The 69,578-nt window shown below is 42.2% G+C and overlaps 6 protein-coding genes across 8 annotated transcripts; 5 read left to right on the top strand and 1 right to left on the bottom strand.

The window, feature by feature from the left end:
* The first annotated feature begins 18,658 nt into the window (after nt 1-18,658).
* il17a/f2 (interleukin 17a/f2) lies at nt 18,659-21,268 on the top strand. The gene is made up of 3 exons (XM_063473904.1): nt 18,659-18,706; nt 20,772-20,926; nt 21,034-21,268. The coding sequence occupies exons 1-3, from the start codon at nt 18,671-18,673 to the stop codon at nt 21,266-21,268; spliced, it is 426 nt and encodes a 141-aa protein (XP_063329974.1). The 5' UTR covers nt 18,659-18,670.
* Nucleotides 21,269-23,020: 1,752 nt separating this feature from the next.
* LOC134632161 (membrane progestin receptor beta-like) lies at nt 23,021-33,650 on the top strand. 3 transcript variants are annotated; one of them, XM_063480824.1, is made up of 6 exons: nt 23,021-23,122; nt 27,570-27,919; nt 28,029-28,117; nt 28,251-28,407; nt 31,969-32,184; nt 32,344-33,650. In XM_063480824.1, the coding sequence occupies exons 2-6, from the start codon at nt 27,635-27,637 to the stop codon at nt 32,653-32,655; spliced, it is 1,059 nt and encodes a 352-aa protein (XP_063336894.1). In that variant the 5' UTR covers nt 23,021-23,122; nt 27,570-27,634; the 3' UTR covers nt 32,656-33,650. The 3 variants fall into 3 exon arrangements, with proteins under 3 accessions (XP_063336894.1, XP_063336879.1, XP_063336886.1); XM_063480809.1 differs by having other exon boundaries at nt 28,005-28,117; XM_063480816.1 differs by having other exon boundaries at nt 23,049-23,122; nt 27,618-27,919; nt 28,005-28,117.
* Nucleotides 33,651-34,105: 455 nt separating this feature from the next.
* On the top strand, nt 34,106-42,004 carry si:ch73-204p21.2 (uncharacterized). Its single transcript, XM_063480836.1, has 6 exons — nt 34,106-35,169; nt 37,355-37,478; nt 37,651-37,711; nt 39,183-39,243; nt 40,820-40,894; nt 41,000-42,004. The coding sequence occupies exons 2-6, from the start codon at nt 37,360-37,362 to the stop codon at nt 41,284-41,286; spliced, it is 603 nt and encodes a 200-aa protein (XP_063336906.1). The 5' UTR covers nt 34,106-35,169; nt 37,355-37,359; the 3' UTR covers nt 41,287-42,004.
* Nucleotides 42,005-51,558: 9,554 nt separating this feature from the next.
* On the top strand, nt 51,559-59,758 carry znf395a (zinc finger protein 395a). Its single transcript, XM_063480786.1, has 10 exons — nt 51,559-51,678; nt 54,065-54,225; nt 54,375-54,472; nt 54,564-54,673; nt 54,778-54,971; nt 55,075-55,175; nt 55,508-55,781; nt 55,862-55,951; nt 58,057-58,127; nt 58,388-59,758. The coding sequence occupies exons 2-10, from the start codon at nt 54,067-54,069 to the stop codon at nt 58,497-58,499; spliced, it is 1,209 nt and encodes a 402-aa protein (XP_063336856.1). The 5' UTR covers nt 51,559-51,678; nt 54,065-54,066; the 3' UTR covers nt 58,500-59,758.
* A 307-nt stretch (nt 59,759-60,065) lies between these two features.
* On the bottom strand, nt 60,066-62,490 carry gtf2a2 (general transcription factor IIA, 2). The gene is made up of 4 exons (XM_063480796.1): nt 62,310-62,490; nt 61,083-61,187; nt 60,837-60,994; nt 60,066-60,278 (listed from the first exon to the last, which is right to left on the bottom strand). Coding segments are annotated over exons 1-4 (336 nt in total). The 5' UTR covers nt 62,382-62,490; the 3' UTR covers nt 60,066-60,277.
* Nucleotides 62,491-63,746: 1,256 nt separating this feature from the next.
* On the top strand, nt 63,747-67,879 carry LOC134632147 (uncharacterized). The gene is made up of 7 exons (XM_063480773.1): nt 63,747-63,880; nt 65,640-65,758; nt 65,840-66,146; nt 66,213-66,304; nt 66,557-66,609; nt 66,994-67,208; nt 67,300-67,879. Exons 1-7 carry the CDS (start codon nt 63,820-63,822, stop codon nt 67,533-67,535), a joined length of 1,083 nt encoding a protein of 360 aa, XP_063336843.1. The 5' UTR covers nt 63,747-63,819; the 3' UTR covers nt 67,536-67,879.
* The last annotated feature ends 1,699 nt before the right edge of the window (nt 67,880-69,578 follow it).

The raw sequence follows: 69,578 nt of genomic DNA, 5'->3' as shown, positions 1-69,578 counted from the left end.
GACGGAGGCAGTGTCCAAATAATGTGGTACGGCTGGTCTGTGGGCTGCTCCTCCGTTTCCTGTTGTTGGTCCATCAGCCCGCTGCAGAGAAGAGCAAAATTATAACATATGAAGATTTGAAAGAAAATCAAGTTTTAAAAACAATAAAAGTGTGATTTGCAGCCACCGTCTGTGATTTTCATGCTGTTTTTTAATCCTTGATGTTTCTTCTTACTTCTCCCGTTCCTGGAAAACTCTGCTGTCGCTCCCTTTTCCGGCCCAGAACAGGCTGCTGGCTTTTTGGAGGAGTGCATGGTTGGTTCCATTTCTGTTGGAAAGCTAGCTAACGAGATAGCTAAAGCCAGGCTTTAAGTTCTGTGTACGCGAGAGACACTACGAGGTCTGAAAATACCTCCCAGTTTTGCTGCGATGACATTTACAAAGCTGAGCCTGTTTAATATTTGGATGAAAAAATAAACTTGTATGCAGATGATGCAGCACTTTTAAATGTTCCTGTGACCCATCGGTTACTTCCAATGACTACTTTGAGGAAAGAGAGGCCAGTTTATCTGCATTTATCCTCCAGTAGTTTACAACAGCTCATTGAGATTAAGAACAAGAAAAAGAATCAATTATCTGACGTCTCGATCACTGGTTTCGTTTTACTGCTGCCTTAGATCTTAGTTCAAGCATAAAACTGCATAGATTCTGTTTTTTGATATAAAATGATTGTGTCTTAAGTCTAGTCTTTTTTCAATCTGTACAGCTCTTGTGCCACATATTATAATAAATGACAATAGTAAAATGCAAGTTGTCTAAGGAGCTTGGAAAGAAAAGCTTTAAGTTGCAACTTAAAGCTTTTCTTTCCAAGCTCCTTAGACTACGATGACCTGGATGACTGAGAACCTTCACAGACATAAAATGCAAGTTATAACATTTTTAATAGACACAAAAAATTGTATGGCTGGTGTCACCTTTCCTTGAAAATAAGAGTTTCTAACGTTTTTACTGTTACATCACTCCCTTCCACTGAGCCTTTACAGGATGAAGTAACTTTGTTACTTTGTTTCTGGCCGTGGAGGCCAATAACGGTTGGCTGTCCTCTCCTTTAGCGCCACCCTCAGGTCAGACATTTTTATCTCACTAAAGACAATGCTACAGCTAAGGCATCCCCTTGTATCCATCACATTTGCAGGTGTCGCTGGTGAGGCTGCACAGGTTGCCTTCAAACTTGATCGACAGTTCCTGGGCTGTTTGAAAACTCCTGACAGCCTTGCCAGTAACCAGCAGTGGTTCAATACTTAGTGATTTATCAGATAAATCCTCGTTTTGTCGGGTTTCCTGTGTCAAACCAGGTCAAAGGAAATATGCTGACAGCTCTGATAGAAATTCTCTCAGCTCAAACCTCAGGGTAGACCACAGACGAAGCTACACCAAACAGCTCCGCTGTGATGTCACTGCAGGGGGTGGAGCCACGGCAGGAGCTTCTGTGAGAACCTAATATGGAAAAAGGAAACATACAATACTGAAACATGGGGGCTAACTGAACTATGAATGCATTCAAACCTGCAGCTCTTTCCATGCTAGACACAGATGAAATGCATTGTTCTGATTGGCTGATTACACACATGCAGCTGTTTCTGCTCATTGTTTCTTACTGGTGGATTTTCTTTATTTGACACTTTAAGAATATGTCACTGTTTTCATTAGACGGGGATCCATGAATATGTAAGATGTTCCCTCATTTTTTTCTCTCTGTAATGGAAAATCTCTCTTTTTTTACCTTTACAGAGAAAGTGAAACATTGAGTTAAAACTCCACCATACAACATTTTGACATCTCCTATGAATTAGTAGACATGTCTATCTAATAGTCTCTAATTTGTTCATGTAAATGGAGAGTCCTCGTCATATTTTTATATTTATTTCCCCATAAATCTACACAATCAGTTAAATACAATACAGAGAATTATAATCTAGAACCTGTTTAATTTTGTTAATGATTGAGAGGTTAACTGAAGTGATAACAGCTAGCTTTTGAACACTTGAGTTTGGACACAATTGATTTAATTGTCACGTATTAGTCCTAATAATTTAGACTCCTTTACTATTTTAGTTTGTTCATTTTCTACCTGTGTTTGTATCCCATCATTCACTTTATACTCACCAAATATCATTGTTTTTGTTTTACTGAGATTTAGTGATATTTTATTATTATCCATCCATTTTTAACTGTCTTAATTCATTATTAACATTATTAATATGTTCCTCATAATTATTCCCAGAAAAAAATATATTAGTACCATCAGCAAATAATATTAAATTTGATCATTTAGAAATCTAGAACATCTCATTAATATATATGTATATATATATATATATATATATATATATATATATATATATATATATATATATATATATATATATACATACATATATATATATATATATACATACATATATATATATATACTCCATCACTGAAAAAAGGAAATTGGGTGGTTGTTATATTTACAAACAAAAATTATTTTGTTTGCAAAAGAATTTCTTGTTTCTATGGTGAACGTAGTTAAATCAACTAAGGTCTGAAAGAAATTCAACAGCTTCATTTGTTCTTGTTGAGATGACATGAAACAATCCTGTCAGAGTGGTTAGTTGACTGGACTCACGAAATTCAAAAGATCACACAAGATTTCAAAGCACAGGAAAATCACCGAGTCAGAAGAAGCAGAAAAGCACACGCGCACCACGTGTATGCTGTTGCTATTTATTGAGGTTTAAGCTGTCAAGGACAAAAAGAATGTAAAGAAAATTCTGCATCAAGCCTTGAAATCATAGCTTTCTTACTTTTTGAGGTCTGTATCGACAGCTCGGTGGTGCACTGGTTAGCATTGTTGCCTCACAGCAAGAAGGTCCTTGGTTCATGTCCACAGGCTGGTCAGTTTGCAGTGGGTTCTCTCTGGTTTCCTCCCACAGTTTAAAGTGTTGCATTTATTAGGGCTAGGTTAACTGGTAATTATAAGTGAACACTATGTAATATGAAGACAACATGCAGTATTTAAGTGACCAAGTAGTACTGGGGTAAAAAGGTATTTAATCGATTTGGAGAAAATTACAATATTCAAAGAGCTCAGCTTACTTCATCTAAACATGTTTAATCACATTTTATCAACACAAAATGCACACGTTTATTGAATATGAATAAGTTGTGTTGATTTAACTCAGTTCTTTAAGTTGCTGCCAATGTGACTTAAACAACACTTTTTTCAGTATACCCAATTCTCCAAACTTCACAAACTGTTGTGTTCTTGATAAAGGTGTTTATTCACTTCCTTAAATGGACGACTGTAATTCATTATTATCAGGAAGTCCTAAAAAACCCCTGAAAAGCCTTCAGTTAATCCAAAATGCTGCAGCAAGAGTCCTGACAGGGACTAGAAAGAGAGAGCAGATTTCTCCTGTTTTGGCTTCCCTTCATTGGCTTCCTGTTAAATCCAGAATTCAAAATCCTGCTCCTCACATACAAGGTCTTAAATAATCAGGCCCCATCTTATCTTAATGACCTTGTAGTACCATATCACCCTATTAGAGCACTTCACTCTCACACTGCAGGCTTACTTGTTGTTCCTAGAGTATTTAAAAGTAGAATGGGAGGCAGAGCCTCTGTACTGTAAAACTGTCTGTTTTGATAAAGCTTTTTCGTAGAGCTGAACATCCATTAGTTATGTTGCAAAAGAGTGTTTCTTATCCAGTCTTGTGTTCCCACTTCCCACATTAGATTTGTGGAAGTGTGGATTTTGCACGCTACTTTAAAGCGGGAGAAAAGCATTTCAACAAAAGCTCCTGTTTGACATTCATGGGAAAATATTTGACTATTTTGCACAGGTGATTTCTCTCAAAGCACTCTCAAATGACTGTACAGTTGTGGCAGATGTTACTTGGTTGAAGTTGGTCGAATTGGCAGCCTAAATGGTAGCACTGAGGATGAAAATACCACAGCATGATAATGATGTCATGGGCGCAAACCTCCCTTGTTGCTTTGATGCTGGTTGTAGCCTAAAATGCGTTAGTGTCAGCAGGCGTCTGAGGTCAAAGTGGCACCATCACAAAGCTTCTTTTAACAATCACTCTCCCAAACCTCAAACCGAAAAAGATCACTGTGCCCTTCAGCCGAATTCTACTGACATACTTCTGTGCCACCAAGTAAAATGAAGTCATACAGTTTAACACCCACACTCGCAGTAAGGCAGTGCAACAACGGCCATGCTAACAATTCAGCTACTGTGCATCTGCAGGCATGAAGGTAACTGGGCAGCTGACAGCTACTGACATCCACCAAATGACTTTAGAGCAGGTGGACCTCCACAGGTCAGAATTTGAGAAGTAGTCTTCATGGCTCTAAAGAGGTTCTTCATCAGCATGGACAGCCATGAGTGCAAAGCATGGTCTGAGCTGAGAAAGCCGAGTTTTCATTTATGCTGAGATCTTAGACTCAAGTCAGTGACTCAGCTGTCTTAGTGTGTGATGAGTTTATTAATCCACTCGAGTAACTTTAGGTAATATCTCTCTAGCTTTGCATGCTGTGCTGTCTAAGACACTGTTGGCACGGTGCATTTCTCTCAGTGCACTGCTGGCTGTAATCATCAGTTACTGATATGGTTTTAAGGTGACTCCTTATATCGGGGTTTCTGCTACAGTGGCCCACCAGTTCTGTCCAAACATTTCTTCCTGTTAAAAGGTAGTTTTTCCTTCCCACTGTGGCCAAGTCACTTCTCATAGGAGGTCATCTGATAGACAGACATGTTTTTCTGGTAGGAAATATTACTATGTTTGTTTCCACATTATTACCTCTCAGCCATTTTCTACAGAAGGTCCATCCATCCATCCATTTTCTTCCGCTTATCCGGAGCCAGGTCGCGGGGGCAGCACCCCAAGCAAAGAAGCCCAGACCTCCCTCTCCCCAGCCACCTCCTTCAGCTTATTCGGGGGAACACCAAGGCTTTCCCAGGCCAGGTGAGAGATATAATCTCTCCAGCATGTCCTGGTCCTGCCCCAGGGCCTCCTCCCTGTGGGACATGCCTGGAAAACCTCACCCAGGAGGCGCCCAGGAGGCATCCTTGTCAGATGTCCGAACCACTTCAACTGACTCCGTTCAATGTGGAGGAGCAGCGGCTCTACTCTGAGCCCCTCGCGAATGGCCGAACTTCTCACCCTATCTCTAAGGGAGAGTCCAGCCACCCTTCGGAGGAAGCTCATTTCCGCTGCTTGTATTCGCAATCTTGCTCTTTCGGTCACTACCCACAGCTCGTGGCCATACAGAAGGTAGTCTACTAAATCACAAGGCTAGTGGTTTGATTCTTCAGGGCTCCAGTCTGCATGCCAAAGTGTCCTTGATCAAGATACTTAACCCCGGGGTGCTCCCGCTACGTTCATCAGTTTGAAATCCAATCAAAATGCAAGAGAAAGTGATGGATTTCCTTTGATTTATTTTGATTCAAGCAATAACACATAGTATTGGCTATAAATTACTAAAGCTACCCAGCCATACATAAAGAGTTCAGGCCAGTGTGTGACCACTGGAACACAATTCAATACAAGCACAGGAAATTTAGGTCTGAGTGAAGAGTAATATCACAAACTAACCACCTCCTATTACCAGTGTTAATACACTTTTATATACAGAATAATATAATATACAGAAGTTACAAGATGGACTTGATGTTTTATTCAGTGTGACCCTGAATGAGTCACTGAGGCCATGAAAGAGTTTGCAGAGGGTGGTTTTCCCATAGACTTCTATAGGACTATTCACAAGCACAGCTAATGACCCCTGGTGGTCATTAGAAGAAATGCAAGTTTATGGGACTTCCATATTGCCTTCATGTATCAGAGCCTGATGCAACATCCATCTTTAATACTGTGTTTAAATAATAGGGGGTGCTGTCTGTGCACAATTTACAGTTACAGTCAGAGTCTCCAGCAACAGCTGGATTTACAGCCACACTCCTGGCTAAAGAAACAGGCCAACCCGGCATCTCGGCCTCTGTAAGAAAACACTGTTACGACCCAGGGTTGCCTAATCCAGCCGTAAGCACGTTGGTAGGAAGGGTGTTGCCATCACACGAAGGCAGCATCAGACCAAACAGAGCTGCTGTCAGAAGAACGGCCCCTTTTTATTTTATCTTATTTTTATTATTGCAAACAAATTTCAGAAAAATACCATGAGTTTAAAAACATAATAGAGGCCCAAAGCATCACAGCTGCTGCAGACACAGTGCATATTACCTGCCAGGAGATTCCCCCCCTCTGATCTACGTGTTCCTCCCTCTGCTAGGTTACATTCACCCCCAGTAGGGATAAAAATGGACACCCCCATCCCCAAATTTTTATCTTTGAAACAGATCAAACTGTTTTCCATCTCTGAGCTTTTCTCTAATTGTTCTGTAATTTGCGTCCTCCTCTTGCCCTTTAACTAAGCAACTTAGGACTCAGCAGCTCACTCTGCACCTGGATATTGGACTTCCTGAGCGATAGACCCCAGAACATCCAATTCAATTCAATTTTATTTATATAGTCGCCTCAAGGCGCTTTATATTGTACAGTAGATTGTACAATAATACATACAGAGAAAAACCAACAATCATATGACCAGCGATGGGAATAACGGCGTTACAAGTAACGGCGTTACTAACGGCGTTACTTTTTTCAGTAACGAGTAATCTAACTAATTACTATTTCTATCATTACAACACCGTTACAGTTACTAACAAGGAAACGCGGTCCGTTACTATTTTTCAACAAACAGACGGTTGAAGCTGTGTTCAGCTTACCGCATCTTATATCAGCTGCAGGAAGTAGCTGTAAGTAATCTGGACGCTACAGCTTTAAGCAGCTGCGCGCTCCCGCGGACGTTAATCACGATCACTTTTTGCACAACACCTGGAGCTAAGGGGGCAAAACAGTCGCATGAGTGCTGCTGTTTGACTGAGGAAGAATAAAGTAGTCGTGGAAAGTCAATCACATGACCACTTAAAGACAAAGCAACAAGGTGATATATACCAGTTTATAAATTGTGTCGATAGGCCACGTAAAACCAGAGTCATGATAAACAAGATATACGCGGCGTTTTTTCCTCAATAGTTTCGTCACGTTTACTGTCTAAGGACAGCGCAGCAAGCACTCTCTGCTTATGAGCAAAAAACCAAAACAAAACGGGAAGTTTTAGGAGTGACGGCGAGAGAGAGAGAGAGAGCAGAAAAAGAGAGAGAGAGTTTTGAGATGTGAGAGATTTGTGACGTTTAGCGTGTTTGGAGTGTGTAGTTCATGTGTTGTCTTGTGTAGTTAGTGTGTAGTGTTGTGGATAGTTTTGTGTTGTGTGTCAGAACAATGAGGCGACTGCTGTCTCCAGGTAGAAACAGGAGTGACACACCTGCTGCTGTCAGACCTGACTATAACTTTTTATACTCAGATTTTATGTTTTTTGTCTGATTTTAGATCAATTGTGTTAATACAGTCAAAATGAAAACATGACTGTAAGTTCAGACACGTGAGGTTGTGCTGAAAAGGATGATACCAAACAAGACAAAGTAAATAGTTTTTAAAGGTGAAATGTGGAGGGAAAATCAAAAGTGGTTAAAAATGGGCAATTATACTCTGGACCCCAGAGGGTTAAACATTTTTTTTAAAGTAACGCAATAGTTACTTTTCAAGTAATTAATTACTTTTAGAATCTTGTAACTCAGTTACTAACTCAGTTACTTTTTTGAAAAAGTAACTAGTAACTATAATTGAATTACTTTTTCAAAGTAACTTGCCCAACACTGCATATGACCCCCTATGAGCAAGCACTTTGGCGACAGTGGGAAGGAAAAACTCCCTTTTAACAGGAAGAAACCTCCGGCAGAACCAGGCTCAGGGAGGGGCGGGGCCATCTGCTGTGACCAGTTGGGGTGAGAGAAGGAAGACAGGATAAAGACATGCTGTGGAAGAGAGACAGAGATTAGTAACAGATATGATTCAATGCAGAGAGGTCTATTAACACATAGTGAGTGAGAAAGGTGACTGGAAAGGAAAAACTCAATGCATCATGGGAATCCCCGGCAGCCTACGTCTATTGCAGCATAACTAAGGGAGGATTCAGGGTCACCTGGTCCAGCCCTAACTATATGCTTTAGCAAAAAGGAAAGTTTTAAGCCTAATCTTAAAAGTAGAGATAGTGTCTGTCTCCTATGGAGGACCACAAGAGCCACGCCCATCGAAATAAAGAATTCTGTGCTTAAATAATGAATTGTAGAATAAATTCAGCATTTGTAAATTCATTTTTGAATTCCAGTTTAATAAACTGCATTTCAAAAACCTTTTTTGAATTTAAATGGTTTAAAAAGGTCATTTGTAACCTTCACTAAAGCTGTTTCTGTGCTGTGATGAGCTCTGAAACCTGACTGAAACTCTTCAAATAAGCCATTCCTCTGCAGATGATCTGTTACATCAGGATGGGAGAGCACACCTGCTCCACCCTCATTCTGAATGTAGGCGTCCCACGGGGGTGTGTCCTCAGTCCCCTCTTATACTCACTTTTCACCCATGACTGTTCTCCACCACTCCACTGATTCAGCCTAAAGAGAGGAGGTTCAGCATCGGAAGTGATGGTGTGACAACAGATCGGGCACTAGGCACTTCGCTAACCCCCCTCAGAGACATTTATACTGGCAGACTTCATCAGAAAGCCAGCATCGTCATCAAAGACCCCTCACACTCAGGTCAAAGACAAACAGACTCAATAGAAGATTCTAACCACAGGCTGTCAAACAAGCCCCACCTCCACCCTGAAGGTTAATTGTGCTGTTAACATTCATGGACTCTGTATTGAACTGTATTTTTTTACAGGAGCAACCAGCATTCCTACCCCTTATTCAATGATCAATACCACGATCACATGCCACCTTACTGCACCTGCAGATATATTCATATATTTTGTTTCTGTATATAACTTGTGCATTTCCTTTTATTTAGATACTAATGTTATTGTGCATTACATACATTCCCTGTGTAGGTACCTCTTATACTTGTTTTTATCTTTATTTATCTTATTCTCTTATCCAAAGAATGTGAATGTAAAAACCTACAGCTGCCGATGTTTTGATTCAAGATGACGCCTGTCTGTGTGGCTCGCCATCAGCTGTTACCTGTTTTGATTCTACTAACCCTGCTTATATCTGTTTTTCTCAACAATGTCTCTACTCTTTTTGTATATGATTTCCAATCGTTATTAACCATCCGAGCCACTGTTGATGAGCAGTATCATATGGCGCCAGGAGGCGAGGATTACCAAGTCCCACCTGTGGTAGAAACCGTACCACTGTTTCTCCGACGTTATCCACCTAGCCTTCTCCTCAGGAAGAAATGCTACAGAAGGCGAGGGAAACGGGGTGGAATACTGGTAAAATTCGGAAACTGCGTCGCTACTTACACAACAGTATTCCCGTTGACTAATCCTCGTGCTCTTCTAAAGAAGTTTGCCTCGGACAGCAAGTTGTTCATCTCCTGGCGTTCCCTGGAATCGGCACCTCGTTGGAGCGAACCGGTGACTCCACTTCAAGATATCCAGCGTCCACGGTATCTTTCCCTACCTATGTCTTCGCAGGGGTGGAGTGGATTACCAGAATCTTCGCCCTCTACGTCGATCATCCGAGCCGGCAGTGAATACTACGTTAGCTAAACTGGCCCTGTTTAACGCCAGGTCATTGGCTAACAAAACCTTCATCCCGAATGACTTTTTCACCACTCGTAATTTGGACTTTCTCCTGGTGACTGAAACGTGGCTCAACTTGGGTGAGTTTAGCCCGTTTTCTGAACTTGTTCCCCTAGACTGCTACTAGGATTAGCTACGGAGGATTAGCCACTGTTTATAAAAACTGTTTCAACTGTCGTCAGTTAACAGCAGACGCCTACGGCAGCTTTGAACTGCAGTTATTTGAAATTCATTTGTCTACTCCGGTGCTATGTGCGCTAGTGTATCGACCTCCGAAATATAATAAGGACTTCATACAAGACTTTTCTGAATTCTTGACAAGAATTTTACCAAGTTATGACAGTGTTGTAATTGTGGGGGATCTTAACATTCACGTTTGCTGCCCAAACACTCTGCTGACTTTTTAAATCTGATAGATTTGAGACTCTCCAAGAATCCTTGTCAAATTACCAGAAAGTGGTTAAAGCAAGTATTTTTCTAAGATTCTGTCCAATAATCATCATAAACCTCGTATTTTATTTGGCATTATAAATTCAGTTCTTAACCCACCCACTATCGATCCACACACAGTAGCGACTATAACATGCGAAAAGCTTCTGAAATTCTTCATTAACAAAATTGTAGACATCAGATCCCACATCTATTCACTCTCTGACTTTTGCCGTTTTTGATCATTTGGAGCCAGTGTCCTTTTCATTACTTAATGAAAAGGACACTGGCTTGTTCCGTGATCATTTTGCTAGATCTTAGCGCAGCCTTCGATACCATCGACCACAAAATCCTACTCAACAGGCTCAAGGTTCTGGCTGGTATATCTGGCACCGCCTTAGACTGGTTTTCTTCCTACTTATCAGACAGGACCTTTTCTGTTAGGACTGATAGGTTCTCCTCTAACACTGCTGCCCTAACCTGCGGGGTTCCACAGAGTTCAGTTTTGGGTCCATTATTATTTTCTTTTTATATGCTTCCTTTAGCTGGCATTATTCAGTCTTTTAGTGACCTTTCTTATCATTTCTATGCCGATGACATTCAGCTGTATATGTCCTTTAAGCCTCATCAGCTGGATAGGCTGTCCACCCTAGTCCAGGCTTTAACTCAAATCTCTGATTGGCTTTCTAACAATTACCTTGTTTTAAACATGAACAAGACAGAGACCATGATCATAGCTCCTCCTGATCTATATTCTAAAATCAGTCAGGTTCTTGCCCCTTTCTGTTCTTCCGCTAAGCCAAATATTCGAAATCTTGGAGTAATATTTGACTCTTCTTTGGGCCTTGACTCACACGTAAAATCTCTGTCTCGTTCCTGTTTCTTTCATTTAAGGAATATTTCTAAACTGCGACATATGGTCTCCTTTGCTGAACTGGAAAAAATTGTCCATGCATTTGTGTCATCGCGTTTAGATTATTGTAATTCCCTGTTTACCAGCTTGGATAAATCATCTCTTTCTCGCCTCCAAGCTATACAAAACGCAGCAGCCAGACTACTAACTCGCTCTAGCAAGCGAGCTCACATCACTCCTATTTTATGTTCTTTACATTGGCTCCCAATAGATTTTAGAATTCGTTTTAAAATTATTGTTTTAACATACAGAGCACTAAATGGCCAAGCCCCAGATTATTTATCCAAGCTTCTCACAAAATACACTACTGCTCGCCGTCTCCGCTCACAGACTCAGAGTTTGTTGGTTGCTCCCAGAACACGTCTGAAGACGAAAGGGGGCGGAGCCTTTCAGTCTGTGGCACCAAGGCTGTGGAACAGTCTACCTCTACAACTACGTTTGGTTGACTCTGTGGAATCCTTTAAAAAACAGTTAAAAACTTTACTGTTTAAACAAGCTTTCTGTTGACCAATGCCTTTTATATTTTTATATTTTTTAATTTACATTTAAATTCTATATTGTGTATATTGTGCATTTTGCTATTTATTGTTCTGTTTATTTTAATCTCTGTGTGAAGCGCTTTGTGACTACATGTCTATGAAAAGCGCTTAATAAATAAACTTTACTTACTTACTTACTTACTTACTTACTAATGAAATAGCAAATAACTTGAAACCCTCAAAATGTTCCTTGGATATCATTCCACCTAGATTGCTGTAAGATGTGTTTGACACTGTGGGTATATGTTTGCTTTCCATTGTAAATAGCAGTCTTCAGTCTGGGTCTGTTCCTCCTGACTTTAAACATGCAGTGGTGGAACCTATCCTTAAAAAGCAGAACCTGGACCCAACAGTTTTATCAAATTATAGACCAATCTCCAAATTGCTTTTTCTGTCAAGAGCTCTGGAGAAAGTCGTCCTCCAGCTCCAGACCTTTTTAGATAATCACGGCATCGGTGAAGTATTCCAGTCTGGTTTAAAACACATCATAGCACTGAAACTGCTCTTTAAAAAGTTTTTAATGACCTTTTAACTTTTACAGACTAGGGAGATTCTGCCATTTTAATATTACTAGATCTCAGTGCTGCTTTTGATACGGTGGATCAGAGGATTCTTATCTCTCGGGTGGAACAATGTGCCGGTATTAAAGGGACTGCATTGAAATGGTTTCAATCTTACCTATCTAATCGATCATTCTCTGTTAGTTTCAGAGATACATTATCCCCAAGGACCTCGCTCTTTTGTGGGGTCCCTCAGGGATCTATTCTTGGCCCGGTTCTCTTTTCAATTTACATGCTTCCTATGGGCTCTATTTTTAAAAAAATATGGTTTCTCCTTTCACTGTTATGCAGATGATTCACCGATCTACCTCCCACTGAAACGCAAATCTGTGAACCCTCTGAAGACACTGCTCAATTGTCTGGAAGACGTTAAGGCATGGATAGCTTTAAATTTTCTCAATCTAAATGAACAGAAAAATGAGATCATTGTCTTCGGCCCTAGTGACTATCACGACCTTGGCCCCTTTAACATTCCATGAACAGATAAATAATGTGATCAAGACCAGCTTCTTTCACCTGCGCTTACTTGCAAAGGTGAAGCCATTTCTCTGCTTCAGAGACTCTGAGAAAGCCATCCATGCCTTTATTTCATCTCGCCTCGACTTCTGCAACAGCCTCTATTCTGGTGTTCCTCGTCATCTATTGGCCAACTACAGCTGGTTCAAATGCTGCGGCAAGGCTTCTGACTGGCAAGCGGAAGCGAGAGCACATATCTCCTATACTTGCCTCGCTACACTGGCTGCCATTAAGTTTTCAAATTGATTTTAAGATCTTGACACTTGTTTTTAAATCATTGCATGGACTATATATCTTTCTGATCTTTTAAATTGGTATACTCTGGCGAGATCTTTGAGGTCTGCGGACCAAATGCTTCTAGTTGTCCTTAGGTCTAGATTAAAACACAGAGAAGATCGGGCTTTTGCTGTGACTGCTCCGAAACTGTGGAATAAACTGCCTTCACATATTAGGACCTCTCCAACACTGGATACTTTTAAAACTCGTTTAAAGACCCATTTTTACTCTTTGGCTTTTGATTCTGTGTGAGTCTGTCATTATTTTATTCTTATTATTTTCTTATCCTTCATTTTACTTTCCTTTTAAATTTTATCTGATTATTTTATTGTACAGTACTTTGGTCAACATTTGTTGTTTTTAAAAGTGCTATATAAATAAAATTGACTGATTGATTGACTGGAGAGATACCAAACTGTGTTTCATTGTTCTGGCAACAGTGACAATAAATAGCTATCTTATCTTGTATTGTATATATTTCTCCTGTTTGTTCTTTATTCCTATTGTCTTACCATTATATATTTTATCCCTGCACAGTTGGTGTGAAGCACCCACAATTACGTTGCGCATGTACAATAACAATTAAGCGCTATTCTACTCTGTTCTACTCTTCCTCTATTAGCTCCAAACATCAGAGCAGGTTTATGCTTTCTGTAGATCCACAAAGACACAGTGAGGCTCTTTCTGACCTTCTCTATACTCCACCAAACATGCAGACATCAGTAATAATAATATTCATTCTCTAACAGTGGTGTATGGCACCACCCTGTTCAGGTGTAGAACAATAACACTGTTTTGAAAGTGCACAAGAAACGAGAAAAAAGCAGGAAGGATGCAGTTTTTTTAATATGATCTGTGTTTCCTGGTCGATCATTAGAGGAAGACGAGCACTTTGATCTGTCTTTACTAATCTGACCTCATGCTACTGACGCACTGAGGTCTCCACGACGTCTTCCGGGAATGGTGACAGTATTTTCAGTAGGCGGCAGTTTCATGTGCGTTGATCTCTATGGTTAGGTCAGCAGTGTTACTATGGAGATGAAACCACTTTCATAACAGAGAAACACGAAGTTAAACCTGAACTTTGCTCCAGAAGCTGCAAGTCCTCAGGAATGCGGTACCCTTGTGGTTAAACTGTGTTACTGCAGCGTCTGCGGTTTCTGTTGATTTCTTCAATCCTCTCTCGCTGTAGATTCACGTTGCTGTGTTTTCACCATAACAAATGCATTTGGTCACCAGAACAAGGAGAAGCATCACTGTTTGAGTCAATTTCAGACTAATGAATGATTCATTTAATTGTTGCGTGGGAGGTGCTACAGTCATTTAGTCAAAGATTAATGGTCATGTAGGTGTGATTGTGGACGTCATACTGGTGCTGGTTTGTTTTCTCTCTTCTGCAGAGCGTGCAGAGCATCTCAGTGTTTATTATCCTGTTTAAATATCAGGCGAACTGAAGTAGTAGCATGTCACTGAGAAACGCCACCCGGCAGCTTTTCACTCATCGCAAAGCGATTTTATGGAAAATCTAACAATTATGACTTTGCTGCAGTTTTTCAGAGGCTTGAATTTGATGAGCTGATTCTCTTTGGTGAAAACATGGTTCATGTGTTAAACATAAAACATCTGGCACAGCTGTGCCGGCCTGCACAGTCAATCATGATGAGAGTTCTTAAGAGGACCCAAATGCAGGACACCAGGACATGGAGTGTAATATATTATTGCTATTATGATTATGATTGTTATTATTATTGTTGTTGTTATTGTTATTAATAAAAAACATAAAACCGACAGATTTACAAAATAAGAAGAAAAAAAATGAAAACGACACAAAAAAAGTTCTACTCGTACTGATCAGCAAATTTTCAGCAGCTGAATTTTTTTCTGCAGTAATTTAATAATTCAGGTTACACCACAAACATGAGCCTTTAGCCCAGTTTCTCTAAGGAAGTCAGTCAGTGCATCGGCCCCCTCGCCAATAACATCAAATCAAAAGACTTTGGTATCATTTTTGATCAGCATCTGAAACTCGCGTCAAAGGTTACCCAGTCTTTTTTCCTTCATCCGAGAAATATTGAAAAAAATCAAACCTTTACTGTCAGTTAACCTCTTAAATTTTAGTCCAATCCTTGCATCCCGTCACTGACTTCCAGTGAGATTAGAAGATTAGATTAGAATTCTGTTCTTAACATGTGAGGCTCTGCATGGACAGGCCCTGCTCACACTGCAGAGCTTCTAACCTTCTCATAGCAGCCGGCTTCTCCGGTCGTCTAACCAGGTCCTTCAAACTGCTCTGATTTTAAAAGCAGAGGTGATTTTAAAATCACCTCTGCTTGTGTGAGTGTGTGTGTGTGTGTGTAATGAATTATGTGTGTTTTTATTTGAACTGCGAAGTGCTTTCCAACTCTGTGTTTTGAAAAGTGCCGTAAAAATAAGTTATTATTGGTTAATATTATTATTTTATCATTTTTGGTTTAGAGCTGTGGAAGGACGAAAGCTTCAAGCATTTAAAGAACATCTGTAAACATCAGTCCAGGTTAAATAATCATTGGGCCACTTTTAAATACCAAGCTTTCTAATTAAATTAAAAACATGAAGGTGTGTATTTTTTAGGAACATCAGGGTTTACAAAAGATATAAATTGTTTTTTTTTAAATCCTCCAATTTTAATTGGTAAGTTTTTCTCTTGATTTTTTACCAATGTCCAGAATTTTAATTAATTAATTATGAAGGACAAACGCACATTTCTCAAACTGAAAAATGAAGTCTGGACAAATTTTGTAGACTCTCAGCCTTCATATGAGCGTATCCACATTCAAATTGGATGAAGAGTTTAAGAGTTTCAGGTCGTTAACATGTGCCACACTCTTTCTATAGGGACCAAAAGTATTTGGATGATTAACTCAAAGGGTGTTTCATGGGCAACTCCTTTGTTATCTCATTATCAAAGGCCTGGAGTTGATTTGAGGTGTGGTTGCATCTGGAAGATTTTGTATGAACAGACAACATGCGGTCAGAGGAGCTCTCCGTGCAGGTGAAACAAGCTATCCTTAACCTGCAAAAACAGAAAAAAACATCTGAGAAATGGCCACAATATTAGGAGCATCAAAATCCACAGTTTGGTACATCCTGAGAAACAAAGAAAGCACTGGTGACTTCAGCAACACAAAAAGACCTGGATGCCCACAGAAGACAACAGTGGTGGAGGATCGCAGAATCATTTCCATGCTAAAGAAGGCAGCTCATGATCCAAAGCACATCATCTGTAAAACACAGCACAGGCAGTGTGATGGCTTGGGTGTGCAAAGCTGCCAGTGACACTGGGACACTAGTATTTATGATGATGTAATAATAATAATAATAATAATAATAATAATAATAATGTGTATGTGTTAGTCCCTGTAGGGAAATTACTCCTCTGCATTTAACCCATTCACCCAGTGAAGCAGTGGGCAGCCACCAATGCAGCGCCTGGGGAGCAGTGTGTAGGGACGGTACCTTGCTCAGGGGTACCTCGGGGTAGCCGTTCAGTGGAGTCGAACCCCCGAAGCAAAGAAGGGGAATATTCACAAATGGCCGAGTCAGTTACCTGATCTTAATCTGAACACGCATTTCACTAGTTGAAGACTGAACTTCAGACAGAAAGGTCCACAAACAAACGGTTGCAGTAAAGGCCTGCAGAGCATTAAAAAGGAGGAAACCAGCATGTGGTGATGTCCACGAGTTTAAGACTTCAGATTGTCATTACCAGCAAAGAGTTTTCAACCAAGTATTAGAAATGAACGTTTCATTTTCAGTTATTTAAGTTGTCCAATTGCTTTTGGGCCCTGAAATGAAGTGATTTACTTTAGCTCCCTCGCATTTTTATGCAATCTTTTATTTCAACCCAACGAATTAAAGGTAAAGTCTGCATTTCAGCTACATCTGAGTTGTTCCACTGTGGTAATGTACGGAAAAATAATTAGAAAAAAGTCTCTGTCCAAATACTTATGGATCTTACTGTATCTTATCTCATATTCTGAAATAATCAGAGCCTTTTTTCCCACCGCGATGATAAAAAACCCAACTTTAGCTTTACAGAATAAACAGCTTATCAAAGAGGAAACAGATATTTAGATCAGATGTTTTGCTGGTGCGCTGACAGTAAAAGATGCAGATAAAGACAAGATAAACTGGAATGATCCCACGCGGGGAGCTGAATTCTCACGGTAGATGATGGATCGAACAGATAAGAAACTACTAACGAAACAATATTGTAAAATTCAGGGCAGCGTGCACTTTGAAGACAAACTTTGTTTTGGGGGGATTTTATGCCTTTTATTTCAGAGGAAAGAGTCAGCAGGAGATAAAGAACAAAGGACACCACAGGACTGCAGACCTCGACACAAAGCCAACCAAGTCTTCTACGTATCTGTAAAGCAAACTTTCTTCCAAACTTTCTTTGTCGGCCAGCTTCTGGAAGCACGATGAGAAGCAGCGCTAATGTGGAAAAGCAGCTTCTGAACGACATTGCTTCTTATTTTTTATTACAAATCAGAAGTTCAGAAAGCACATCGCAGCCTCGCAGATGTTTTATGTCCACGGACACAACTTTTCCAGTTTTCTCACCTTCCTGAACACAATTTGCCATCTCTCCGTTCTCACATGTGATGATTTCATTATTTAACAAGGACCAGAAACACTTCTGGAAGCTGGAGGGACCTTATCAAATAGAATAAACTTGGTTAGATTTAGGTTAGATAAATGTTGCAGATATGAAACCTGCTTCCTGTTGAGATACATCAGTTGCAGAAAGCAGTGCATGAACACAATCAGATGAATTTTTTTGATCGATTTCGATCGATCAGGATAAAGATAAGTGTGCTGGAGCAGAGCAGCGTGTTGGTCAGGGTTGGAAGCTCTGAACCTTCTGCTTGCAGCTCTGCAGGTTTCCCCTCGCGCTCCAAAGACATGCTCACTAGTTTAACTAACGATCGTAAACTGGCTGTAGGTGCGTCTGTCTCCAGGTGTTTGAGATCTTTTGCCCTCTGTCAGCTGGGAGAACTTTCCCCGCCGCCATGATCGTAGGTGAGGAAAATGGATGGAGCTGTTGTCCAAACAAATTACTTCAGGACGTCTTTGATCGCGAATTCTTCTTAAAATTTTAAAATTAAACATCTGTAGTTTCTGCTCAGGTAGACGGGTATGGAGAACACCTACATTCTTAGCAGGAAGACCAGAGTTTGCTGTGCCTGAAGGAAATGAACAAATAAAGAAATCAGTGATGATCTCAGATCGAAGGCTTGAAATGAGTCCTCAGAGAGAAGCTGAGCGTACACTTACTAACACATTTAATGCAAACTGTGGACACTACAGAAAATTAAAAAAGTAGAATCTGCTGTCATTAAAACAAATTCTGTTCTTTAAATTAATGCGACCAAATCTGCCACACTGAAAATAAAATTCAGCTTCTGCTGTTTTACACTTTTTTCCTGTTTTTCTGTCACAGATGTTATCAGTGCAGCAAACGTGTTATTTTCATCTGACAGACCGCCTGTCAGGCTTTCATCGTGTGATTCAGATGGTCTGCAGAGATAACAGGAATTTCCCCTTTTGTTGCTTGAGCTGTTATCATCTCAGAGATCAGGCGTGATCACATCTGATCCGCATAAATTCTGCTGATCTGAGAGCAGTCGCACACAGACGCTGGACGGGACCAGAGCAACATCATGAAGCTGCTGAGGCACGGCATCTACACTCTGCTGGTGAGCGTCGGCTTTATTCACTCTGATCATCTGTTTACTGCAACTGAAAGATGAAAAGCCTGATTATATTAGTCTGCTGGAAATTACAAGCAATAAATTACTCACGGATGATAGTCACAAAGGTTAGATTGGGGATGACTGGTGAGACGTTCCAGCGCAAAGTAAATTTAGCAGTTTGACTGTGAAATTGATCAGACTGGAAGAACCAGCAGCGGCTGAGAGGTTTTACTGGGTTCATTTAATGGATGGACATGAAAAGTGTCGCAAACAGAAACTAGTTCCAAAACAGTCTTTTAGAGATGTCGTTAGCTGGCCTCTAGAAGAGTCAGGTGTGCAGCGCAGGTGTCAGGCTTTCCAGAACTGGACCCAGCGCGGGTCTTTAGGCAGGTGAGTGAATTTATACTGGTCAGAAAATGCTTTTAATAAAGTAATCAGTAATGTTTTACGTCACGTTTCCAGATAATCTCCTGTACGGCTCACCGGGTTTATAATAATTATAATGTGTGTGGCTAACATAATATTTAATCAACTATAACAGTTTTTGGTATTTTTACCTGATAATTACACAGTCATGACGCGTAACAGTGCATTCATCCTGTCCTAAAACTCTCCGTGAAATCGTCCTCCTGCAGACACTCTGTGTTCATTTATATTTAAAACTGATTTTGTGTCAGCTGCTGCTGTTTAATGGACTGTAATGTCTTCTTTTAGTGCTTATTTTGGTTCTTCTTCGACACTGTAGATTTGAAATTTAAACCCTGTTAAAACAGCGTTTAGAGTGATGAAGTTTGCCGTTGGTTAAATTGTCATCATCTCACTAAAAAGTATAATTAAATAACCTTTAAGGGATGAAGTCCGGGGTGTCTTTAGATATTTTTATAGACTCTCAGCAGCACGCTCAGGTTAACAGATGCTGATGGATGCTCGAAGCATGTCAGGTTTGGGATTTCCAGCTTCAGAAACAGATTTCCATCCAGCTTCAGGGTGACGCTCCTCTGGGCGACACCATGGATTAAATCCGGATAGACTTAATTAAAAAGAGCTTGTTTGTGTTGATATTACATCTATAATTTGTGATGTTGTTCTCACATTTTCACTCTGGATTTGGACTTCTCTCTGTGTGAGTCGATCGGTCTGTCTCATCACTGCGGAGCGGTTTTGGTCCACTCTCGGTAACAGCGTTGCTTCAGTTCCTTGAGGTTCGCACCATTCGTTCATGCACAGCTCTCTGGACTCTGGACCACTGCAGCAGCTTGATTCTTTTCTTTTTCAGCCTTTCTGGTGGAGATTTGTTGATGTGCTTGGGCTCATCAGTTTGTTCCAAGCTTTCTGTGGGACCGATGGCCTCACGTGTGACTCTAGAAAACTGTTTGGTTTGATGTACAAAGTGTACTTCTGTTCTTTGCTTTGTTCAGATGCAGCCTGACAAACCTAAGCTGTGCTGCAGTCTGCTTCAAGATAAGCCATGCTTGTTCAATCTGTTTCTAAATGTACTGAACTTTGACCTTTAACCTGCTGAATGAGGATTGTAGAGTCAGAGATGGAGCTCTTGGGTTTGAGCTCAGGGTGAATTTGCTGGTATGTCTGCTCCTGGGGAGACTGTGGCATTGAGTGTGTTAACATATACACCTGTATATAGAGATGGTCCCTAGGGTCATTAATCAATTAATGAAGGGCATTTGATTGGCTGATACTTACCGTCCGCTTCACATGGAAGCAGTGAGAGAGGACTGTCTTTTTCACACGAATGGACTTTGATGAATAAACGCTCTAACAGCCTTTAAAAGGCAGAGTTTAAATTCTTTTAAGTTTTAGTATTTTAAGCTTTTAGTACAGACTAAAAACTTACTGAGAAACTTGCACAAATGAGCCTCACTAAGAGTTTCTAAGAGTTTCGTACTCTTAGATTAAAAGTTGAAACCACTGAACGATGTTTCAAACAGGCTGAGGATGGTCAGAAAGCTCTGAAATACATATATGTATGCAGAAAAATGTAAAAATGGTTGAAATAGTTGCATTTAGTAAAACCCAAGATTGTAACTTGTTGGTAATCTTGTATATTCAGGTATGTTGCAGTGCATTGTGGGTCGCTCACTCCGAGGTTGAAACTGAATCTGCAGCTGAATGTGACACCACGCTGACGTTCTCCTCCGAGATCACGAGCTTGACTGAAGGAAACGGGGACATCCACAGCAGATCTCTGTCTCCGTGGAACTGGACGTGAGTAAACTCATGAATGAATTTGTGAATAGATGACTGAATGAGTAAAAACAGAAGCAGCTCTGATAAATGTCTAATTTCACTTGTTGCTGTGTTTGTTGACTCAGGCCAAACACGGAGAGAAACCGAATCCCCAGGACGCTCTGGGAGGCCGAGTGCAGTACCAGCCTTTGTTCCAGTCCCATCCCGGGACAGAAGGACCAACACAACCTGAACTCAGTCCCCGTCTACCAGGACATTCTGGTCCTGACCTTACACAATGGCCGGCGCTGCTACAAAGCATCGTTCCGCTCTGTGGCGGTCGGATGCACCTGTGTTAGAGCCGAGATCAGTCAGAAGTGAAGCCCAGGAAACAGAAATGTTTCAAAATAAAAGGAGCTAAAAAAAAAAAAGCTAATTGAAACCTGGTCATTTCGTTCTTGCTGTTTTTATTGTATTTATTTAAAAAAAAAAATGCACAGTGCGTGTTAATATCAGATGTGTCAGATTTGAATCAGCTCTTCATTTTATCTATAGTCTCTGTGCAGGTAACATAAAAAACACACAAACAAATAAAAACACACATGGAGTAAAAAATGATGACAGGTCTGGTTTGTTTGAGATCAGCTTTCATTGTATGTGCAGCGTCGATCTGATAAGTGCCAAATAGTTACTCCCCTTTACTGACCTCACATTTTACTTCACATTTGGTTCACCTATCAGGCCCCTCGCTGTCTACTCTAGCAGCAGCCCTAACACCAATGCCCCTAATAAATCAACTTAAAGTATTGGGGAAAGTCTATATAAAACTTTATACATAAAACTGCCATGTTTTTTAAATGATCAAAGCTTAAGAGATTGCCCTTTTTTTTTTCCAGAAATGGCCTGATGTGCTTAGAATTGTGTAAATTTAATTTTAAATTGCTGTTGAAATTTTCAGTCATACTGTTACACCTGTTAGTTGTTTCATAAACATCACACACACTGTTCAATAATTAGTCAAATTAATGACGTTGAAGTCACTCTTGAACCTGAGTCAGTGCCTCTGTAAGACACAACAATGTGTGATTGTGTCATTGTGTAAAGACTACTGCATCATCTGTGTAGACTGGAATATTAATATTTAGATACATGTTAATATGAAGCGCAAAGAAAAGTAGTCCAAGCATAGAGCCTTGTGGAATCCCTGCAGAGTGAATACATGCACATTGCTTTCTCTGTGATAGAGAAATCCACAGAACAGCTTCAGTTGAGATAAAAGAACTCGATGTTTGATTGTGTGAAATGCTGTTTTCAAATCTGGGTTTGGATGATTACTCGTGTGATACCATCACACGAGTTTTTGTTCAAGCACTAAATAACATTTTAATGTATTTTGTACAATGAAAGACATGACTTCACATGACAGTAACATTACAGGAACAGTCTTAATCTTTGAATGATGGCGTGTGAATATAACCAAACAAATCGAATACAAAACAAATTAAACATGTAGTTGTGGACTTGCAGTTCCCTCACCATCCACCAGTGGGCGTAGCAGAACTGATTTCTCCTCTTTTTAAAACAATTCTTCTACAAAGCTTGTTACCTTTTACAGTTTTGTTTTGACCAACATTCTTAAATATTTTATCATCTTACATCTTTATTATTTTAGAAGAGAATAAAATAGGATAGAATAGTTGACATTTAGGATATGGAAATATAACTAAAATAAAAAGAGAAAAGAAAAACTTGAAGTTTACAATTTTGCTTTGTTTTACCTCTTTATTTTTTTGTTGAATTAGTCTCCAAATTTACCATCATGTGCACTGGACGAATTAGAAAAGTTCCTAACCTTTCCTTTTATTAATCTGACGTGTTTAGAGAATAAAAAATGAGTGCAACGTTACTGCGTGGAGGATTTGGTGGTGTATTGGTATGCACGCTGCAGCGAAGTGTGCATTACTGCTGAGTCTCATGATGTCTGAAATCCTCTGCAGAGAAAAACTCGTTCAGACTCAAATCAGCTCTAATTAGCTGAAAACAAGAACACATTGTGGAGTGTGTGTGTGTGTGTGTGTGTGTGTGTGTGTGTGTGTGTGTGTGTGTGTGTGTGTGTGTGTGTGTGTTTTGAACACTGAGAGCAGGCCCAAAGACCCGAACAGAAAACAATAGAAGAGAGTAGAAAATGAGTTGTGCAGCGTAGCAGCAAGCAGCTCACATCCAGGAGACACTCAGGTAGGTTTGATTTCCTTCTTGTCCTTCAGATTCTGTGACCTCTGACCTTTGTACAGAGATGATTGAAGCTTAAGTGTTTCCAAAGAAAAAAGGCATTTGAAGCATCTTTAAGCCAAAGTTTGTTGAAGCTGAACAAGCTCCAATCAAAGCTGTTCGACTCCTTTTAACTCAATCTATTTGCCACCTATCTGTACATTAAATACATTTTTAAAGCTGCTATTGATGCGAACCAACCCAATGCAGTGCACAGATGCAAAAAATTCAAACCATAGATGTCCATAAATTGAGTTATAAAACATAGGGAAAAAGTATTGAACACATTTACTGAAATGTATTTAATACTTCGTGCAACAGCCTGTGTTAGTGATGACAGCTTCAAAGCAACTCCTGCACAGAGAAACTAGTCTCACGCATTGCTCAGGTGTGATTGTGGTCTATTGTTCCACACAAACAGTCTTCAAATCCTAAAGGTTCTGTCGACCCCGCTATGAACTTTAGATCTCTCCATAGGTTTTCATTTGGATTCAGGTCAGCTGATTGGCTGGTTCATTCTAGCAGCTTTATTTTCTTTCTCTGAAAGCAGCTGAGAGTACCCTTGGCTATGGGATCATCGTCCTGCTGAAACATCCACCCTCGTTTCATCTTCATCATCCTGGCAGATGGCAGCAGATTTTTATCCAGGATGTCTCTGTACATCTTTCCATTCATCCTTCCTTCATTTATATGAAGTACCGTATTTTCCGCACTATAAGGCGCACTTAAAATCCTTCAATTTTCTCAAAAATCAACAGTGCCCCTTATAATCTGGTGCACCTTATGTATGAATTCTGGTTGTGCTTATTGACCTCAAACCGATTTTATGTGCTACACGGCGCTCAAAAATGTCAAAAAATGTTTTAGTACGACTTTGGTAAGCTACGAAGCCGCACCACTTGATGGATTGTTGGAGCATTACGGCTACCGTAGTCAGGAGCCTAGCGGAGTGATCTGGGTCCAAAACTCCGGCTGTATCCCAATTCAGGGTCTGCAGCCTTAAAGTACGCAGCCTTAACGGTCCCCAAGGGCCGCGTACTCAAAGACCGCTAAGGCCGGAAGTGCGAGGCTTGTAGGCTTGTGAAATGGGACGGTCTAGCCTCCGTTGCGCTGCCCAGGTTGCCTAGCAACCATGATACTAACAGCTGGAAACGTTTCATACAGCATTATTTGACAGAAATGAAGGAGAAAATCTTTTGTTCATTTGTTTGTTTGTTTCTACATGAGCTTTGATCATTCTCTGTAAGATTAAGGTCAGCTATTGAACGGCATATATTTTAAAGTAAAGGCTTTAAAACCAAGTTAGTACAAACATCACTAATGTCACATAACTTTGCCGACATGTGGCCAACAGTAATGTTTTAATGTTCTTCGTTATTAAACATTTGCACATAAATAAGTGACATAATATTCAGTACTTACTTTAAAAAGTTTACTCTTCGGGCGCCCCTCATCCGCCGTTTTTCTTCGGCAAAATTATCCACACCCACCGCCGCGCTATGCATTCTGGGATATGTTGGGCCACGAAGTCTACACCGCCACGTCCTTAAAATTCAGGGAAATGAAGGACACATTTGAGGGCCGCATTTCGAGCAGCCTTCGAATTGGGACAGCCTTCGTCGCGTCGCTGTGACGTAATCGGCCTTAAAATGCGGCCTTTAAGGCTGCAGACCCTGAATTGGGATACAGCCTCCGTCTGCTTCAGGTCCCAAAGTCAAACGAACACTGCAGCATCACTGAAAGGTAAAACCTGTGTAATTTCTTTTGTCTTTAATAAAATGATCAGCGTTGCTGCTTTACCAGGTGTAACAATTAAGTTTAACATCCAAACATCCATGAAAACAGAATTTATTAAATTTAACAGAGTTAGAAGTTAGCAGGAAGTTAGCTCGCTAGTTTCCACCTAAACATGATATAGCATGTTCTGACTGAGAGATTTCTGAAAAATTCAAACGTACAGCTCTGCTATCACTTCCAACATAAATGAAGACAGAAAACTAAACAGCAGTGACGTTTGTAGGGTTACTGAAGTTGGGCTAGCTGGTATATAATGATGTGCTACGTGATCGCTAGCGACACAGCTATGTTAGCATAACATAAACACAAGCTGTGTCCCAAAACGTCGGCTGCATCCTTCGGAGGACCTGGCCTTCGCGGTCTACGTGGGCCGGGTCCTTCTAAGACCGAGAAGGCCGGAAGTGCGAGGTTGTGAAATGGGACGGTCTAGCCTTCAGATTTGCGTCACCGCTGTCTCGGTGGAGTTTAATAAACTCGGCCGTCTGCTCCTTGCTATCTAAAATATAACAGGACACTGGCGTAAATTCTCGTTTAATCAGTTTTCTGTTTGACGTTTATTCAGCTGTGTGAAAATCCCGGAGGAACCCACCCGATGGATTAATAACGTTTTATTTAATCTAATAATCTAATAACTTTGATCTCAGCCAAACAGATTTACTCCAGAACAAATAAAACACCGAAAAAAGCCACACAACAGTATTTTTAAGTTATCTGAGTGACTTATATATTATGTTTAACCTGAGTAGCGAAAGACAGCGGGGTCTGAAAACGATGAAGCCGGGAGTCCGCTGCTCTCGCCGGCTCGAGTGACCATTGAACCCCCCGTCTAGCTATCGAGCAGGTGGGTAACAGACGTCTCTGAAAACGTCGGCGCACTTTTGCAAATATGCGATGTCTTGATAAACCAAGCAGATATTTGAAGTTTACACAGCTACTTTCTCGCCTGAAAATATGTTAAAAGTTTATTTTATGACCCAGAAAGATTAATAAAAGTAATTTTAAAACTTAGTAGCGGCTGCCATTGTTGGAAACTGAAATTGACTAGGCCGCACTATGAATTCTGGGATATGGTGGGCCACGAAGGACACACCCGACCCATCCTTCAAATTCGGGGAAATGAAGGACACATTTGTCCACTGCATTTGAAGGAGTCGATGAATTGGGACAGCCTTCATCACCTGGCTGTGACGTAATCGGCCTTCAAATGCGGCCTCCGAAGGATGCAGCCGATGTTTTGGGACACAGCAACAGTGAAGCTGGAGGATGAACGCTAACTTTGTTCCACTCGATGAAAGTTAACATGAAGGTTCCTGATGGTTAGAGACAAATGCAATCGCATGGCAGGATGCTGTAAACGGACCAAACTTCAGTCAGGAGAACAACTGAGATAATCCATCCACAATAGGAGATTAGTCATTAATATACTGCAACAACATGGAAATAGAGCAGCTGCCAGAGGATTCAACATTAATGAATCAATGGTACGGAAGTGGAGGAAGCAAGAAGAATGAGTTGAGTAAAGTTTGACTTTAAATACATTATGCTGAAGAACAGCCCTGTGCCACAATGTTTCCACTTCCAGACTTGACTGTTGGTGTTTTTGGGGTGATATGCTGTGCTTATTGTTCTCCAAACATGGTGTTTTGATGTATTTTGGCATCCAAAGAGTTCCATTTTGGTCTCATCTAATCAGACTACATTCTCCCACTGTTTCACAGGCTTGTCTAAATGTTGTTCAGCAACCCTTAAACGCTCTTCAACACGCTTTTTCTTCAGCAATGGACTCTTGCATGGTGAACGTCCATACAGGCCATGGTAGTTAAGTGCATAACTTGTTTTCTTTGAAACAACTGAACTTGTTGATTCCAGGTCTTTCTGTAGCTCTCCACAAGTGCCAAGTATCCAATGCCATCAGTATGTTTTACAAAAATACGGTTGTGAAGGTGTTGAGAGAGCTCACTGGTTTTATCCATCATGAGATGTTTACTTGTGTGACACATTGGTGATGAGACACCATTTTTATAGCCCATCAGTTGGGACTGAACCAGCTGATATTAATTTGCAGTAATTACTGATTTTCTGGAGCTGATGCCATGACTTTCCATGCCTTTTTGAACCTCCCTTTCTTCATGTGTTCAATACTTTTTCCCTGTGCCATTTTGCATTATTACAGATAAATTAGTTTATGGACATCTGTGGTTTGATTTCTTTGTATGTGTGCATTGGATGGGCTGTTACCTACATCTGGTTAGAATTTCATGTTAATATCACCTTTAGAAATGTTTTTATTTAGAAAATGTGTGACGTGTTTAGTACTTATTTTACTCGCTGCATATAGAGTTTTAAAATAAATTACTTCAGAGCATTTTACTGGTATATTTATGGTAGAAATTTGTTTGATAAACTACAAATATTTGACATTTTAATAACAAATATCTCTGTTGAATTACAGTCATTTACCAGCATTAAACTTTTATTTTACATTTTATAATCTGGAATTCCCAACAGATAAAAGTATAACAAGGATATAAGCTGTACAGCTAATACTCTCAGCTTTTTGGCTTCCAAATAAATTTGTAATTTAATTTACTGAAGTGTGATTTTCATTTTCACTCAGGGGCAATCAAACAGAACAGAATCTTCTTATCATTTCTTCTTCATCCAGCTGGGTCATCTCCCATCATGCCTCAGGTGTCGTTTGCCCATCCCTCACTCTGTCTTAACTTCCTCCCTCTGCTGCACCGCCTCCTCCCATCCAACCCCCCCACCGTCCGAGACGTGGATGTTCCGCCTCTGTTTCGGGAGCGCTTCATCCTGACGGGGTACCGTCCCACGGGCATGTCGTGGCGGTGTTACGCCCTCAGCCTGTTCCAGATCCACAATGAGACGCTGAATGTGTGGAGCCACCTGCTGGCTGCCGCCTTTGTGGTGCTCAGGTTCATGGTGTTCGCCATCATGCGAGGAGGGGTAGGATATTTACAGACGCTCTGATCTTCTGCTGCATGATGACATTCTGTTTGACCTCCTGTTGTCTGACCTTTGACCTATTAAGGGAATCCTGGGTTTCCGACTGCAGGGTCCTGAAGGTGAAGGTTTTTCTGTGGACGCCTCCTCTCTACCTCTGGTCCTCTATGTTCTTTCTGCCGTCACATACCTCAGCTGCAGGTGAGTGATTCATTCTTTGGTCACCAACAATAAGAAAGTGTTCCTATATATTTGATTTGGGAATGATGTAGGAAGTTTAATGTAAACATTTTAAATATTGCAGCTTTAACTAACATCATGTTACCTCCTGCAGTGCTGCAGCTCACCTGCTGCAGTCCCACTCAGAGCAGGCGCATTACTCACTATTCTTCCTGGACTATGTGGGCGTGGCCGTCTATCAGTATGGCTGTGCTCTGGCTCTCTGCCTGTACAGCTCCAACACTGCCTGGAGACAAAGCATGCTGGGACAGGTTTGTTTACAGATGTTGAACTATGGTAATATTTGATGGCTGATTGTTGGACGTCTGCAATGTTGGTTGATTTTTTGGACGGTCTGGTGGTTTTCTGGTAAGGTAGTTTAAATTTAGTCTTGACTGACTGTCTGGATGGAGGCAGGAGGTTGGACAGTTGGATGTTACATGTTGGATAGTCTGACAGTGTTATGTTTGGGTATTTTCACTGAATGATAGATGGCTGGATATTGTAATGGCTGGCTGGTTGCATATTGTGTCACTATCATGATCCGAGTGAGTGTCTGCTGTTTTGATGTGTTTCTCCATGCTGGCTCTGGTTCTCCAGTATCTGCCCATGGGGGCAGAGGCTCATTTCCACATGCATCATCCAGCAGTGATCCATCAGTGGCAATCAGCAGGCTGGCATTTAAGACCAGCTCACCCTTCACCTCATTGCCAGCCAGTAACTTGGCTCTTCCATCTCTTGTTATTTGCCTCGTTGAATTCTAACTGCTGTTTCCTTGTGTGTCCAGTTTGTTTTTGCCGTTCCTGGAACTAAACTCCGCTGCAGCTTGCTTCACTTGTTATCTACCGCTAATCACCTGCTCGGGCTACACGCGATGCTCTCTCTCGTCAGTTCTCCACAAACACCAATCAGCCTGAACTAGAAAACCTCCTCCAAGCCACTTGCAAAGTGGGTTCCCTCACGTGGGACCTAGAATAAGACATTATCCTGGGGCCGTTCCCCCAATTCAGCGCAAAGCACAAGCATCTGTCAGTGGCCTTCAGGCTTTCTTCAACCATTAACAAGATAATTGGAAGACTTTCTGCACAATTTTCGAAGCCAATTGGAAATTGCCCTTTACTGTGTTACACCCACAACCCCGCTACCTGGTCCTTACAACTTTCATGGACTGAATATACTTAGAACTCACTTCTCTCTTCTGCTATAGGTCTCTTGCCTTTTGAAGCCTCTCCAGGGTACCAACACCCTCTTTTTCTAGAGATGGAGCCTGATCTTGCGGTGCCCTCAGTTTGCTCCAGTCCACTGTGCCCCTCTGCTAGTAACTGCTAGTCTGCTGTCCCTTGAGTCTGCTTTTATGTCCACTTCCACATAGTGCTGGGCGTTATGATGATATATATTGTGTGGACGATAGAAAAGTGTCTATCGTGCCATTTGTCTTCTATCGTTTATATCGTACTAACCCAAATTTTATAAATTATTACATAAAATATATCATTAACCCTTTACAACCGGTCGGAGCAGGCACACTCCGTTTTACCTAACTATTTTTAAATCCCTGTAGAACTGGAACCACGTAAGCTAGTACAATAATTTTTTTTTGCATGTGAAACCGGAGGAGTTGTACTTACATCTTATGCCATTAGCTTGTCCAAGGTCACGGTTTCCTTCCACATATAACTTTGCAAAAATTGCATAAGAAGCACTTGCAGCAACAAAAACATAATATTCCAAACTTGCAGCAGCAAAAACATAATATTCCAGAAACACGCTTTGCCGACGTTCATAAGACTTCCTACGTTGGCATATAAGTCAGCGCGAACTATCGCATGTCCGCCATTACCTGCCCGAAACCGGAAGTGACGTCATTTTCGCGAAAGGGCCTTATAAGCCTATGTTGGTGTTTTTAAAAGACATGTTTGACTTTATGCTTTTCTGTATCGTTTCTGGGATGCTTAGAACTCAAATTACACTGTTGGAAATAGTTTATTTTGATGCATTATAATATTTATTTTCATTTTTCCTGTAGTATATAAAAATTAGTGTATCTCAAAAATAAAACTATGAAGACACTCAAAATAAATTTCTCGTGGTTGGAAACTTTTGTATTTACAGTTTTGAGGGATACACCTCTTAAAATGTTTTTAACTAGAAATATATGTAAAAAAACAAAACAAAAACGATTTTCAATTTTTTTGTAGTTTATTGCACTACAAGTTTTTGCAATTTATGTAGTTACTATGGACTTAATGCATACATATTATTAAAATTTGGGCTATAATGGTTGTATTGATATATGGAAACTTGAAATACTCCCACAAGTGGCACTACAGCATGTAAAATGTAAACATAAGCTCTGGTGGACTTGGTTCTATGGTAGGTCTTAAAGGGTTAAATAGCCTGTGGCAAATATATTAGTGTTGTCTTCTCACTATACATGCTCTTAACTTTATGCAAGAAAAAATAAAGTATAAAAAAAATGATATTTTTTGCAAAGAAACTCCGTCTCGTGGTTTGCGAGCTGGTGCTGCTGTACGTGCACCCGGATTTGCGACATACTTTACGGTAACTCAAAACAAAGACTGCACCCTCGGCACTCGCTGTTTGCAGACTGCGTACTTTCTAGATGACCACAGGTCAGGTCGTATATCGTGATATATATCGTTATCGTGATATAAAATAATTCATATCGTGATAAATATTTTTTCCATATCGCCCAGCACTACTTCCACATATCAGCATTTCAGCCCCTGACAGTTAGATGACTGTATAGTATATGGATAGTTGGATGGTTTGATAGTATAACCATTGGATGTTTGGATATTGTGATGGTTGGACAGTTGGGTTGTTGCATTTTGGATAGATGGATTGTAGGACAGTGTAATGCCTTAATGGTCTGAAGGCTGGATGTTTGGATATTGATATGGTTGTATTTTTGGGGAGCAGGCTGACTGGCTAGTTGGATACATGGACTGCTAGATGGTGTGATGGTCAAACAGTTAGATGAGTTGATACTAGGTAGTTGGATGTTGAATACTGGTATGATTGTATGGTTGGAGAACTTGATGGTTGGATAGTTGGATAGTTAGAATTTTAATAGTGTGAAAGTTGCACAGTTCAGTGATTGGATGTTGGATGACTGGATGGTTGGATAGTTTAATAAATGGAGTCCTGGATGGTTTAATGGTTGGGAATTTGGTTCATTTGATTGTTGGATGTTGCATTATTGAATCACTGAATATTGTTATGGCTGTATATCCAGTGATGCAACTGGATATACCTCCCAACTGGAGCTAGGAGGTTGAATAGTTTGACTCATGGACTGTTAAATAGTGTGATGAGTGGACAGTTTAGTGACTGGGTGTTGGATGACTGGATGGTTTGTAAATGATATTGGTAAACAATTTGATAATTGGCTATTGGGAAATTGGATTGTTGGACGGGTACAGCTGTATGGTTGGAGATCTGGGTGGTTGGAAAGTTGGATGCATGGATTTTTGGGTAGTTGGACAATTTAATGATTGGATGTTGGATAGCTGAATACTGAGACTGTTGGATATTGGAAAGTGGGGTGATTAGATGACTGAATAGCGTGAATGTTGGACTGATGAACCCAGTGCAGACTGGACAGGTTTGTTCATGGATGGACAATTTGGATGTTTTGTAGTTGGCTTATTTAATGGTTTGATGATTACTTTGTGGACAGTTGGATGTCTTGTTGCAATGATGTCTGGATGTTCAGATGGAAGGGGAAAAACATGGTTAGAAAGGTTTGTGTTTGAGTCTTCTGTCCCATCGGTATGTTCAAATGTCCTGATCAGGTTTTTGGATTTCAGGTCTTCCTCCCAGCAGCTGCCCTCCTTGCGTGGCTCTCGTGCACCGCCTGCTGCTATGCAAAACTTCGTTTCCGCCGTCCATACCCCCTTCACAGGAAGCTGTGCCAGCTGATCCCAATGGGTGTGGCCTACCTACTGGACATCAGCCCTGTTGCCCATCGTCTTGCCACCCACAACTGGACAGGCAGCCCTGCACTACCATTACACTTCTTGCAGGTAGTTCCTTTTACTTATTTCTTTAGTCATGGATTTATTAGACCTAACAGTTATATTTATTACTGGTTAGTAATTTTGGGTAAAAAATATTGCACGAATTGTTCTTATTTGCATATTTTTGTGCTACTGTCACAAAGCTTTCTGTCATTTTTCCACCAGGTGGTGCTGTTTATGCTGTCCGCCTTCTTCTTCTCTTGCCCCGTTCCTGAGCGCTTCTCCCCCGGCCGCTTTGACATCGTCGGTCACGGCCACCAGCTCTTCCACATCTTGTTGTCACTCTGCACACTGGCCCAGCAGGAGGCGCTGTTCCACGACTTCCTATGGCGGCAGCCGGCGATGGTCAGAGAGTTTGGAGAGGAGCGTCTCCTGCTGGCTTGTGCCTCCTTTCCCTGCCTGACGTTGTGTTGCGCCTTGACAGCCCTCGCCATGAGGAGGCAGGCTCAGGCACAGCTGATGAAAGAGCAACGATAGAAGAGGAAAAAGAAGAAGAAGAGACTTCCTGTACACAAACTGAGGGACTGACTCTGCAGTGGAAGGATTTCTTTACTTTTGTTGGTTTGGTTTGTTTGTTAGCATCAGATCATAGTGATGCCGACCATCATATTCCTGCACCCAACTTGAGGATTTTCTGGTTTCTCTTTTTTACATTTTACTAAACAACGACTAAAATCAAGTGACCATTTAACATTAAAATGGGACCAGTTTTTAATTTCTGTTTGCATATTCAATAACACAATATCGTCTATAGTTTGTATGTTTATCTGTTAGCTGAACACTGTTGCCTCACTGAGCTCCAGGTTGGTGCTACCATAGATTTCTTAAAGTGACTGCATTGATTGAAAATGAATCTAAAACCTATACTTAATAAGATAAGATAACCTTTATTAGTCCCACACGTAGGAAGTTTGTTTTGTTACAGCAGAAAGTGGACAGTGCAAAGTTATATAGCAAAAATTAGAAAACGCTGGAATAGAATAAGAATAAGATACTATATACAATAGAATAAAATAATAAGATACTAAGATAACCGTTCACTGTTCTTCCTTTAACAACAGTCTGTAAGCATTTGGGAACCAAGGGTTTGCATTTCTGTAGTTTAGTTGTAGTTTTTGCCAAAGGATTCCCATTCTTGCTTGTTTTAGGACTTGAGCCACATGTTTTTAGTGGTTGATGGTCTGGAGTACTTTCAGTTTAGCAGGCAGATTTTTGTTTTCCTGCGGAGCCGTGCAGTTTGTGTCGGCGTACAGGACGGTTTCTGTAGTACCTCTAAAATTTACAGCCTGTCGATTTGTATGAACAATCATTGTCTGGAGTGTAATCAGATTCCTGCCCCCATACTGCTTCGGTCTGCATCTGGGTGTCCAGACATGTTCATCACGCTCAAATTTACGTTTTCTGATTAAGGGCAAGGAACAATGTTGATTTCTATTGCAATATATCTGTTATTAAAAACCAACTTACCAACACCCCATATTTTACTAAAGCTGATTCTCCCTTTGTCTATCAAAATGAAATTTTAGCTGACATTTTACAGTAACTACAGGGTTTCTATGGACTTTAACACCACAATGCACGTATGAAAACATCCAGACAGGAAGCTGAATGCAGACTACGATAGAGAAAAAATAATGTGAATTCACTTTATGTGTCCTTTAACAGCAAGGCTGCTGTTATCTGCCTCTCACAGTCCTCAAAGGGCCTCACTCTGCCAGTCAAGCAGAAAGTGTCAGTTGCACAGTTCGGGTGGAGCTGCTGTTGGTGCTCCAGTTTCAGTTTGATCTCGGCTTTATGGAGCTTATCAGTCGCAGCTGCCTGTGGTTAGAAAGACGCCATAAAATGTAAAACACACCCCCTGTTCAGCTATCAGGAGACAATATCATTTGAACACTAAAATTATGAAACAAAGTCCCTTCTGAAAGCATTTGTGGCTGTATTATTGGCAGCACAGAGTAAAAGTTTAACACAGTGATTATAACAGATGTGTGAGGAACCACATGGACAGGTGAGGAACATCCTGTTCACATAACCTTGTAGAGCAGGTCAAAGTTCATCAGCAAATCAGCAGTGAAACAGCAAATACACGGAGGGTGTTAAAAATAAAAAAGCAGAGATACGAATAAATTAAAGACTTTAGCAGAAAAAGAGGCAGCAAGTGAGCTGCTAGCCTGTAGCTCTGTAAAAATAGAGGTTTCAAACAGTTTGAGTTGCTTTACCTTCTAATCGAATCTGCTATGAACAGCAAATCTAAAGCTAAACCACCAGAGGCTGAACTGATAGCTATCAGGACCACAGAGGAAATGTGAGTTTGTATGTCTCTAAATATGCAGACTTTGAGCCTTGATAAAAATTTAACCAGGTGAGCAATAAACCTCCCAGAGAAACAAGAACTGAATTTAAACATGAATAAAAAGTAGAGAATCGATAACAGAGCCCTGTGGAACACCATCACCTTTAACAAGACAGTCTGTGATGCAACGTTCCAGTTTTAGTTACTCACAGTGATCTCTGATGGGTCTAAAATGTGTTAGAGCCTTATTATTAATGTGGACTAATGTTTTTGGCATAAATCCCCAGTATTGTCAGCACTCTGCCTAAAATTAATATACACACAGTAGGTTTAGTGCCCATTAAACTATGATAATGCTGGAGCCTCTGTTGGATATTAGAGGAACTGCAGTCTTTCTGCACATTTCTGAATAATTACCGATTTTTGTTAGCATTAATAATCACACATTTTTAGCTTTAAGCAAAGACTGCAACATTTTGAATATGTGCACTTGCAGTCTTTGTGCTTAGCTAAGCTAAGCAGGTCTCAGTTCCTGTGGGGGAATCTGGAGCCCTGTGCAGTGTTTGTGCAGTGTGTCTTTAAGCAGCTCTCACAGCAGAGGAGCTCAGTGTTTGTTCAGTCTGTCAATGAGTAAACGTGCAGCAGGAACAAACCCTCATAGCACCACTGAACCTGAACACACAGCTGTCTGTGCACAGGTACGTCCACACTGCTTCTTAAACTTTAGCGCTCATATATTAGGAAAGTAAACTGAACTGTTGGAACGCTCAGAGCTCCACTTGTACTCTGGAGCTGCCTGCAGTTATTTAACTGACATGAATGTAGATGAGAAAGTTGATGTGTTTTCATTCACAGACGTACAGTCATAATATCAGTTTTAAAGGAAATTAATGTGCAAACACTAATTATCCTAATATTAATGTGTCAAGAGATATCATGAAGTAACTATTTTACCAAGTTTCACATCTGAGGTTCTGTTATCTGTTCCTTTTCTGAGCTGTCTTATGTGATAGCAGCAGCGTCAGTGTGTTCTTGATTTTCACGTTTAACATGAAAAATATTCTCATAGTAGCACTTTTAAGACCAGGAAACAGGTTAAAAGACAGACTGGCATCGTTTGGTATTCACACCAGAAAACCAGAGACAGATGATGAGGCAGCGGGCCCCAGCTGCAGACCCCACCCTGTTCTATGAGGAACAGGCTGAAACAAAGGGCTGTAATTTGGGGTTTTGTGTCTCTTTAATGGTTTGTATCTGTGAAGAGGCCAACTGTTGTGGCTGCACTGTCTTTTATCAATACAATGTTGTTGTTTTGCACTTTGTCAGAACTATTTAGGGTCTCTTTATGGACTCTTAATGTCTCTTTTACTTGTTTTACGCCTCTTCATAGCTTTTTTTTTTTCTTTTTTGACTTGTTTGCCATTTTTCTGGGACCTCGCCGTGCTCGTGCATACAAAGATGGATTCAGGTGGAGCGACAGCACCACCTCCTCGTACAGAACAGAGGAGGCTTCGCTGGAAGGCAAAGGGGCTTGCAAATGTGCAGAAACTGTGGCCAGGCAGGATAAAGCAGCTTAAATTGCTCACCCATCAGGATGTGGACAAGGGTGTTGCCTGAGCCATCAGGTGATGTGGGCTGACCTTGAGATCAGGTGACCTGCTGGGACTGCGGCTCGCCTTTGTGGACGCTATAGGCTCGCTTTCTTTGCAAAAACAAAAAGAAAATTAACAGAAACGCAGTCGTCTTCTTCATACGTGGAACTCCGTCTCCAAACGACTGAGAAAAGAGAAGAAATCTTAAAAAGAGCAGCCCCGCCCAAACCTTTCACCACAGCTCTGATCATCATCGCACATGGTGATGATGTTTCCTGTTTTCATTCATTTATTCTAATCTCTTCATGGTTCGCCTGCTCTGTGGCCTTACTTCACTTTAAGTTCAGTCTCAAGTTTGATGGACTACGATGTGTCTGCGTATTTAAGTCACAGCTCTGTCCTCTGTGCAGGAATTTGTCTTCAGGGGTGAAAAGTGTGACTTATTATTAACAGGGTGGGTACAAAGTAGCTGTCAGGCATTGGAGACAACAGGAAGTTCCCCCTGCACAGAATAAAAAACAGCCCAACCCCCACCTGTTGAAACATTTAACTGATGTTTTGTCACTGCAACATTTAACTGAAGAGATGTGGCGTGATAATCAGTGAGGTGGATACGTGTTAGCTTGGCTGTTTGCGCCTCGTTTCCTTTATTACAGTGAAATAACTGCGCTAAATGCAGTTTTTTCTAATCTGAACATGGCGCTCTCACACTGCGACCCACCTCCCGGCATCTGCTTCACTGTTTGTGTAACAGGAGTCGGTCAGGATGATTCAACCGAGTCGCCGCTGGGCTGAAAGAACGAGTACACACCTGACGACGGACCGGCCTTAAAGCACACACAGCGTCACGTTTGATCCACGAGTGTGTTGCTTCGTGCTTTCATGACTCAGGGCTTTAGCACACATCAGCTTGCATTAATGATATCAGTAAATATGAGCTCATATTTGCTCAGTTATGTTTGAAGAGCGCATTTAAAGCATTCCTCTGATATGAAAACAGATCAGGTGGAGTTTCTGTGGAAGTCTGCGAGAAGGAAGAATAAAGTTTCTGACCTTTGACCTCTGCTGATTGTTAGACCTGTTAATGATCAGAGAAACTGAGGATAATTTACATCTGATGCTAATTAAAGTTCTTTACAAAACACTAAAATGCAAAGTGAGTTTCCTGGAGGTCATAAAGTCTCCGGGTCGTCCTCACGTTTGTTTTTCTGACGCGTCAGCGTCCTTCGTGGACTCTGAGGACCAGCTGATGTCTTTAACCCTCACTCATCTGCGTTTTCTCTCCTCTCAGGGATCATGGCAACCGGACCAGACGTCATCGAGCTGTGGCTCCTGTCATCAGGAGTGGTTAGCTTCTTCATCATCCTCCTCATCCTCTCCATCTTCCTCACGGGTCTCTGCAGCGACTGCGGCAGGTCAGCTGACTTTCTACATCACAGAATGATGAAATGAATGAAAATGAAAAGTTTAACTTTCCTGATTATCAGAGTCAATCTTAAATAATCCAGTAATATCTGAAATGATCAGTGAATCATTAAAACCTGATCTGAACTTGGATAAAAAACGCTGTTGTTTGTTATTTTTCAGACATTCATTTGAGCTTCAGGATCTGGAGGTGAACAGGACCCCGTCAACGCTCATCAGCGTGGTAAGAGACGAGTTTAACGACCTAAAACCTCTGATGGGACGGGGCGTGGCTTAACTTGTAGTCTGAGGAGCTTGAGAAAGAAAAGCGTCTGGACTTCTTTAAGTTGTTTGAAGACGTTTCACCTCTCATCCAAGAAGCTTCTTCAGTTCTAGGGCCACATGGTGGAGAGTCCCAGGCTACGTCCACACTAGCCCGGATAGATTTGAAAACAGCGTTTTCGTCTGAAAATGCTCTGCGTCCACACTAGCGTTTTCAGTCGTTTTCACAAGAGTTGTGCGTCCACATTGAAACGGCCGAAAACGCTTACGTTCCAGTCCTGCACATGCGTGAAACGCAAGAAGATTCGACCTGCCTCATTTCTGTCTGCCGTTTATTTACTTTCCGGCTCGTTGAAGCATCACGGCAAAATGTCGAGGAAAAGCACCGAGTTTTTTAAATGGACTAACAATGAGGTGGAGTTGTTGCTGCGAGTAACACAAAAGTACAAAGTGGCCAAAGCGAGTGAGAATTACAGAATTTGAAGAAAAGCTCTCTGGAGCACGTACAGACTGATATTAAGCTTTAATTTTTGTACAATTGCTGTATAATGCCCTCCGCTATCTTTGTTTAATTGGTCACATGACTGCATCATATGACTAACATGCGTCATCGTTTTAGAAAGTCTCTGTTTTCGCCATCCACACTGCGACGCCCAAGCTCCGTTTTGAAATGTGTGCGCTTTCGAGAGCGTTTTGAGAACGAAAACAGCGTCTTAGCGTGGACGGGAGGCCAAAACAGAGAGAAAACTATGCGTTTTCAAACGAAAATGCATTAGTGTGGACGTAGCCCCAGATTTAAGCCCTGTGGGAGTGGACCCCCTGATGATCCTCTACCTAATCACACGAGCCAAGGTGTGAAAACGGGTGTAGGTAACAATCAGCCAAGGCTTCACGTGAGCCCATTGTGAAACCTGGCCCCACCCTATCATGTGATTTCAGGATGTGAGTGGGCGTTAAGGCGTCTGGGAAGGATCCCAACACTGGATATAGATTGCAGATAGTTGGGGTCATAAGCCCCACCCTCTTTTCAAAGATGGCCGTTCACAGTGGACATAGATGCTTCTTTCACTCCTCTTTCAAACCATCTGTCCTCTCTGTCCAAAATGTGAACACTGGCATCCTCAAACGGTTGACCTTTGTCCTTGAGATACAGATGGACAGCCGAGTCTCGTCCCGTGGAGTTGGGTCTTCTAGGTAGAGGATCATTAGGGGGTCCTTTGTCCCTCTTGGGGGGGACACTCACACAGGGCTTAAATCTGGGACTCTCCACCATGTGACCCTAGAACTGAAGAAGCTTCTCGGATGAGAGGTGAAACGTCTTCAAGCAACTTAAAGAAGCCCAGACGCTTTTCTTTCTAAGCTCCTTAGACTACGATGACCTGGATGACTGAGAACCTGCACAGACATACTTAACCTGTCATGTTGATTGACAGGTGAAGCTGGAGGAAGTGAGAGAAAACCCAACGATCAGCGAGATCCAGAACGACGAGAAACGTGAGCAGACTTTTCAGCTATACTAAATGAAGTTTTAATGAAGTAGTTTCATCACATTTTCAGGTTCGTGCGGAGTTTACTTCAGTTTTATATAAGCAGCACCAAACTGCACGTGAAATGAAGTCAGGGTGGAGGAAGAGCTCACAACACCTCCAGAAAATAAAAGTCTTTGCAGAAAAATGTCTTTTACGCGTGAGTGCACCGAGGTAGACGAGTAACTGCTCTGAACCTGAAGATCGGAGGTGAAATGAATACCTCCTGTGCTGGAAACGACGACCACCACGGAAAATAAGTCAGAATTTACTGCACTAACAACAGCTACTCACCGTCAGCGAGAGCCGATTCAGCTCCACAAAGATATCACATCAGTCCTCCCTCAATCTCATCCTTATGAAGAAAACCCTGTTAGGGTCCTTCCCTGGAGGAGCCACGTGGGGGCGCCACAGACTGAGCAAGGTCCCATCAAACACCAGCCAGACAGCAGACTTTAACTAAAGACATTTAAATTATACGATTCATGAGGTCAAACGAATGATGAGGCTGGGAAGACTGTTTTAATAGTTTCTGAAAAAAATATGAATGATCTCCTGTGTGCATTCCCACCTTTAACATAACTTTATTCTTCCAAAGGAAAAATAAAGAATCACAAAAAAGAAGCTTTCGACCTCGAGCTGAAGGATCTTTTAAATTTATTCTGCATTTAAAGGAGAGGCACGTTTTATCTGTAGTCTCATTTCTCGTGCGCAGAAGCAGGAAGGACGAGATGCTCCGTGATTATCAGTGGAGCTGATTTAACATGAGGTCTGCAGAAATCATTTCATCAGTGTCCAAATTTAGGAGGAAACAGGAAGTATGACGTTGCACTGATCCCCTGGCAGCGTGGCAAATTTCAATGTGTCGCCATGAAGCACCAAGCTGCTGTAGATCAAATCATCCAATCAGGGTTGAGCAGCAGCCAGCTGCAGACCCTAATTCCCTAAATCCCTGACCCTAATTCGCTGGAGATTTCTTCCTGTTAAAAGGGAGTTTCTCCTTCCCACCGTCACCAAGTGCTTGCTTAAAGGGGCTCATCTGATAGCTGTAATATTGTTGGGTCTTTAGATTACAATATAAAACACTTTGAGGCGAGTGTTGTTGGGGCTAAATAAATAACAACGACTTGAATTTAATCAATGTGCTTTTTTTAAAAAAAAAAATGATGATGTTCTCACCTCTCGCTGTCTTCTCTCTCCGGCTTCCGATGTCACGACTCTAAAGTCACGACAGCTCCATCGTACGTGAAACTAAAGAATAAAACAGATGACATAAACACATGAGTAAATATAAGTAAATAAGAAATATTCCAGATGAACACAAATGAGGCTCATTAACAGGTTCAGTAAGAATATTTGATGGAGTTTTCATGTAGAACAAGATGCTTTTAGTTTGCTCTCATGCTCGATTTTCTGGCTTCAGGCTGAATCGCTTTCATGAACTCGTGATATTATTTTTTAACGAGAACACTTAAAAATTAAGAAACTCGGTGAAGAAACTCAGATTGCTGCATGTCCCATGATGCCTGTGTTTGTGTGTACAGAGTCACGTCCTGAAGAGGAAGTCTCAGTGCAGTTCACTCCCTGGAGGAGCCACCTGGGGGCGCCACAGAGCCAAGGTTTTATTCTCTGAAGGGAGAGAGCGAAGAAACCACAGAAACAGTACTTTTATTGATCATCATGATCTGATCATTAGTTCCTAACTGTCGTCTGTCTGTTCACAGATCAAAACGCTGACCACATCTACCACACCGTCGGAGGACACGGCACCAACCCGGACATATCATCACCACCAACGCCGGCCAATCACAAGCCAGCCAGAGCAGAAGATGCCGCTCTGGAGGATTTTAGCAACTACGACAGGAATTCAGTTTATGCTCAAGTCAGCAAGAAGCTGAGCTCCAGTGCTTCACCTCCACCTGTCCATACACCTGCGGAGATACCGGTACAGGAGGAGGAGGAGGAGCCTTCACCTCCACTGCCCGAGCGGACGGCAGAGATGGAGGGATGATGGATGCAGAACGAGAGACGGTGTGAAGAGACAGAGAACGAAGGACGCCAGGTCCTCCCGCACGCGTCATTAACACCAAAACCTGAAAACTACATCTGCCAATCAGAGTGCTGGAACCCTAACACTCATGACATCACAGCGTCAACATCTCAGCTTCAGTGTCTTGATGTGAGGTTGAATTTTTAATGCCAGTGAGGCTACAAATGAAAAAGAGACACGTGTCACACGTGGAGAGACATCAGCAACTCGCTGAATCTGAACACAAGTTCAGAGAAAAAAACATGGAGGACGATTCAGGAACAGCAAAGATGGAGGGAAGTTTCACTTCCAAAGGGGGGAAAATATTTTTCAGCTTTATTGTAGTTCAGCAGAGTTTTCAAGCATTTTTTAAAATCAGATTTGAGCCGATGCAGATTTTTCAGAATCAGAAATACTTTATTAATCCTGAAGGAAATGTCCTGATTTTTATGTCCCAATGGGCCTTAAAATTAAACACAATTTAGATAACTGGCCAAAAAAGTGCCAGAGGCTGTTTCAAAGTAGATGCTAAGTGGCGAGAGTTGTTTCTAGAAGGACCACTACAAATATATATTTATGTATTTATAATATACAAACAGTGTGACGGCCTGCAAGCAAACTGCAAAGAAAGCAAAAACACGTCTACATGAAAGGAAAGATGATGAAGGACGGAAACCTTAAATAAAGTTATAGAAAACTTTTTGAAACTTTGTGAAAGTCTTATGAAATAATTGTTGTTGAGTTTTTTTCAAAGTAGATTTCTACATAAGGTGAAAGTAGGGTAGCCCCATTACCATTTTGCCCTTTTTGAGACAGAATTGATCATTTCTATAAGAAATCGTGACATTATCAGCAAAATGCATCGACAGGCAGTGTGAGAGCATCGTCCGGACACAGATACCTGCTAATTAGTCCCAAAGAATTTCACCCAAACTGGAGCTCCGCCTTCTTGGACGGTCTGTTAGTACAGTGACCTCACAGTAGACATATTATTGGTCACATGATGTCATTACAAATGCCCCAAAAGGCTCCAACAGCACAAACGTGGTCCAGAGGTCCAGTTTAGGGTGAGGTGAAGCCTGGCTAGCAGCTACAGCCACCTGTGTCACCATCCACCTATCAGTCAAAGAGGCCACACCCCTAATAATGCAAACTTTAAGCATTAATAAACTTTTAACAGCTGTGATGAGGCAAACCTGTAATTTGTGGCTGTGTCCATCCAGGTCCACTGACAGGAAGTGTTCTCAGAGAGAGCCCGTCCTCCTCCAACCAGGCCAAACCTTCATGGGGTCTTCCTTTGCACCACCTCTCCCACTGAGCAGCGTTTGAGTAATCTTGCTGGAGTGTAACAGCTCTGAATTGTCTCAGTGAGGGAATAAACTACAGCATGGTGGTGGGTCACATGACATGCTGTTTAAGACACAGGAAAGGAACCAGAGTTGATCGGTTTACACGCTGTCACATTTTGCTGCTTCCGTTTATTAAATCTTCCCTCAAAGCCGACGTGTTTATGTCAGATTTCACTGCCTCGTGTCTAACATCGTGACATCGGTGTGAAACACTGACGCTGAGCTTCTCTCACCATGTGCTGTTTGTATATTCCTGTAATCAAACCGTGGCCCCATCCTCAGGGTGACAGGAGGTGATTTCTTCTTTCCGTGACCTTTATCATCTGACTGTAAGTGAAGTTACAGCATTTAGAAAGTCACGCTGAGTCACAGTGAAACCAGGAGAGGATGCAGTGATGTCCAAATGACAGCTGGGTCTTTGTTTGGACATGTCTTCGCTTCTGAGACCGCTTCTGCTCTGTGAGGACGATCTGTCCGGTCCTCGTAAAGACACATTCAGGTCTGAGACTTTTCAAAGGTCCGCACAAACACAGAGACGAAGCTTCTGTGGAAGAACAGGGAACTTTTTCAGGACGTTTTAAATGAACAAGGAAGTGAGGACAGTTTTGTAAGGAGGGAGGGAATTTCTGGAGCTTCGGGACATTTTTGTAAGGTGGAGATGCCCTGCAGAGCTTTTGTAGGACTTGTCTGACAGAGTTGCACAGATGTCCCACAATTATCACAGATGACACATCACCCTCAGCTTAAGCTGACGGCTCCATGGCAAAGCCTGTAGCTGTGTGATGTGAGACGGCTGCGCCTCAGTCAGGGACAAAAGTTTAAAGGTTTGAGGTCCAGATCCAGGTTCAGGGATCTATAAGAGTGCTGCATCAGTGACAGACAAACAGGGTAAACAAGTGTGTGTGTGTGTGTGTGTGTGTGTGTGTGTGTGTGTGTGTGTGTGTGTGTGTGTGTGTGTGTGTGTGTGTGTGTGTGTGTGTGTGTGTCAGATCCTGTCATCATGTGAGTCACAGTTAATCAGAAGAGTTCAGCTGATGACTAAAAACAGTGAAACTATCAGCAGGCACGTTTACCACGTCCATCAGCTGCCAGTGGACGTATCCGTGGAAACGAGGAGTCTTCTTCACACAGACGTTGGTATTGCAACCACAGAGGTGAAGAAAAGAAACGCACCTCCTGACTGACATCATGTTACGCACAGCAGTTATGAATGAGCTGATTTTGGGGTGGGGTTGGGCTATGACTATTTTCTGGAGAACAGAGTCCTCATGTTTTCTGTCTTCACTGAGTTTAAGGTGTCACAGCGGCTGACACTGTTTACGTCATACATGCTTCTCTTTGGTAAAACTATTAGGAAACACATTTTTTTTCATTGCTATGCAGATAATAACCTGTCATATTCGACTATTTTTATAGCACCAACTCACCTCGAGGCGCTTTATATAAGAAGGTAAAGTTAGTTAAATCACAAATACACGATACTGTGAAAAGTATTCACTCACCCATCCAAATCATTGAATTCGGGTGTTCCAGTCACTTCCGTGGCCACAGGTGTATAAAATCAAGCACCTCAGCATGCACACGGCTTCTACAAACCGTGACAGTTTGCCACCTGTGCAACAAGTCCAAATATTTCCTCACTACTAAACCTTTCACGTTCAGCTGTGAGTGGGATTATAACAAAGTGGAAGCGATTGGGAGTAACATTAACCCAGCCATGAAGTGCTAGGCCACGTAAAATCACGGTGTGGGGTCAGCGGTGGCTGAGGAGCATAGCGCAGACTCGCAGAGGTCGCAGACTTTCTGCATCAATCGCTTCAGACCTCCAAACTTCAGCCTTCAGATTAGCTCAAGAACAGTGCGTAGAGAACTTCATGGGATGGGTTTCCATGGCGACCAGCTACATCCAAGCCTTACATCACCAAGCACATTGTAAATGTGGGATGCAGTGGTGTAAACATGCCGCCACTGGACTCTAGCGCAGCGGAGATCTGTGACCAATCACACTTCTCCATCTGGTGGTGGACGTGTCTGAATCTGGCGGTTGCCAGGACAACGGTACTTGTCTATCCTCATTGTGCCGAGTGTTTTAGTGGAGTGGGGTTATGGGTTGTTTCTCGGGAGTTAGTTCCAGAGAAAGGAACTCCTAATTCGGAATTTATGGTCGAGCGGAGCGAGCGCCTTCGCTGTGGGCTCCACTCCTGCCCGTCTGCCTGCAGTGAGCTCTGCTGTCAGATGGAGGCGGTGTACGAAGTATGTGCTACAACCGGTCTGTGGGCCACTCTTGCTCATGTTGTTGTTGGTCCCTAAGCCAGCTGCCAAGGAGAGTGAAGTTCTAACACACCAAGAGCTGAAATGAAACCGAGCATTAAAAATAATGAAAAGTGTCACTGCAGCCACTCTCTTATTTTTTTATTTTGCAGTTTTTTCCCTCCCTGTTGAACTCTGCTATCGCTCCCTGCTCTATTCCTGCCCACCTATCAACCAGTCAACATTCAGCAGTCACATACGTGGACCGCACGACAGCAACCCCCCTCGGTCTGACCTAGAAAACATTTGTGGGATTAATACCCTGTTAATAATTCAGCATACCAAGACTGCCCAAGACATTTCGGACAGTTTCATGTTCCCAACTTTGTGAGAACAGTTTGAAGATGACCCCTTCCTCTTCCAACACAATTGCACACAAGGTAGTTTCAAAAAGACATGGATGAGGCAGTTTGGTGTAGAAGAACTTGACCGGCCTGTACAGAGTCTTGACCTCAACCCGACAGAACACCTTTTCATCCCACCTTGGGATTAATTGGAGATTGTGAGCCAGGCCTTCTCGTCCAACATCAGTGTGACCTCACAAATGTGCTCCTGTAAGAACGGTCAACAATTCCCATAAATGCTCCTAAACCCTTGGAAAGCCTTCCAGTTATAGGTGCAAAGGGTGGGCTGACATTAAATTATGGATATTAAACTATGGATTAAGAATGGGAGTTACAAGTTATTATACATCTGAATGCAGACGTCTGAATACTTATTGCAATACAGTGTATGTTTTAAAACATAAAGGCCGGATGAACCTAATATTCTTCCTCTAAGTTCAGACAAACTGACGTTATTATATTTGACCTATAAACCTTAGAAACAGGATTTCTAATCACACTGACTCTGGACAGCATTAAATAAACTCATTTTAAAATCTTTCTATTCACATACAAAGCCTTGAATAATTAGAACCATCGTATCATCGCAGCAGAGCACAATCTTTGCTCTCGCTCTCTCATAGTTTCAGTTTTCTTCTCCTCCCTCTTCACTTTCTCCAGCCTGTCACAGCAGATCGCTGCCCCTCCCTTCACCTAGTTCTGTTGGGGGTTTCTTCCTGTTAAAAGGGAGTTCTTCCTTTCCGTCCACACGTTTGGAGTCTGAATGTCTAAAACTGATGAGAGAATCAGACTGAGAGTTATTCACCGAGTCATCTGACTGCTTCGGGTCTATCACGCCAGAGTGATGTCATCATCAGCTGATTAAACAACCCTGCATCCTGGATGATGAATAGACCTTAAAAATAAGCTCTGCTATGCCCCAGGCAAACACAGAAATGTGGATCCTCAGGATAAAGAGGAGGCCGCGTGTGCTGATAATGATGATGATAACTATTGATTATAAATCTTTGAATATCGAGCCACGTTCAGGTTAACGCGTTTCAGATAAAAGAAAACAGGGGGAACAGGACTAACGCATGAACAGCTGAACTTTGTCAAATAAACAAACTGAGAGTCTCAGGATGGAAAAAGTCTTTACCAGAATCACTCAGACACTTCCTGTTTATTTAATGATGACGAGGGAAGTATTTCAGTATTTCTGTTGCCTTGGCTGAACTGCATCTTCAGATCGCTCCGCGGCTGGTTTCAGGTTAGGGCTGAATTTCTTCACCGATTTCCTTTCTGTCTTTTTTTCTTACTTGTTGAATCACCCAACTTCCCCAAAGCTCCAGGTCATGGACTGCTGCCCTCACATCCTGCTGTGAGATTACTTCACACAGTGCTGAATTCCTTCTTCCATTGCGAGAGTCTGAAATAGCAGAACAGACCCAAACCATGACGCTACCGCCGCCATGCTTCACAACTATCAAATCTGGCTCACGGCGTCTGATCTAAAACGCTACGATGGCGTCAGCCAAAATATCCTTTGACTCTGCACGGCGGCATCTGTACATCTTTGATATACAGTCTATGTGTCACTGAGGATGAACTGGTCCAGTGTGAGACAAAGAAGGATTATTTTCAACTGTGAATCAGGCAAAGCTGCTCTGATAAAATCACTAGGTTTACAGTATACAGCCAGGTCCTCTGCAGGGCTCCCCACACGTCCAGGCTTTAAACTACATGCCTCACTGGTGCATGTTTATGTGTGTTTGGTTATTTTAGATATTTTCTACTCTGTTGTCCTCGATGAAGCTTCGATTTGAAACGTATTGGTCACATAATGAAGTCTTTCATTACAAGCGTTGCTGTAGCTTTGGCCTCCTCAGGTTTTCTCCTCTTCTTCTACGAGCACTTTTGAAGGAGGTGAGGTTGAAAGCTCAGCTCTGTGCCTCGCAGCCACAGTGAGCTTTGATAGGCCGCAGCGACACCTCCTCCTGCCCTGTCCCCCCTGAAAGACGGCTCTTTGCAGCACGGGTGGATAAGCAGTGGAGAAAATGGATGCATGTTGCGCTCCTGGTGTTTTCTGTGCAGGACTGAAACTCGTAAGTAGATCTTAAACCGAGTGAAACTGAATTTCCTCCATTTGTAGGCATCTTATTTACTTGATCTGCTGAAGGTGAAGCACTTGCTTGTTTATTGGTTGGATGATAATGTCTCCTTATTACTGTCATGTAGTCATCTCACTGATGCTGAAGCAGCAGAAACAGATGTATGAATGTGATCCTTTTGAGGCCTTTATGGGTTGTTTTCAGTGTCTTAGTCCACTTATAGCTAAGTAATATATGTGTACTCACACGGGGAACATTGTGCTTACACAGCCCCAGAAACACGCCATAACTGGGCGTTGTAGAAACACACTCTCCTTTGCAGCACAGCTCCATGCAGCACTGACACACTGCCACAGATTCCTGCACACATGTAAATCACAGTGATCAGATGATTCCCAGAGAAGCCATCTCAGGACACGTGTGACAGAAAGCTTTGAAACATGCCCGATCTTAAAAAGCAGGTGACACAGGTACGTTCATCAGATCACCTCCCCGCAGAAAGCCTAAAACTGCCTCAGAGTCTGAAAGTAGACAAACACAGAGGAGTGAATCACGTGTGTGTGTGTGCTGACTCAGCAGGAGTAATATTACAGAGAATGGTGTTTAAAAGCACCACAGAGAGCCTTTTGGCTTTACTATTCTTTATATTCTACAATTTGCTGAATCTGATTTCTGTTTTCCTAAAAAACAATCAAATAAAAATAAAAAAGCATCTTAAAATGATTTTAAAAAAGAGCAAAAATTTCAGAAATTCAGGGAATTATCAGTTTGATGCTGAAAATATCCTGATGTGGGCACCAGGACTCTGTCCTTATATGTAAAGTTTCATGTTTGGCCACCTCGCCTTCACTTCTCCTGCAAATCTGTCCATAAATTCCTGAGCAGCTGCTGAAAACTATCTGAAACAGTCACACGACGCCCTTCATAGAGCTGATAATAAATATCAGGAGGCCTTTAAACAGTTTTGAGTCAGACTGAGAAAATAATTCATTCCTGATTAAAATCTCTCCGTATCTTGTGTCCTGCTGATGTTTTTCTGGCTGTTATTTTTGTTGTGAACTGTCACACAGTGGGAGCTGCGAGAGAAAGTGGGTCAAACTGTCGGCGTGACTCATTAACACGGAGCACAAAAAGAGGCGGAATGTTCCTTTAACGGCGGCTCTGCGGGGCCTGCACGTAGCTCACGCAAGCAGCGCAGCGTGTGTGCGCGTGTGTGCGCGTGTGTGTGTACGTGCAGCTCTGTACCCCTGCACACACGCTCCGCCCACAGCCGTCTCTTTGTTATCTCTGCAGGAACACACCGCTGAAACTCCGCAGATGTTCCTGCGCAGTTCTCGAGCCTTAGCGCGAAGTGCGCAGGCGCAGCAGATGCGTACGCGGTGCTGGTGTGTATGTCCTGCAGCATTACCACAGACGGTCGGTCCGCTCCTGCTCACAATAAACAACAGTCCTCTGTGGGGTGTGTGCCTGCGCTCCAGACCTCCGCCAATCAGAGCTCAGCTCCTCCCCCACGTGGTGAGCTTGTTTACTACGGGGCTCGAGCGACACCGCGGGTGCTGATGGGAAAGCCCGGCGCGGATCAGGGAGCACCAGAGTTCAGAGTTCATGTTTGTGAGTCATCGATCCGCCGGACTGTGTCACATGACCTTCTATGACGTCATAAACTCAAGGTTTTTTGGAGGCTCGTGCTTCTCTGGTGTACGTGACTCTCACTGGGGATTGTTATCCTTCAGCATGAACATATGTAGCTGTGATTTCTTTCATCTCATCGATATCTCGAAAATTAGAATCCACCAGTCTCAGAGTGAAACACTCGTTCATGCATTTATTACTTCCAGGCTGGACGACTGTAATTCTTTATTATCAGGATGTCCTAAAAACTCCCTGAAAAGCCTTCAGTTAATCCAAAATGCTGCAGCAAGAGTCCTGACAGGGACTAGAAAGAGAGAGCAGATTTCTCCTGTATTGGCTTCCCTTCATTGGCTTCCTGTTAAATCCAGAACTGAATTCAAAATCCTGCTCCTCACATACAAGGTCTTAAATAATCAGGCCCCATCTTATCTTAATGACCTTGTAGTAAAATATCACCCTATTAGAGCACTTCGCTCTCACACTGCAGGCTTACTTGTTGTTCCTAGAGTATTTAAAAGTAGAATGGGAGGCAGAGCCTTCAGTTTTCAGGCCCCTCTTCTGTGGAACCAGCTTCCAGTTTGGATTCAGGAGACAGACACTATCTCTACTTTTAAGATTGAAACTTTCCTTTTTGCTAAAGCATATAGTTAGGGCTGGACCAGGTGACCCTGAATCCTCCCTTAGTTATGCTGCAACAGGTGTAGACTGAGACCTCCTGTCTCCTCCCCTCCTTGATTCTGGCTCTGTTGGAGGTCTCTTCCTGTGAAAAGCGGGTTCTTCCTTCTCACTGTCACCGTGTGCTGCCCACAGGGGATTGTATGATTTGGGGGTTTTCTCTAAAGCACCTTGTTGTTTCCTGACACAGTGAGAGCATAAAAAGTACAGGAAGCTTCTAGAAAAATGTTCAGAAAGACCAAACAGTATCTGAACCTCTGTGTCTGTGATAATAACAGTGTGAGTGTATTAACTGTAAGAAATGTCAAACTGAAGATCAAATTTCAACTTTGAAGCCAAAGTTTGTCACCCAGCAGGACTCAGAGTACGTCTGTCTCAGAGCCTCATCAACACTGAGCTTATTATTCCCTATATTTAAAATCATCTTTATTTAGAGGAATGTCTGGTCTCACGTCTGTTTCTTCTCCACACTCGGAGAGTTTTCCCTTCATGCTTGTGCTTTCACTCTGGTATGTGTTTTGTCCTGAGGGGCCACTCTATTCCAAACTGGTGATTCACAGTTTAGTGGCACAAAGAAAGAAAAAGAAATCCTCCGACATCTGCGAGTCACGACGGTAAAAAAAACACAAATAACATAAAGGTGGAAGCAGCAGGTATTCTTCTCACCTCAAATTTAGGACGACGGATTCTTTATCCAAAAAACTCAGAAAATTCCCGTTGCAGCAGCAAACACAAACATGCAGCAGCTTCATGAATGATATGAGTAAAAAGCTCAGTCTGCGTTTCAGGTTCGAAGTTTGGCTCCACTTCTGAAAACATTTTCTTGACAAATCTGAACTTTTTAAATAACCCTGTAAGCAAACTGAAGCGATCACATGACTGCGCTGACAATAGAAAACTGCGTTTCAATAACAGCAATGTCTGAGTTTATGTATTTCACTTTTATTTAACCAGGAGGAAAAAATGCTCTAGAGAGCAAAAACCTCTATTCCAGTCGCATCATCACAGCTGTGATCAGCACACATTTATCAGCTGCTTTGTCCTGACTAAATGCTGGCAGGTCGCGTTTGAAGGCCAAGAGAAACCATGAAGAGGTCTGCCTTTGGATTCATCCAGCATGAGCTCCAGCAACAGACAGACCGAAGGAGAGAACTTCCTCCACCTTTTTACAGGATGTAGGTCAGTCAGTGAGAACAGAGCGAGAAAGGTCAAAGGTCGAGCCTGTGGAAGGACAGACAAGCCAAGATAATCTGAATCAGTAAGTTCGCCACATAACATGACACAAAATAGCTCCATAAAAGTTACAAAATCAGAGTAGGATAGAATAAAATCCAGAAAATAACCCAGTAGAAGAGCTCTGCTCAGTAGAAACCACATAAAATAGAATAAAAAGACTTCATGACCTCAAAGGTGAGAGTTTCTTTCCAGCTTCACAGAGAAACCGAACCTGAACCAAGTCCTGTCCACGGCCTCTCTAATTAAACTCACTGTGGAGGTGGTGGGTGGGGGCTCTGCGCTGACCCCTGTGTGACCCGCTGAGCTGCCCCTCTGTTATTTTAAGCCTTCACTTGTGGCCTTTACAGAAAGCAGGCTGCGGGGTCAGGGTCCCGGGACCTGCAGGGAGAAATGTGCCGGTTTGAATATCAGCCCTGCCTCCACCCTGCCTACACCACCTCCCTCTCAGCTGAAAGACGCTGAGTGATGCCCTCCTCCCCCCATCCACCCCTCCTTTGGTTTGGGTGGAAAGTTCCCACAGCAGCTGCTTTGCCTGCGTGCAGCTCTGAGGGTTTCAGGGAGCTCCCGTCCAGCCGGATCCAGTCCGGGTCTTGCAGGTCTCTTGTCCCGCACTGAAGGTGTTGAACTGCAGCCACACACACTCTCCCTCACACACACTCTGAGCTCTCATTGAACGGCAGCAGACACACACTCAGGAATCCTCCGAGTCTTGTTTTTGGTGCTTTTCTCAGTCTGCAGGTAGGTGACAGCTGCTCGCTTTAAAGCACTTTTACTGCTCTCAGAGTTTTACTGCTGAAGCATGCGCAGTGCGCGTGTGTTTTTATTTATTTATTTGTTTGTTTGTTGTGTAGACTGTGTGTAATGCTGTGAGGACGGGGCTGCTGGGAGTTACAGCGTCGGGCTGACTGCTTCTCTTTTTCTCACTTCTTCTGTTTGATAATCAGTTTTTTAATGAAGGATTTTTTAGTTTTTTGTAAAAAGGTTCATATTTTTGTGTCCTCCTCCTCTGCGTCGTCCTTCCGATCAAACACAGCGTGAGGAGCTGGAGGAGCCTCACTTTGTCTTTTCAGGAGTTAACGATCAGCTGCAGAGTTGCTATTTTCCTGTTCATGCAGGGCTCTTATTGTGGAGGGACGAAGGAATCCGATTGGTTGTGTGTGCGTGGGTGTGTCGGTGTGTGCGCACTAACAGTCTGAAGTGCTTTATGTTGAAAGGCATGGATCCTACAGGAGTGATTCCCAAAGTGGGCTCCACAGGCTGATTTTAGGAGTTGTTTGCACTTCCTGTTAATTCCATTTTACAGAAACTGGCTGCAGTTCAGCCAGAGGAGAAACAGAGGGCGTTCTCACGGTAAAACTCGGTGAATATAGGCAGACAACTTCTAATATGATCAGTAACTCTCACACTGTGGACTTCTTGTCCCATGGGAGCCCTCCTGAGCCAGTCCAGAATGAATGACTGGGGCTCTATGGAGATGCAGGACAGAAATCGAAATACCACATTCATGAGTGTCGTGTTTCTGAGACAGATAAAAATTTACTGATTTAAACTAGAATAAAATAGAATAGCCCTTTATTGTGATTGTACATGTAGATAACCTCCAGCTGGGTGTTAATGACGCTCCTGACCTCTGCTGGAGACATTGTTTGGAAACAGCTGACGTCCTGTCCCAAGTCATTAAAGGTACTTCATGTGAAACAGCCGTGCACCCAAAACCACTTTCAAACCTTCTAAAGTCAGTGAAACGTGTGTTTGTGCTGCAGAGAGGTCGCCTGAAGCTAAAACACGGGCGGACTGCGCTCTCGTGTAATACCACTGTGAGCCACAAGGTGCGCAAGACAAGAACGCGCCAACAATATTTAACGCGTGTTAGCTCAATATGTGTGCGTGATTCGTATTTCCACCACGCTTGATCTCTGTGTTTGACCGCTGCACTGAAACATTGTTGCAAAGAGCTGCCGCGTTCTGGGGAAAGTTTTCATTGGAGAGTTTTTACAAAAAGCGCCTTTAATACTATAATACTGTGTAGAAGAGTGTGTGTGTGTGTGGGTGTGTGTGTTTGAACTTTAAGGGACACTCTGGTGCTTTGGCCACTGACATCACCAAATAGGACACCATTTAAAGAAGTCAGCATCAGAAAAGTGTGCAGGGAAGAGTTCAGGATTGCCTTAAACTCCAGCATCTGAAAGCCTGAAGTGAAGCTAAAGTATGTGGACGCCACCCCTGACAGTGCTTCCCTGACTGCTCGCTCTGAATGACGGGAAATGGAGAAATTTTTTATGCTGCAGCTTGTAATGATCATCAGCCATGGCCTTCCAGCTTTCTACCAGCTGTTTTTCTCTGCTCATTCAAGATGACAATCAGCCCCCCACCTCCACCCCACCCCACCCGAGGAAAGAAATACACAGAGGAACATGTCCACATACTTTTGGTCACACATGTTAACAGATGTAAACTGATAAAAAGAGGCTGATGGACAGTTACACCCATTTGCTCTGTTCATGTTAATCCTCTACCCTGTTAGTGACAGTGGTAATGAGCTGGTAATGACACACACACACACACACACACACACACACACACACACACACACATACACACAGCCTGACTGTAAATGACTCTGCAGCCTGTGACTCACTCAGATTTTAATCCACAGCCAACGTTTTCCCAGCAGAACGATTCAGATCCTCCAGTAAACTAAAAAAAACCTATAAAAATACACAACTTGTTTGTGTACTCAGAGTGGATATCTGTAGGCGGAGCTTCTGTTGTCGACTGACAGTTAGATAGGTCGTCCACTGGTGCCCAACCTGTGGGATGGGCCCCTCAGAGGGTCAGCAGATAAATCTTAGCCGTGAGTTTGTGCACAGATGCAGTGTTTACACAAAGGCGGAGGTGTGCCGTTTATAAATTTCTCCTCTGCTAATATCTGTGACCGAAACAGACAGTGATGTCCTGCTGACGAGCTGCTGGTGGAGGTCCTGGTTCTGCAGCGGTTCCTCTCCAGGACAGAACCAGTACCTCCAGCCGCAGTCCTGCAGGTGTTTCGCTTCCAGCCACATGGTGGTTTCCTTCACCTGCAGGTTCCCGGCTGTGCTTACAGAGACTCCTTTGTTTCTTGCAGACATGATACCAAAGGCTCGTCTGGGGAAGCGTTCTCCTCTTGGGGCACTTGTGACCTCTACCTGTCCGGGGATCAACCTGGAGACTGGTGAGACTGTGGTGACGATGGCGAGAGCGGGACAGCAAGCGACAAGCAGAGCAGACGGCCATCTTGGATTAAAGGTGAGTGCTGGTCCTGGATGTTGAGCTGAGCAATAATGTCGGGAAAACGCAGCGTCTGTCCAAATTAAGAGTATTTCTGTTCGGGGAGGTTTGTGTTGACTGGCAGCTTTCTGAGCCAATCACAGTGAGCCGTGTCTGTCTGCTCTCAGGTGTATTTCCAGTGTGGAGGAGCAGGTGAATCTTCAGTCGACAGCTCGCCTTCATTCTGCAGCAGATCCGTGTCCTCCAGCATCGATGTCCCAAAAAGGTCGGACGCGTCCCGCCTCTGGTGTTTATTTATCGTTTACTCTGTGTTTACCTGTAAACGTGTTTAAACGCCGCTTCCTGTCGTCCCGCAGTCAGAGGAGTCCTCATGAGGTGGACATGAACGAGCTGATGGCAGCGATGGTTCTCAGCAGTTTGTCCTGCAGCCCACTGCTGCACAGCCCCGCCCAGCCTGACCTCACAGGTACACAACATCAAACAAACAAACAAGCAACACATTTTTCCTCCACGAAGCGAGGCTCGAGGTGTTTCTCCCTCTGATGGTTTTTGTTGTTTTTGCTGTTTCAGCAACTTCGATGGAATGTGGCGGCGGCGAGCTCTCTGACAGCGGCTACTGGAGCGTCGGCCACGCTCACCGAAGCCCGGCTCCTTCCCCGCCAATCAAAGAGTCCGACGCCAGCCCGGCCACGCCTCCTGATGAGGGTGTTGACATGGAGCTGGACCAGGTGCTGTTTGATGAGCCAGCACCACGGAAACGCAGGGTAAGTGGCGGTTTACAGCAGTCACGGAAAAACGATTTATTGATTGTCGAAGTGTCGAAGACCACGAAAGCTGCCGGTGGTGATGATGCGTTTCCTCCTGCAGAACTCGGTGAAGGTGGCGTACAGGTGTCTGTGGCCGAGCTGCGGTAAAGTGCTGACGTCTGTGGTGGGAATTAAACGCCATATCAGGACGACACACCTGTGGTAAGCCTCACCTGACGGCGGCTCCACTCTCTGTCGTTGCTCAGCCTCAGGACGAGCTAAATATGGAAGCTCGTTACTGCCAGAAACATTTGAAAACTTCAGATTTATATCTTTACATTTTTATATCAAGTCTGACCGCAGCTGCAATGTGTTCATATTTACATTTATTTTTTAAATCCTGAAATTTCAGCATTTTAATGAAATTTCTGACATTAATGGGCTTCCATATATTTTTAAAAATGTATTTATATAAAATTGTTCTTCAGAAAGTTTTTCTGACAGTAAGGCAGGAATTTGTTTAATAAGAACCTTTGACCTCTGACCTCTTACAGCCGTGGTGGTGAACATGAGCGCTGTTCCCGCAGTGAGGAGGATTTTTACTACACTGAGATCAACCAATGGGAGCATCCGCAGCAACGGTCTCCTCCCCATTTTGGACACAGCGGCTCCTCCCCCGCCTCACCGGCTTCCTCCCCGTCCTCGCCTTCCAGCCCGCCACCACCTTCTCCACCGTCTCCCTCCTCTCCCTCCTGTGCCGCCCTGAGTTGCTCCGCCCCCTCGTCTTCTGGCAGCTTCTGGCAGGTCCAATCAGAGCACTCCTACCAGGTGTGTTGATGTTTTTTCGGCTGTAGAATATTAATGATTACTTTTATTGTTATAGCTAACTCGTATTTTTTTGTTTTTAGGCTCCTCCTCCGAGTCAACACGTGGTGTCAGCGGCAGCAGCCACACCATCCTGCCGTTGGACAGCCCCGCCCACCACCTGCCACAAACAGGTAAATCTTCAGAGCAACTAAGATCTGTATTTATAGGAACCTGAGAGAACTCGTTATTAACGGGTCGCTCCCGCACATCTGTTATCTCCATGTTTGATTTGATTTGGTTTTCACGTTTTTACGCCATCACGGGTACATTTATCTGGGCTCATGATGCCACGAGGAGCACGCTAGCTTGCGATCGGGGATCTGAACCTTTGTTATCTGTGAAAACATAAACACAGAAGTATCTAAATAGTCTCTGCTGCGGGCTCAGCACGCCCACAGAGGATAAACAGCGGAGCTCAGCAGGCGTGGGTGCTGCCCGTCTGCAGGCTCAGCTGATATCGCCCCCAACACGACGCGGATACCTGGATGTAAAGTCAGAGCGGTTGTTGATTAGCTGAGTTAATTATAGAAGAACTTTGGCTGTTTTTAATCACACGGCTCTGCAGTAGGTGTCTGTAAAGTGTCGCTGTAGTTGAAGCAGGATGCAGCTGCTGCTGGGGGAGGTGTGAGCTTAAAGGTCGAAAAACAAAAAACTGTTTGATCAGAAAGTTTCCCCAAAATTCAGACTTCAGTTTTTTAATAATCAGGTTTTATTGTGAAGGTGTGCTGAACTCACACTTTGTGTCCTCGAAGCTACCGAGGTGCAGCGTGGACGGTTAGACACTACAGCTGCGTCGAATGGGCTAAAAAAACAGTATCCGGTTACCATGACGTCGGCATTCTCTGGCACCAGATGTATCCTTCAGTGAGACCCACAGTGTAATTGGTTGGGTCCACGATGAGACCAGCTCACCTGTCCCCCCCCCCCCTCTCTTTGTAGCGGAAATTCAGAAAAGCGATTGTGAAGCAAACTTCATCCGAAGTCTGTTTCATTCCTTTAATCCGACAGAATGAGTCAAATCCGAGTCCCTACTGGGACTCATTATTACTGCACCACAGAAGTTGTTGCTTCCCTGCTGGAGCGTTCGTAGGTATTTCAGGATCCATCAGAGAAAAAAGCTTCGATTAAAGCAGGAAAAGTTTGCTGCTGCTAGCATGGCGGCACCCGGACACCGAACGTCTCTCAGTCTGAGGTGGAAACGACATAAAAACTAAAAGCGTCCCGCAGCAGGGTGTCAGAGGTGTAAGGTGTAATTTTGGCTCACTTGTGCTTTGGGCACAAAAACTCGGCGTGACAGAGCTCTGATGAAGCTGCTGTCCTCGGTCGGGTCTTTACGGCGGAAAGTCCATGATTAACCCAAAGTTATCCTTAAAGAAGAGTGAAGGTTGTGTCCTAACAGAGTGTGTGTGTGTGTGTGTGTGTGTGTGTGTGTGTGTGTGTGTGTGTGTGTGTGTGTGTATGCACAGTGAGGCTCTGTCTTCATTAAAAACAGACTTTTCTGTCCCCGCTCTGCAGAGGAAGCAGCACGGAGGACTTTCCCTGAGAATTTTAGGTTCTATCCAAGTTTTTAAAGCTAATTACGGTGCATCCCCCCACAGCCGGCTCTCTGCCCTCACTTCTCTAATTCGGTTGTGTTTTCTCGGTGAGTGTGCACAGCAGCCGATTGTTTGCTTCCTGCCACTGCAGCCTGTTCAAACTGGTTTCATTCTGGAGAAAGGAGGGTGCGTACTCCTCCCTCATGGTTTCATTCAGGCAGGAAAATCCCCTCACATCGTTTGTGGTTAATTTTCCATGAGCTGTGCGCTGCAGAGCAGCGCTGCCACCTGCAGGCTGGCAGAAGACACTGCTCAGCGGTGACGGCCGTAAACAGCTGCACGACTGCACGACTGAAAACAGGCAGCTGGGCCTGAAAATAAAAACAAAACACCTCCTGACGACGAGTCAGACACACGATAACATGAACGTGTGGAGGCGTCTTGTCTTTTTCATCCTTCTGTGGCGATTTTATCTCATGTCTTCGATTCTTTGTCTCTGCTTTGGTCATTTTATGTTTGTTTTTTGAATTATCGTGCTTCTCTTTGACTTTCCAACGTGGAATATGAACACTTTAATCGAGGCTCCGTCCCCGAGAACGGGTCACGGCACCCTGCTTCACTTTTTTTGTTCATGCTTCAGAAAGCAACAGAGAAACAATGAAAAGCTCCAATCTGACCTCCTCTTTCTATCTCTTCTTCAGGGTCTGTCGTTCCGGGTGCGTTCGGTCAGCGTGGGAGAGCAGTGGCTGCAGCATCAGAGCGCCCCCTCCAGGTCAGTGCTTCTCTTTTGTTAAACAAAGACTGTATATATGAGATGGCTGTAGTCTACGAGCTCCTCCCGTTCAGCTGATCGCTGAGCTCAGTGAACACGTCCCTGATAACGAACCCACGGGAGGAAAACTCGATGACACAGTGGCGTCTGATTGGCCAGCTGCTGTCTTATGTTGGCTCGAGCTTACAGCTTCCTTTCATGTGCGTGAAGCTTTAATCTTGAAATCATTCGTTGACCCTTTTGTCTCCATGTTTTTTCAGGAGGATTCGCGGAGAGGCCAAAAAGTGTCGTAAGGTTTACGGCATCGAGCACAGAGACCAGTGGTGCACAGCCTGCCGCTGGAAGAAAGCCTGCCAGCGCTTCCTCGACTGAAGCGATGGGAAGAGGCGGGAAGAACGGAGGCTGGACTTTACTGGTGGATGTTTTTTTTTAATGTTTTTACATCTGGAAACAGAAACGGTCCCGAACCTGTGCGATGAACATTTGGCAGCTCTGAAGCAGCTTTACACGTCCGCATCACTTCCAGCTGAGCGCTCTGCCACTAAAGGAGCATTTCACGGTTTCTTCCGCTCACAGCAGCTGCTCTTATCTCTCTGTAAACAAAACACTTTGACTCTATTGATCTGAAGTAACTACACTCGGAGGTCAGTTTATTAGGAACACAGCAGCAAATCTGCCATCATGGAGGTTTCAACATGTCGGAGCTGCTTCACACGTGTCCTGCTCAGCGATGTCTACAAAATAACAGAAACGAACGCCTGAAGTTAAGCAAAAGTTGAAGGTTAAGTTTTTAATGAGTCAGATTTACAGACTGTCCAAGTCTGGTTTGGTGCTAAAAATCCAAATTTAAAAGAAAAGCAGCACATGTGAGATCCTGGAAGTCAGATTTTAGTTTGAAATCTCAAGTTCAGCGTCTCGCTGTGAGAGAATGAAGAGAATATTTACAGGCAGTTTCTACTGTTTTTTCTTTTTTAACAAAAATTTAAGCAAAAAATTCAGTGCTGCTTCCATTTTTTAAACTTGCTGCTCCTAATAAACTGGTGACAGTATGTAACATTTGCGTGCATATATACAAATAGAAATATAATGAAAGAGTTCCTCTTGGAGCTAACACCGGGCACCTATTTTTTTGTTTCTTTTTGATATGTTGTATAAAGAGCAGAACTGACCGTCAGCAGCTTCTGATCGCTGAGAGACGTCGGCGAGTTTCTAAGAGGCTGAAAACACTTAAAACGAGACTTTTCTCGAGCAGGTTCTGCTGAAACACGGCCGCTAACGTCCCGTTTCTCAACATCTCGTCTGGATTAAGTCTTTTTTTTGTAATGTTTGGAAGCTGAAGCCATTTCCGTCTCTGTGCAGTATTGATCCGTTTACACAGTTATAATATCTATATTTTATATCTGCTCTTTTCTGAGATGTACATACAGATGATGTATTATGGGTCCAAATATCTGACGTCAATAATCAGTCTCACTGCAGCGATTACGAGACAAAGATGTGTTGATATTCTGCTTGTTTATGAAGCAAACCAGGAAGCTGAGGAGCGAAATCGTGTCGTTTTTACCGTGATTTCTTTTCTACATGACGTCAGTCCTGATGTTGTATTAAATAAAGCAGAAAAACTCTGGAAACGTCTTCGGTCCTTTTATAATCTGAAGAAATCGCTGTTTAAGACTGATTTAATTTTGTGTTTCTCACAATCTTATTTTCACAGATCCGAAGCTTTTCATGAATCTCAGTTTTTGTCTCTTGGTTTAAGGTTTTTAATTTTTGCAAATCTGAAATTTCTTCTTGTAAATTTGAGCTTTTTCTCACAAATTTGAGGGGGGATTTGTTTTTCTTTTGAATTTAAAGCTCAGAATATCAACCCCCACCCCACCTCTTTTTTTAAACCTTTGTCCGTCATGATACCTGATGGAACAGAAGAGCTTGAATGCTCAGAGGTTGTTTGTGTTTTAAATAAAGTTTTTATTCATGACTCAGCTCAGTAATCACAACAAACTGAACAAAAACTTCGGTAAACAATAAAAAACAAAGCAAACTGCCGCACACACCCACACAGGTGATCGCTGTAATAAATTATATGTACAGTCCAGGTCCATCTGGGACTTTGTCCCACACAGGAACTCCCAGAGAGCCGGCCGCCCAAATCTAAAGAGAAGAAAAGACGACATTAACGACGAATAACACCGGCACAGAAGAAGAAAATGTGAGAATCTGCTGGAGCAACTTTATGTTGACTGCATCTTTATGCTGTGGTATCAGCATCTGCTTTCACAAATCAGATCTTAAAGCCTTTTTTACTTATTAAACAGCATATTTATCTGTGGATTTTATTGTGAAAGGTCAAGGTAGGAAGTAGCTGTACTTCTGCACGTGTGTAAATGAAGAGACAGCGAAGTGTTTTCTAACGTTAAAACACGCACGCTGAGATAAAGGATTATTCTGAACAATCATGCAAAGCTCCTCTCAGAGTCCAAGCATTAAAAAAAGAAGTAAAGCTGAAGCACAGAAACACAGCAAAACGTCTGCCACAGAGAACGAGGAGCTCGTCCCTGCGTCGTGTCGGCAGAAAAAAATGTTTTAATGAACAAAAACGATTTTGGTACAATTGATTTTTATCATTGCTGTTTTTAAGAGCTGCACTCAAATAAGGTAAACAAGGAGGACCGATTCTGATGGGCATGCGCACGTGTGTGTTGTACTTGCCATTTATCAGTTTTGTTGTGGGTCGACTCGCTCTTTCCATCACAGGCGACAATCTTGACCTTGTCGACCTTCACGAGCTCGGTGACCTCTCTGAACTCAACGTCGTTCAAAACAAACGTCCACACGTTGTCGCAGAACCTGTACGTGTTCAGAGATCCCTGAGAGGTGGAGACAGAGACAGAGGCGGGGTTGGATGATTTTTTTTTTTTTAGGAGGCGGGGCTTGAGAAAATACAGATGGACTCACCCTGAAATTGACCCTGTTGCGGACTCGGTTGGCGAGCGCTGTGTTGATGGCTTTATCGAACTGGAGGAGGACCTGAAGAGCGAGCTGAGGAGTTATCTGCTGAGTCTGAACACACACACACACACACACACACACACACACACACACACACACATTTATTAGTTTAAATTTAAGATTTTTAAATAATAAACAGCTCAAAGAAATGATGGGAACACACGATCATTGTAGTAAAACACAAAGTCAGGTGAACACTGGAAGAAGAAACCACTGAATCTATTTCACCTGCACAGGTGCAAATGAAATGAGATGAACTCGAGGGCAACAACAAGACAGCGCTCACAAACAGGAATGTTGTAGCAGCTGATGGCACACAACCAGAGAATTACTTTTGTTTGTGTAGTTACTCTCCTAACTTTACACCCAGTTCCTAAAATTATAGCCCAGCAGACCGGTGGGTGTGCTGCCACCATCTGGTAGAACTCGGTACAACAGTGAAGTGCAGCCAGGGCCCATTCAAACTTGTGTTGGTATCTTTGCCAACACGAATTGTTTTTGAACTAAAGTCTTAACGCTTTGTTAGTTCTGAAAGGTTTAAGACTTTTTTTGAAACAAGACTTTACAGAAAAATCAGAAGCACAATTTACATTTTAAACACCTTTTTTTCTGAAGTGAGTTAAACAGATGTGCTGTACTCAGGTCATCTGCCACTTTGTACTAAAGTGGTTTGGTCTTTTCGCACAGAGGACTTTCCCCTGCCTCTGGAGGGAGCAGTGATTGGTCTACGTGTAGTTAAAGAGTCAGAGACGTTTCCTGATATTTCTCACCACCTGACGAACAAACTAACATTCTGCTGGAACTCTGACCCGATACTCTCCCACACTTGAGAGGGTGAGTGTCAGAGCATGATGTGAGGTTCAGACGTGAAAAAGAAGCGTCAACTCGTTTAATTACAAGACTTTCTCACCCTTGAACCAGGTAAACAGAACCTTCATCACTGTTACAGAACAGTAACTTGTCCGTCTGTGAACTTTGACCTCCTCGCTTTTATTCATCCCCCTCAGCTAACACCTGCAAAATTGTAACCCCTCTCTGGTAAAAACTTGTTTTCTGGAGTCTAAAACATGGTACAGCTAGCAGGCTACTGTTAGCTCATCCAGCTAACAGGCTAGCGGGGAGCTGAATGCCACCAACTGGCAGCACTGGCTCCGTGTCCGCGGGCAGAGTTACCTGTATAAGCTCGTCCAGACTCTCCTGCAGGCTGTTTCCCAGCGTCGTGTTCCTGTACAGCTGATACGCCATTATGGAAACTCCGAAAGAGCGAGAACCAGCAGCGAACTATCCTCCAAACACACGACGAGCAAACGGAGCTAACTGCTTCCCTCCACAACAACAGCCTGAACGACCACAAGCTAACAGGCTAACAACAAACTTCCGCTAAGATTTTTCGAAATAATTGTCATTCTGACTACGTAAAATAATTTATGCTTTTAAAATATCGAGTTGTTAGTCTTTGACATTTTAATTTAATATTTTAAATGAATTTTATTAATTTAGTTCAAAAAGGTATTTTGAATATGTCAACAAATTTCCCTTCCTTTATACTTTTATTAGTTTATGATCAATAAAATATTTCCTTTGTTTTTGTTAAAAGTTGTTATGTATATATAATTTAAGTAATTTTTTTATTATTTGTTTAAATATTTATTAAACATTTTCATCTATTTTTAATATTTTAAGAGATTGTGTTACTTTATTCACCTTTAAAAAAATAATTTCATGTTCTTATGTTACAGTATTTTCAGGACTTTTGACGAGTGGATGTGATGATGTTTTGTTTTTGTTTTTCAATACTCATGTTTGCTCAGAAAGGACTTTTTATTTTGGAGTTTTATTTTGGAGGTGGCCTCTTCCTAGTGTGTATTGCTTACTTGATGCAGCAAAAGTCTGTCTTTTTCCTTCGAGTTTTCTTCTTTTTAAAAAAAAATATTTCATCCACATTCGATTTCTACTTTGTGTGTACCAGTTTTATGGGGTTTTCTAGTTATTTTTCAGTTTTTTTCTTGCTTATTTGCTCGTCTTGTGTTTAAAGTGAAGCTGATTTGATATCACAGCTGTGATTGTAATAGGAAGCACTAGATGGCAGCAAAGCTTCAAACTGTAGAAACACCAACCTTCCCCTGCAGCTCCTTCGTTTATGAGTTTCTCTGTTATGTTGAGAGTGTATGCCCTGAGACACTGACCCCATCCATCAATGCCGGTGGAGGTGCTGGAGCCTATTCCAGCTGCCACAGGGTGAGAGGCTGTGTATCCTGGACAGGTCACAGGTCTGCAGCCTCTTGGTGTCAAATTGCAACCAAAGTAAAAAAAACTTTGTGAAAAGTGTGGAAAAGGCAGTGTCACTTACCCCATCACTGCCCCTCCTGCCTCTGAGAGAGGAGGCACACAGCACTGCTGCAGTGCATCATGGGGCCAACACCAAAGAGTGTGTGATCTGGAGACAGCACATCAAACTGTTCTGAAATAATTTCTCACAGATGCCTCAGCGGTGTCGAATTATGACCTTTATTCACCTTTGTGCCTCTCCAGCAACTCCAGAGGCGTCTCATATCTCCTTTAGCTCGCTCTTCATGTGGTCCAATCACGGCTGAGGACACCAGTGTGAGCGACGCCCACATTTAACCTGCAGGTGGAGGCCATCGTCAGCCTCAGCTGCTGTCACAGAGGAGGTTATGATGGGATGTCATCACTGAACAGATCTGTTTGGCCAGCCGCTCCAGTGACCTCTGACCTTGCTGCAGGTAAATGATAAAAAATGGCGTGTTAATCTGGAGCCGTCTGTCGCTGCTCCAGATGATAACACATCAGGTTTCGTGTACCACTCACTGAGCATGCTCAGTGACTCCCACCCAGAATAGCTGAGTAGGCTGGTCTCAGAGAAGGTAACGACCAAGATAAACAAGTTAGAGTGAGTCTGAACCAGCGGAGGACGTACCTGATGATGTCAGCACAGGTGAGAGCTGCAAACAGCCACTGATGTCCGAGTCTGAGCCGTCCTTTACCTCGCACTTCAAACAAATATGTAGAACTGATTTTTGTCATCCGATTAATTAAATCATTAAAATGAGAAACATCTCAGTGATGCTGAACAACTACGTCATGCATTATTACTTCTGGACCACAGTATTACATCATCAGCCCGTTCACTCTCTCTCTCTATATATACATACATATTTAATAATGATTATGTCTGTGTGTGTTTATTTTGTGATGTTTATATTTTCCTTTAGTTTTTATTTTAATACTTTTATGGTTTATTTTTCAGTATTTTGACAAATTTTATTTGAATCGCAGGTTTGAATTTTTTTAGTATAATTTAGGTAGTATTTTAGGAACCTCTTAATATCATTTTGCATATTTTTGGTCTTATTGTAATTTTGCATTTTATTTATTTTTATTTATTTATTTATTTTGCATACTCCTCCCATACTGGCTTCTCTTCACTGGCTTCCTGTTAAATCCACAATTAAAGTTCAAAATCTTTCTCCTCACATACAAAGTCCTGAATGATCAGCCTCCACGTTCTCCTAAAACACCTGAACTGAAGGCAGCAGGACTCCTTCCTGGTTCCTGAAGATGTTCCACCTCTCACTCAGGTGTTCAGTTTTAAAAAGACTCAGGCATTTTCTCTTAAACCTGGGACTGAGTGGTGAAGGTGAAACATCTTCACGAACCAAAATCTACGGTGGCTGGGAAATGCAAATCGCAACAAATTAAAAAAACCCACAACAAATTACCAAAACCCACAACAAATTAAAAAAACCCACAACAAATTAAAAAACCCCACAACAAATTAAGAAAACCCACAACAAATTAAAAAAACCCACAACAAATTACCAAAACCCACAACAAATTAAGAAAACCCACAACAAATTAAGAAAACCCACAACAAATTAAGAAAACCCACAACAAATTACAAAAACCCACAACAAATTAAGAAAACCCACAACAAATTACAAAAACCCACAACAAATTAAAAAAAACCTTGACGGAAAGGGATTGTCTGAAATACCGGAAGTGACACAACGATTAGGCTTACTCCATATTTGTAGCTCAGAAAAGTGATTCAGGATGTAAACAAACGTCGAGAAACTCACTCCTCACAGCGCTTCCTTATTACCCTGACGGTGCTCGCTGCACTACATAGAGAACCGGAAAATGTTTTGCCCGTTTTGTGGCGTTAGCTTCAGCCTCTTCACCCCTTTTTGTGCTTCCTGTGGACGGTCTCTGGAGCTTTTGCGGGACACAGACCAGGATGAAGGGTCAGACTCCCCAGGGACATCAAAAGACACAGAAAATTCTGAACAAAGTAATTTTGATATATTACTCACTTTTTGTTCTCTTCAGACCGTCTATGCTATTTCAGTTAAATAACATGTTTATTTACCATTTTGGCTCCGGTTTCTTTTTATGTTTGCTTATACTGTATTCTCGTCTACGTTTAGCAATGGAGAGTGCTTATAACCCCTTTTTGATGTTAAACGTTTTTCATTCAACCAGAACAAACATGTCCGTCATACAAGCAGTTCATGGAGTACAAAAAATCTAAATCCAAAGAGCGTCAGGCCTTCAGCTGTGGAGCAAAATTAAAACTCAAGCAACAGAGTAAACCTGTCAAGGTAAGCCATCACAGGCAAATTTATAAACGAGGATTTGATAATTATTCTTAAAGTGATCTTGCTTTTATTATTTGTTTCTAGATCAATATAGGAATAATGGTGTCACAACAAACGGACTTAAAACCGGTAAGAGGGAAAACACTGCCCTTATCTATTAGCCCCGAAATTACAGCCCCTGACCTCCTGAAGCAGGCTGTAGAAAAAATGAGAGCATTCAACAAGGACTTGGTGGAGGGACCATATGTCCTTTTGTATCCCGACTGCACAGAGGTGATAAATGTGCCTGGGTCAGAAAGGCCATTCCGATTGGCAGACTACAAAGAGGAAATAGGAAAGAACTACAACAGGATTTCTCTTTTCATTTGCCCAGAGAGCCACTTCAAACAAGGTTTGTTAATTTTATATTTTGATGTGTTTACATATACAACAACTAATAATGTGTTTATTTTCTCAGCTCTGATTGCAGAGGATGGTACCTCAGACTCAGACCCTGAGATTGTGATTACATCAAGAAGCACAGCTGAGTTCAACCAGGCAGACACATTGGTGTGTACTTTTTTTCCCCCTCCACCATGCCAGAGGCCTGTGAGTGGCCCTGGCAGAGGTGCATGTCCTCTGAGTGCTCTATTTTTTTTCTCTATAATGATCATAATTCTGTAACATCCATGGGTGGATTATTTTCATTGTGTGATTGTATGTTCTTTAAAAAAATAAATATTTTTTTAAAGTATTGATGAACTATCTAAATGCGATACGAAGTTGGTGAAAGCTTTGAAAAGTGCATATTTTTCATCTTAGGTTTTCAAACCACAAGACCAGAGTACCCCTAATGGTAAACATGCAGAGAAGGAGTAAGTTATTTCAGAGCTTGTTCTGCTATATATTAGAGTTGGGCAATACAATATTTTCTCATGTCACAATATTTCTTTGTTTTATTTCAGGGAATATTGATATACATCACGATATAAACAGCTAGATTTGTACATATTAAATGTGCCGTTGCTCATAAGTAAGATGCGAAATCCTCACAAGCTTGTTTTGATTTAAACATTTATTTCCTGTCATAAGTTCAGACAGACAGATGTATTAACATATTACATCCGTTTCAGATAACTAAAAAAGGGTACATGTTAAAAACTAGATAAAAAGTCAGGGATAAAGAGTTCAAAATTTGTCCATAGTTTGTGCATGTATTATGAACTGGTAAATGACACAAAGTTCTCCTCATTCTTTAGATTTAAAGAGGGTCTTTCAGCACTTAATTTCCTGAGTGCACTCCAGCAACACCCTACTTTGCTTTCCCCGGTCCTGTGTCACATGGAAAAGAAACTCACAGCTCTTGAACTTGAGAGACTTTTCAAACCTGACTTCAGCCCATCTGGAAGTAACAGGAGACGTCTGGAAAGTCAAACTGTGGGCTACTGGTCAGACTATCTGCTTGACTGTGAAGGTTTATACCAGTATTTCTTTTAGTACTCATTACAAGACAATGTGTTGAATTCACATATACATATATAATTTTTTTAATTTATTTTTTGCAGAATCACAAACTGCTGTGTCGGTGGGCGATGTTCTGATGTTTGCAACTGGGCTAACATCACTGCCACCTTCTGGATTAGATCCACTACCAAGCCTACAGTTCCTGGATGACTCTTTATTCCCGATGGCAAAAACATGCTTAAACTTATTGAAACTACCAATGATAACCTCATATTCCGTGTTTAAATCCAACATGGATTTTGGAATTCAAAACTCTCCAGGATTTGGATGTTTCTAGGATGTCTGGCCTTGTAGTTCAAACCTGCTGTTGATTTGTTTCTCAAGTTTTTAAGTCAAGATTTTTTTTAAAGATGTTATGAATAGGAGAAGGTGGGACATGCTGGTGGTACAGCACAAATCCATTATAGTTTACCAGGTTTATTGTAGTTTTATTAGATAACCCAGTCACTTACAGCTGCTTCTTCTTGGCATTACATTGTAAATTCTGTAGGTTTTTTGCTACGGGACTTATCCAGAAATCAGTTATGTATTTGAGCATGTTTTTTATTCTAAAATGTAGGTACATATGTTCAAAGGAGATTTAAAATCCAATGGCTTGACTTGATTTGTTCAAAGGTTTGACAGTGCTACTAAAAGTAAAGGCATTTAAAAGTGTACTGTGTTCTACTCTTAAAAGTTGTAATAAACACACAATACAATGCAAGATTTGATTTTGATTTGATTTATTATTTATCTAAATGTTCAGGACTGTATCTCAACTTCCACCAGCTAAACAAAGGACCACAATTAGCAAGACATTGCAGTAAGAATGTGCTTTTACAAACACAAACTTAAACTTTTGGCATCTTCAGCCAACTCACGTAGCCTAGTCCAAAAATACAGCATATGCTATAGGTTTTGGTAAAAACAACAAAAAGCCAGTTTTTCTAATAACTTCATGTAAAGTTCAGTGGCAGACTCCCAGCAGCCTGGCTTTTGAAAATGATTTTGCTCCATTACAAAATTCAGATACTCCTGTATGTTTGAGTCCCCACATACAACTACTGACAGCCTAGACTCAGGAAAAGCGTCCAGTTCAGCTTGTTGAATCAGGAATCCACAGTCCCTGGAGCCGTATCTGTGGTCAATGGAAGACAATTGCATTATTGTAAGTTTACACATAAAGTAATTATTTGATCATTATTATCCATTACCTGTGGGGTAGGTAGTACAGTTCATTTGGCACACCTCCTGGACATGAAGCTGTTCTTGAGGGACGAATCCGATGAGTGTTCCACAGCTTCACACATTCATCAAGATCCTTCTGAACAATGTCAGTGAAGCAAAATCTCAAAAGGCACTGATGCTCGTGACTTCCGTTGAAGTGTCCAGCATCTCGAAGATCCGCAAACAGCTCCAACCAAAACTGAGCCCTACCGAAATTGTTAAAAAAAATGTTTAGAAATAGTTTAGTTTGTTTACATGGCATCGTTTCACAACATGTCATCGCCTGGCACTTTACAGTTCATTTTAACTGAATCATATAGACTCCAGTCAGTTTAAATGTTTTCTATCGAAAGGGATTGCATACAGGCAAAAATCTAAAACATTTGAGTAATGTGCAAAAGTTCATTTATTTTAGTAATTCAAATTAAATGTGAAATTAGTGATATTGACCTCCCAGCCCATTGTTCCCTCAGTGGGCTGGTTTCAGTCATTATGCAAATGTACTGTTTATAAGATTTGGGGAAACCTGCAGTCAGCTGAGACTGAAGAAGTCACTTAGATGAGTGACGAAACGTTTCTCCCACAAAACGCTACGTCCAGATGAACAGAATCAACTTTTGGAGATTGACTCATTACTTACAAAGTGAGGTATTTCAAGTATTCGTTATAATGTTAATGATTAAGACGTAGAACTTATGAAAAACCCAAATTCAAAGTCTCTAACAATTGGTATGTTCTATTTGTTTGGGTCCTTTTTGCATAAATTACTGTCTCCATGCAGCGTGGCATGGATGCTATCAGTCTGTGGATCTGTTGAGGTGTTATGGAAGACCAGGATGCTTCAGTAGCAGCCTTGAGGTCTTAGCCACTACACTATGTGACACCCCTTTCGTCCACACTTACATTAGACAAAACTTTCTATTAATGTGCTTTGATAGTCTCTGGGAACATCCAACTTCTTTTGAGGTGTTCTTTATGGAGGGTGTCAATTGTGTTTTTTTTCCCCACAGCTGTCAGGACAGCAATCATGTCCACCCTGTGAGTCCTTCTGAATTAGAAAGACCATTTAGAGGCTCAGGAACCCTTTGCAGATGATTTGAATTAATTAGCTCAT

The sequence above is a fragment of the Pelmatolapia mariae genome, linkage group LG1 (assembly GCF_036321145.2).
Source record: "Pelmatolapia mariae isolate MD_Pm_ZW linkage group LG1, Pm_UMD_F_2, whole genome shotgun sequence".
NCBI classification, from domain to species: domain Eukaryota; kingdom Metazoa; phylum Chordata; class Actinopteri; order Cichliformes; family Cichlidae; genus Pelmatolapia; species Pelmatolapia mariae.
The sequence above is the reverse complement of the archived record's forward strand: the minus strand, read 5'-3'. Positions and strand labels throughout refer to the sequence as shown.

Excerpts from the sequence above, each read along its gene's own strand:
- LOC134632147 (XM_063480773.1), top strand. The coding sequence starts at position 63,820 with ATGTCATCACTGAACAGATCTGTTTGGCCAGCCGCTCCAGTGACCTCT. Across the intron at positions 63,881-65,639 it reads GACCTCTGACCTTGCTGCAG|AACAAACATGTCCGTCATAC; the intron begins GTAAATGATAAA and ends TCATTCAACCAG. Across the intron at positions 66,305-66,556 it reads TCAACCAGGCAGACACATTG|GTTTTCAAACCACAAGACCA; the intron begins GTGTGTACTTTT and ends TTTTCATCTTAG.
- znf395a (XM_063480786.1), top strand. The coding sequence starts at position 54,067 with ATGATACCAAAGGCTCGTCTGGGGAAGCGTTCTCCTCTTGGGGCACTT. Across the intron at positions 54,972-55,074 it reads CAGCACCACGGAAACGCAGG|AACTCGGTGAAGGTGGCGTA; the intron begins GTAAGTGGCGGT and ends TTCCTCCTGCAG. Across the intron at positions 55,176-55,507 it reads ATCAGGACGACACACCTGTG|CCGTGGTGGTGAACATGAGC; the intron begins GTAAGCCTCACC and ends GACCTCTTACAG.
- LOC134632161 (XM_063480809.1), top strand. The coding sequence starts at position 27,635 with ATGCCTCAGGTGTCGTTTGCCCATCCCTCACTCTGTCTTAACTTCCTC. Across the intron at positions 27,920-28,004 it reads TCGCCATCATGCGAGGAGGG|GGAATCCTGGGTTTCCGACT; the intron begins GTAGGATATTTA and ends TGACCTATTAAG. Across the intron at positions 28,118-28,250 it reads GTCACATACCTCAGCTGCAG|TGCTGCAGCTCACCTGCTGC; the intron begins GTGAGTGATTCA and ends TACCTCCTGCAG.
- il17a/f2 (XM_063473904.1), top strand. The coding sequence starts at position 18,671 with ATGAAGCTGCTGAGGCACGGCATCTACACTCTGCTG. Across the intron at positions 18,707-20,771 it reads ACGGCATCTACACTCTGCTG|GTATGTTGCAGTGCATTGTG; the intron begins GTGAGCGTCGGC and ends TTGTATATTCAG. Across the intron at positions 20,927-21,033 it reads CTGTCTCCGTGGAACTGGAC|GCCAAACACGGAGAGAAACC; the intron begins GTGAGTAAACTC and ends TTGTTGACTCAG.
- si:ch73-204p21.2 (XM_063480836.1), top strand. The coding sequence starts at position 37,360 with ATGGCAACCGGACCAGACGTCATCGAGCTGTGGCTCCTGTCATCAGGA. Across the intron at positions 39,244-40,819 it reads GATCCAGAACGACGAGAAAC|AGTCACGTCCTGAAGAGGAA; the intron begins GTGAGCAGACTT and ends TTGTGTGTACAG. Across the intron at positions 40,895-40,999 it reads GGGGGCGCCACAGAGCCAAG|ATCAAAACGCTGACCACATC; the intron begins GTTTTATTCTCT and ends GTCTGTTCACAG.
- gtf2a2 (XM_063480796.1), bottom strand. The coding sequence starts at position 62,381 with ATGGCGTATCAGCTGTACAGGAACACGACGCTGGGAAACAGCCTGCAG. Across the intron at positions 61,188-62,309 it reads GTCTGGACGAGCTTATACAG|ACTCAGCAGATAACTCCTCA; the intron begins GTAACTCTGCCC and ends GTGTGTGTTCAG. Across the intron at positions 60,995-61,082 it reads GCAACAGGGTCAATTTCAGG|GGATCTCTGAACACGTACAG; the intron begins GTGAGTCCATCT and ends TCCACCTCTCAG.